Genomic DNA, 61,335 nt, shown 5'->3' on the forward strand with positions numbered 1-61,335 from the left:
GAGTTAGGCAGGGCTGCAGGGCTGGGGCTTGGCTGTTTCCATACTGCTCAGGGCAGCAAAGGGTAGCTGGCTCACTGGGCCTTGGATCTAGAACTCTTTCTGGAACAAGGTGGAGAGCTGAGGTTCATGCAAGGGGCCAGGAATTCTTTGTCTGACTGGAAAATGCCAGAGGGGCAGTGTGTGACTCGGATAGGATGATATGTTCGTCTGGCGAGAGTCACAAAAGAATATTTTGGTTTACTGATAACTGGGCAGCTCAGAAGTTACTACTTGACTTAGTTGCTGCTCCCATCTGTTGCACACATAAACAGAGCAAAGCAGACGAATTCTCTCGGAGCCTGAGGTCTTTGACTGGCCCTCCAAAAATGCTGCCCGCTAAAAAACAGACGTGGGGGAGGAAAGTTGTCAGATACAATAGAGCAAGAAAAGGACACGGGCTTCAAAGTGCCCTCCAGCAGACCACGGAAGTGACCTGTCTGGAAGTGAAACCAGCAGTCTGCTTCCCCAGCCTCCTGGAAGCCTCTAACAGCTACACAGGCAGTGAGGGGAGAGAACAATTCAACCTAAAAATAATTTTCAGTAGCGTTCTGCACTGCTGTTAAAAATACTGCAACCAGGGAATGTGGTGTGGTGATAACTATTAGGCCTGTAAGTCTGGTAACTGGGGCTTTTAGCTCAAACATCTCGGTATGGCTACTTTGAGCCTTGTAAAAGCTGCGTTAAGTCCAATTTCTTGGGTAGTTCTACTAGCTCTAGCCTTGCTTTTCATCTCCTCAGTAACAAAGCAACTCCCTCTCGAGAATGTTATTTACTTTCCATATGATGTGCCTACCAATTTCTGGAATTGCAAATGTCTTTGGACACATGCGTAAATTTAAGTTTCAAGAAAGCTGTCAAGCTAAAACAAAGGCTTGCCATAATGCAGAAGAAAATGTTTTATGGAAGAACTGAGAGGTCCCTACCTGGCATAGAATTTGCTATACGAAGGTGTGTTCCAAACGGATCTGCCATCTAAACAAGCAGAAAAATAGTTGGAATGTAGTGAGTTCAATTTAACTACTGCTAGAAATAGGAATTATTAGCAGAGCTTGGAGCATGATATCACTAGCAGCAGTAAGACGCTTTTAGCTTGCTTCTCATAAATTACTTGTAAAAAAGCATTTGTACCTAGTGTGTAGCAATTAATATTTCCCCATTTTCTTCCCCCCCGCCCCCCAGTCTCAGGTACTCCTTTTATTTTACCCTTTTCTGTCTTGTAACATCACCTTCCTTTATTTTATTCTATCTTCTGTTCTCAGAACATCGCAGCATCCTCTGTCAATGTGAAAGCATTTGTTCATCCTGTCTTGGAACGGCTGTCAATGTTGCCCTCTTCTGGATCACTTTTTTTTTTTTTTTTTTTTTTTTTTTTTTAACAATATGTTGCTAAATGTCAGGAAAATTAATCCACAAACACCAGCGGTTTATGTCCAAAAAGGAAACAGAGGAGTCCTTTTTGCTTTATTCGAATAAAGGGAGAGGCCATGGGACATTCCCCTGGGATCTCTCAAATTTTTGGAGGACGCAGCCTCCTTTTTATCCTATTTTCCCGGCCACATTTCCCTCTCTCTTTTCCCATTGGCTGAGGTACTTGAGAGGCACAGACTTCCCGGAACGCCTGATACCTGAAATTCCCCTCTAATGTATAACCCTCCCTTTTAATTTTTAATTCTTATAGAATTCATAGTTTCCCCCCGTTGCTTCTTTCATCTTTCGATATCCAATTTCATTTATCAGCAGCCCCGCAGTTTGTTTGTAAAGGCAAATATCTCTTTCCATTCATCAATCAGTGGAATCCATCCCATTGTTTCTTTTATCTCTCAGTGCTAGCCTTATCTACAGGCTGATCCACAGCTCATTTGTAAAGACAAATTCAACATTCCTCTCAGCTAATAAATGAGAAGTTAGCTGAAAAAAGTAAAAAGTGGATTTTTTTTCTGGTGTGTGTCGGACAATACAGTGGAGAGAATTTGCGGGAGGATGATCGAGGATATCCTATTATAATATCGTTCTCGGACATTTTACTATTTTAGATCATCAGTTGTATTCTGAAAGAAATCTATTTTAATGATATGTGTACGTTTGCACGAAGTTATAGTTAAATATAGCTTGCGGCTGGGCTCTTTAATGAATAGGGGTATTTTTGGTTTTAATTCAATATTTTATGCTTGTGGTGTGTAGTGTGCTGATTTATTTTTTAATGTTATTTACTACGTGCGCTTTTGTTTTTGAGTGAAGGTAACTTTCTGGATGGTTTTGTATTTGAGGCAGAATGAATTGAAGTAGGTTTTTAAAACTGATTTTTCATATGTACGATGGGGAGTTTAGTAGGGGCAGCTCTGATGGTGGGGCTTGGTTGTTAATTTTATCAGACGGCTTTTGTTAGATACAGCTTTTAATTCTGGAAAGTTTTTTTTTCTAATGTCGTGCTTTGAAGGTGGTTTTCGAGGATGTATGGTATAGCTTTATTTTGTTTGTAGATGGTGTATGATAAGGGCTATGGTCTATTTATCTAATGCCATGTTTTTTCATTCAGGTGTTGATAAGGGAGTTCTTGAATGGCGTTTTGTGTTGTTTTTGTTTTTGGTGGGGCGTTGTTTTTAAAGGATACCTTGATAAGGTTTGCCGATGGCGTTCTAGCCTGTAGCATAAGGCATAGGGTAGTTTTTGAATTATTTTGTGGTGGCTTTGATTCTTGCCAGTATGTAGTGTTTGTTTGAGGTAATGCTGTGTAGCTAATTTCTGTTTTCTTATTAATATTAGAATTGGAGTGTTGTAGTATATGGGCTGTTATTATATCCTAGGGGTTCTATTTATTTGGTTGGATTGTTTTCTAGTTATGGATAATTTTTCTCAAAAAACCATTTTCAGAATTTCAGGCGTGACACAAAAGAACACTCAGATTGCTGGAAGGGAAACGTGTGCCCAGATTGTCTCGAAGCAGTGCTGCTGTCGGTTCTCGTTCAGTTGTGTCTTCTGAAAATGAGACTGTTGTATTCATTGCGCTGTGCTAAACACTTGTCATTCTCCCAATGCCAGGAAACAGATGAAGCTTGAAGAAAGAGGAAGGAATTTGGAAGCGTACAAACAAGCTGAGAAGAGGTTCAGAGATCAGGGTGCTCACTGGCAGCAGGGGCTGGGGTTAGGGCTGAGCAGGAGCAAAGCCGGAGCACATCAACCTCACCTCGTGTTTTCTCGGGGGCTTTATGGCCCTGGCAAGAGAGAGATGTTCACTGATGAGTCCCAGGCCGAGCCGTGAGCACAGCATGTTGTGTTGGAGCTGGGGGTTTTTTTTGAGACGTTCAGCAGCCACACTCTCTAGTCAAGAGTCCTGAGGTTTGTTGCTGCTCCACTTTCATCCTCATATCCAGCTTCCAGCCCTTTTCTTCTCTCTGTCCAGTGTGTCTTTTGTGTTCCTTTCTTGTCCTGTGTGCTCCCCATCCCATTCCCGTTCCCTACGGAGGGGGAGGGTGTGGAGACTGGGGGCTCCGACGTGGTTTGGGGCACCCCAAGGTCCCTGGGAAAGGGAGCCGGGCTGCGCTGGAGGAGCAGGTGAGTCGGGCATGGGGGGGGGGGGGGGGGGGTCATGCTGGGTGCCAGAACATTGACAGGGAGGGGTGGGTGTAGAATGCATGAAAAACAGAACCATAAAAAATAGCTAAATATAGTCTAAAAGGAATGTTTAAATGCTTTTTATTTGGGTAGAGGCACGGTTTTTATAGCTAATATAAAAATAAAATATAAAGAATAGAAATAGATTGGTATACATGTAAAATATAATGAAATATAAGTAGCAAATATCTATGAAAAATCTAGTGTATAACAGAAATAATGCAAATATAAGAATATGTATAAATATAAAATAGAGCTATGAGAATGGTAATAAGAATGGGGTAAAACATCAGTGAGAAATGGAAAAAAACCACATGAAAAATGGTGGGAAAATCAGTGAGAAATGGAGAAAAATCAGTGAAAAACGGGGGGGGAATCTTTGAAAAATGGGGAAAAAAATCAGTGAGAAATGGGGGAAAAAAAATCCATGAAAAATGGGGGAATAAATCAGTGAGAAACGGGGAAAAGTGGGGGAAAAAATAATTGAGAAATGGGGAAAAAATCAGTGAGAAATGGGGGAAAAGTCGATGAAAAATGGGGGAATATTCAGTGAGAAATGGGGGGGGGGGGGGGAATCAGTGAGAAATGGGGAAAAAATCCATGGAAAACAGGGAAACAATCCATGGGCAATGGCGGGAACAGAGCGAGCTGTTGTCGCTCGTGCTGTGGTGGCCGATGCTGTGGGGAAAAAATAAGTGAAAAATGGGGGCAATAATCAGTGATAAATGGGGAGAAAATCAGTGATTAATGGGCGGAAAAATGCATGAAAAATGGAAGGAAAAATTCAGAGAGAAATGGGGGCAAATATCAGTGATAAATGGGGAAAAAAATCAGTGATTAATGGGGGTAAAAATGAATGGAAAATGGGGGGAAAATTCAGAGAGAAATGGGGGCAAAAATCAGTGAGCAATGGGGGGGAAAATCGGGAAATATCCATGGAAAAATGGGGGGAAAAAATCAGTGAGAAATGGGGGAAAAAATCAGTGAGAAATGGGGGAAACATCATGGTGAAATGGGGAAAAAAAATCTTTGATAAATTGGGGAAACAAATCATTGAGAAATGGGGGAAAAAAATCAGTGAGAAATGGGGAAAATATGGGAAAAAATCCACGAAAATTGCGGGAAAAAATGCATGAAAAATTGGGGAAAAATCAGTAAGAAATGGGGGAAAAAATCCATGAAAAATGGCGGGAAAAATCAGATCGGCGATCGATAGCTAATGCGTGCCTATGGATTAGATTGGCGATCGATTGATCACGACTACCGATCGATTATATCGGCGTTCGATTGCTAATGCCTGCCGATCGATTATATCGGCGTTCGATTGCTAATGCCTGCCGATCGATTAGATCGGCGATCGATTGATCGCGCCTGCCGATCGATTAGATCGGCGATCGATTGCTAATGCCTGCCGATCGATTAGATCGGCGATCGATTGCTAATGCCTGCCGATCGATTAGATCGGCGATCGATTGCTAATGCCTGCCGATCGATTAGCTCGGCGCTCGATTGCTAATGCCTGCCGATCGATTAGATCGGCAATCGATTGATCGCGCCTGCCGATCGATTCGATCGGCGATCGATTGCTAATGCCTGCCGATCGATTAGATCGGAGATCGATTGATCGTGCCTGCCGATCGATTAGATCGGCGATCGATTGCTAATGCCTGCCGATCGATTAGATCGGCGATCGATTGCCAATGCCTGCCGATCGATTAGATCGGCGATCGATTGCCAATGCCTGCCGATCGATTAGATCGGCGATCGATTGCTAATGCCTGCCGATCGATTAGATCGGAGATCGATTGATCGTGCCTGCCGATCGATTAGATCGGCGATCGATTGCCAATGCCTGCCGATCGATTAGATCGGCGGTCGATTGCCAATGCCTGCCGATCGATTGCTAATGCACACTATTTGCACACTCCTTGCACACCCTTTGCACTCATACAGAGGCAGGAGGTTTGTCAGTTCTGGTCGGGGTTTTTTGGGGCGTTCATTCAGGGGGATTTCCTCAAGGATTGGGACACTCCTTGATTCCATCCCTTGCCTGTCTCCCAAGCGCCACCCTGTGGGCAGAGCGCGGTACTGCGCGCCTGCCTCTCCCAAGATGGCGGCTCGGGTGTCGCTCCCCGTCCTTCTAACTCTGGCTGCAAAAGGAGGGTGGCACAGCAAGGAGCCCGCTCGCTCTAGTGGGATGCCTGCGCACGACGCCGACACCGATCCCACGGGTGCGATTTTCGGCGGCGTTTCCAATCGTGCGGACATCTCCTTCAGCCCGCTTCGGCCCGGGGGAGAGGGCCGGGGCCGCCAGCGATGGTCCCGGCGCAGCCCGGGCAGGCTCGGGGCGGAGCCGGGGCTTGGCGAGGCGGGGCACGGAGGTCCCGGGGACGGGACCGGGCGGGGCCGGGGCGGTGCTTTAGGGGCGGTCCCCAGTGGTCCCAGGCGGCACCGGGGCCGGGGCCGGGTGATCCCGGAGCGGTACCGAGCTGTGCTGGGGACGGTGCTGCAGGGGCGGTGCCGGGCCCGCCTCAGGGTGATTGAATGCCCAGAAATCGCCTCCTCTGCCCCGTGCTCACACTGAGCTGCGGGCTGCAGCGTGCTGTCGGAGCTCCGCACACAGCACGGATTTGGGCTTCCCCTCGTCTCAAACCCTCTCCCCCTTCTTCCTCCTCCTCATCTTCCTCTTTTTCCTCTCCCTCCGCCTCGCCCCCCTCCCCGGGCCCCTGACTCCCCCCGGGATCCCCTCCTCCGGAGGCGGCCCTTCCGAACCGACCCCCCCTCCAAGCCCCGGAGCTCGAGACCATTAAGGTAAGCTTTGGAATTGAAATATCAGGATATTCACTGGCCTGAAATTTCAGGATTGTACGATTTTTTCTTGAAGCAGTTGCCTTTGCTGCAGGATTGTGTGGTCACCAGTCTCCTTTCCTGTGACTCTTGTTGAAATTTGCTGTCAGATAACCGGCTAGTAACGAAATATTTGACAGAAATCAATGCTGTGAACGGACTTCACTGCAGCAGTTGATGAAAGAGCAAAGAAAATGTCTGTCGTGTTTACGCACCCCCCCGAGGCTGAATGAATTCTGATACTGTAATAAATCAGTGCAGTTGGTGCCTGCAAAGGTCTTGACATTGATCAAGAAGATATTGCTTTGGATTTTTACTTTTTATCAGCGTTTCTTTAATCTGTACTTCAGCACTCTAGCCTTTCATAAGTCTTCTCCGGTTTCCTCTGGCCCTGCAGAGTAGTCCTCTCTGTTATTGTCTGATCCCAGCTTTGATGCAAGGAGGACTTTTTGTCTTGAAAATTAGCATCCCCCTCCGCATATTTAAATTAGTTATTTGACTTTTGAGAAAAAGCTGGTCAGCTCGAAGTCCACCAGACACCAGAGGCTGCTGTTTTTAGCACCTTATTCAAAGAGGACATCCTTTAGTTACCTAAGGAGGGGTAGAGATTTACCCCTAGGAATAAGGAATAAATGCAAGCAGACTGTCCTGCCAAGAAAAAAATCCAGTTACAGTGACTGAATTCGGGTTTAGTTGCCCTTGATCCTTGCAAGGGATTAAAGGCAGGTTCACTTGGTCTCCCAGCAATGAATGTCTCAACCGAAAGCTGCTCAAAATGTGCCGTTTTTCTGATGGTTTTGGATTCTTTTGCCAGGTGGGAACATGGACTGCTTGACTTGTTCCTGTGTCCACTTTCCACTTCAGTCCTTTGCATTTTCTCTGAAGGGAAAGCAGGAACAGGGAAGTTGGGGCAGTTCCGTCAGCAGAAAGGCTGCTAAGAATAGATGGTAAGGACTTACTTTTCTGCACAGTGCCATGTAACTGAAGGCTCGTTTTTGGATTTCACATTCTGTTCCTGCCCGGTTTTGTGAGAGCTGCAGGTGCATTTCTGTTTCCAGACCCTGCCAAAAATAGTCGCTTATATTATAATGAATCCTTTTTCCTTCATGTTTTCTTGCTTTAAATGAATTCCCCTGTCAGACTGATGTGAGCAGCAGTTATTTTTAGAGCTGCTGGTGTTGTACACGGAGTAACTGTAGAACAAATGAGTTGTGATGGCTTCCTTGTATTTGATGTGTGGAGAGGAGCAAAGGCACAGATTCATCCTGTGTAATTGCAGTCGTCCAACGTAGGTGCCAGGGTCGGGAAGCTGGGCAAGGTTTCCTCTCTTGCTGGGCCTTAGGGGGAGGGAGCTGAACCATGGTGTCACTCGGATTCCTTCCTCTTCTCCCTCCTCCTTTCTTGCTTGTAGAGCTGGAGCTCGGGGTCACCGAGTTTGGGTGCTCGCAGTCAGGGCCTGAATTTGGAGAGCAGGAAAGCGGGGGGAAGTTTCTAGGCACGTCAAAGCCTGTCTCTAGGGTGTGGGACTTGTTGGTCTTCCTCACCACCCCCAGCAACTTGCACTTCTCTCTGGACCTTGCTGTGGTCACAGCCCACTGCTCATTTATGTGACTGTTCATCCCTCTGCCTGATTGCTTTAAGTACAAGTAGCCTGATTCAGGTTTAATTTAGCAATGATTTTCCTCTGTTTCATCGGTAGTTTTCTAAAACTCCCCTACAGGCTATTTTGAAGGTGCTTTTTTTTTTTTTTTAACTGCCTGTGATGATAGAAAGCTGTACGGCCCTCTGAAAGCAGTATAACCTGCTTTCCAGAAATTACAGAAGTAGGATTTTTATTGTCCACTATGCAGCTGAAGTCCCCCTAGTGAGCCTCTTGAACTGAGGGTGAGGAGAGCGGCAGATACGACTCCTCATCAACCTGCTCTTCTTTTCGTTCCTAAAAGAAGGAAGCATGAAGGTAACTATAGAAAAAGATCTGCATCCCTCGGGGTTTTGTATTTTAGGTGTTTTGAGGTTTATTTACACACCTTCTCCTTTGTTTCCTGGACAGGTTTTACGTGACAGTGGAGCGTTTGAGTACACGTGGAAGGAGCTTTCAATTTGGCTGGAGCACTTGGATAATACAAAAGAAGACCAGAAGGAAGCAGTGATTCAGTTTTTGGAAAAGGTAACGGTGTTCAAATCAGCTGGATAAAAAAATGCAAAGAATAGTGTTAGTGGAAACTGGAGGTCTTGTTGCTATTGTTGAGAAACCTGTCAAAGACCAGCGAATGAATTCTGAGAAAAGCCTTGTTTGGGATTCTTTATACGGAGGTGGCATCCTTCTTGTGTTCAGTGGGAGGGCAGCCAAATGATTTGTAGGAAAATGAAATCCAAAAAGATCAGCTGTTATTACAGCATTGTCGGTGTAAGGGTAGAGTGGTGTAGGTGTGGGTAGCTTTGATCTCCTCTTTAGGTGCCAACATTATCAGAGCTCAGTAGATGGTGGTCCTTGACAAGGAAAGGTGACACTTGCTGTTTACTCTTCAGGATGTTGAATGCCCAGTGCTCTGCCTCCACTGTGGTCTGCCCAGGTACTCGGTGTGTGGTCGCAGTCTAGGTGCCAAGTTGTGGTGGGTTTTTGTTTTTCCATCAGTGTGGCCTGTAGAGCAGGAACTGTAGACAGAATCCTGCAGAAGTGCTATGGAAGTTGTCCTCATAAAAGCTGCCCAGCTTTCAGCACGTGGTCGTTCTCAGTACCGTGTGGTTCCCCTGCACTTGCCAGCCAGCAGGTGCACTTACCTTTCTCCCCACCTTTGCTGACAGATCCTGCTGAAGCTGGTGACCAACCCCTGTCCCTACACTGACAAGGCAGCAGACCTGGTTCAGGCAGCCAGCACGCTCCAGGTGGCTCTGTTTAAACAGGACTCTGATAACATCAGCATCCCCGTCTCTCACATTGATGGTATGTGGTAACCTGTCAACATCCCAACTCCATGACTTGGGGATACACTTTCTAGCCCTAATCAGCAAACTGGGGATGGATAACTCTGGCAATCCTGTTAAGTAAGGGCCCTCCAGGATTCAGCTCTCCACGTGTTCTTGGTATCAGAAGTCGAAGTGGAATTGCCAAGTTGCCGCTTTACCTCTGAAAGTAATTTCTGCCGTGGCTGTGCCACTTGAACGGTATTTGAAATCTCTCTTCATGCTCTTGCAGCAGCGTTTTTGAACTCAAATGGAAATCTAGCCCTTCTGCCTGGGACTGTTGACAGAGTCATGGAATCCCAGAGTGGTTTGGCTGGCAAGGCTCCTTAAATCTCATCCAGTTCCAGCCCTGCAATGAACAGGGACACCTTTCAGTAGCCCGGGCTGCTCCAAGCCCCAGTGTCCAGCCTGGCTTTGGACACATCCAGGGATCCAGGAGCAGCCGCAGCTGCTCCGTGCTGGACAGCAGCATTGAAAGGCAGAGTGAAGGTTCAGCTGTAATTTAGGGGTTGCACTTAACGTTGTATTGTGTGACAAATGTGGCTTTCATACTTTTTTTTATTTTTTATTATTTTTTTTTAATTAAAAAGAATTAAAAAGATGCCTTGTATTCCTGGAGTGTTGCATTCTACGTCTGTTGTTTTTCCTGTTAGTCTGGATTCTTGCTTTGATGTTTTTCTTCACTTATTAGATGTCCTGGATATGGTGGATGTCCTGCTCGAGGACAGTGATGGCTTTGATGAAGAAGTTGGGTTCTCTTTAAATGAAGACGTGATCATTTCCCTTCAGTGCTGTTGTCCCTGCTGCATTAGAAGCCAGGAATGAACAAGTCCACGTGGGCCTGGATGCTGATCCCTCTTGCTGGTCCATGACAGCATGTGACAGGTGAGATTTCCAGGTGTCTGATTTAGCAGGAAACTGGTTTGTTCCTTCTTGTGAGGAGGCTCATTGGCTTTGCATGGGCAACGCCACTCCACGTTTTCCATGTAGGAACAGAGCTGGGGAGCTGTTTGAAAACAGAGTCCCAGAGGTAAACAGCTTGGCTCAGTATTTCTGTGTGGGAATAGAAGAATATCTGTGTCTTCTGATTTTTCTCTCGTCTTTCTTCCACAGGTGTTTTTGTATTCCTGACTTGGGTTTCCATCGGGGACACGTGGCTTGGAGCTCAGGAGCCGGATCTGTTCCTTGCCCACGGCAGATTGGTCTGCACTAGTGCAGGTGAGGAATTACAGGACGGCTTGGGAACTCGGAAACAAGGAGAAGCAAGTCTTATGTGTCTTTGCAAAAAGATTTGGCTACCACAGGGCATTAATTCAGGGAGTTAAGACTTCATCTTTAACGTTCTGTGCTCTGCCAGCATCACTGCGAGCCCTGAAAGCCTCCTGAGCTGTTCTCATACAGACCTATCTTGTTTGGTCAAAAAAAAAATCTTAGTTTAGTTTCGTCCAAGAAAAGTTACTACTCTGTGCGAGCTCATGGGGAAGCTTTTATTCGGCATCTCTCAGTGGGACATTGAAAGTCCAACTTCCCATTTCTTGCACAGTCTGAGAGGCAGTATTACTTTCTATCATTTTTATCACAGGCATTTTAAACTTTTTGAGGAACCGGCAGGACTGTTTGTGCGGAGGCGTGCGGTTCACAGCCATCCTCTGTCCAACGTAGGATGGGAAAAAAAGGCTGGAGAGCTTCCTACAAGGGGCTGTAAGTGCAAATGACCAGGCGCCCGGGGTTTAGTCATGATGATTTAGTATTTCTTAAAAGACTCTGATTGATTTCATGATGCCAAAACCAGTATGGATAGAAGACTGAAGTCGGGAATCACGATGGTCTCCTTGGGTTTAAAAAGCTTTAATGGTGTTTCAAGACATTTGTATGAGACCTGGTTTGTTTTTTCTTACCCTTTTATTCAATCAAAAAAAAAAAAAAAAAAAAAAAAGCCTTGATCCATCACTGCTGCTGTGATGTGTGACAAATGCCTGTCCTCCCTCCACGTGGAACAGGTGAGAGGTGGAACTGAAGCCCAAAGAGTTTTCTGCCCACTGATAATATGTGAGTCATATTGGGAATTCTCTGCAGAATGGCAACAGTTGTTCTTGAATGTGGCCATGAGGGGAGTGGAACATGGCAGCCCGGGTCTGAGAAGGTGCAGTGCCAGAAGGAGAAGCTTTGAAATGTAAATCAGGATTGATTCAGGTGACTCGCGACCGCGTGCTGTGCCCAGGTCCTTAGTAGAAATACTGTGCAGGGAAAAGCCAGAGCTGCCTGTGCTATGAGCTGAATTTTTTATTGGGGGGGGGGGGGGGGGGGTGTGAAATAAAAATGAGGTGCAAATGAGAGAATTGCTTGTGTGTGTGAATATTCTTGTCCTAAAGGAGCGCTGCCCGGTGCTCCTCCCTTCCTGTGCCCCTCTCCTGGTGAGCCTCTGTCCTGCTGGCCGTGCCTCTCTGTCTCCGTGCCTGTGCTGCTCCTTGCCCGTCTTTGCCCGCCCCGCACGGGCTGTGCTCGCTTCCTCTCTGGCTCCTGGGTTCCCTCTTTGTCATGGTACCCCTCAGTCCTTGCTGTGTGTTTGGCACTCTCTGTCTTTTCTCCGTCCTTCTCTGTGCCTCTGTGGTGCTCCCTGTGCCGTTGTTTCCCGTGGGATCCTTGTGTCCCGGTCACTGTCTGTCCTAGGGTGATGTTATGGTGTTTCTATCTCCAATCATGTGTCCTGATTATGTTTGGTATTATGTCCTGTGCTTCCAGGACTGACTCTGAGAGTGAAGCTTTGTTTTGTCTTGTTATCAGCCGGCTCACCTCCCCCATGGTCTATGTTTAGGAGAGGTTTTAGGAGAGGTTTTAGCTCGGTTTGCTTGCCTGCTTGCTTGCCTGCTTGCTTGCTTGCTTGCTTGCCTGCTTGCTTGCCTGCTTGCTCGCTTCTGCCTCTTTTTCTTTCCTTCGCTTTGCCCTTGCTTTTTTCTTATTAGTTAGTTCAGCTAGGCAGTCCAACTTTTTCCCTGGACTGTTTTCTCTTCCACCCCGTCCCCTCCCTCTCCTGGATACCATCTGAACCTGTTCCGGACGGGGACCTGGGAAACCCCAAGAAACACCGGGAGTCTACACTCTGTCACCTGCAGCAGCCATTCCCAAGCGCCAGAGACTGATAACTGGGCGACCACTCGCCAGAGAGACTGAACTCGTCATCCCTTCAGAACGGTGAAAGAGTTTTTTGTCAGCTGGTGTTGTCTTTTTTCCCTGTGCTGGGGAGTGTCTTGCTTGTTAAATAAAGAGGTTTTTTTCTCCCACTCTTCTCCGAGGAAATTCTTCCCGAACCCGGTGGGGTGGGGGGGAGGAGTCGTGGGGTTTGCTGTCTGGGGGCTCCTTCTGGAGGTTTTCCCCCAAATTTGCCCAAAACCAGGACACTGTCCCTGTTCATTTTTAATCCCTCCCTCTTGTGCTGCCCATCCAGCATGCCAGGGGTTTCTTTTCGTTTTTTGGTTATTTTTCGTTTTCATTTTTCTTCTTCTTTTTTTTTGGTGGGGGTTCCATTTCATCGTGCACCTTGATGTTGATTTTCTTCCCGTGTCCTCTCTGCTGCCCCTCCTCCTTTCTGCCCCTTGTCCCCTGTGTCTGCAGGGCTGGGGAGGAACTTCAGCCCTTGTGGGGGTTGCCCTCCCTTTTCTGGTGTCAGCAGAGTCACTTTGTGTGGGATGGACACATGGGAGGGGTTGCAGTCAAGTGCCCTGCTGCTGTCCAGGGCAGTTGGAGTCGTTCTGTGCCTTCTTTGGGGTGAGGAAAAAAGGCTGAGGGGGGCTCCGACGTGGTTTGGGGCACCCCAAGGTCCCTGGGAGAGGGAGCCGGGCTGCGCTGGAGGAGCAGGTGAGTCGGGCATGGGGGGGGTCATGGTGGGTGCCAGAACATTGAGAGGGAGGGGTGGGTGTAGAATGCATGAAAAACAGAACCTTAAAAAACAGCTAAATATAGTCTAAAAGGAATGTTTTATTGGTTTGTGTTTGGATAGAGGTAGGGTTTTTTTATAGATACTGTAAATATAAAAGATAAAGAATAAAAATATATAAGCAAATATAAGAAACCAATATATAAATATATTACATTACATTATATTTTGTTATGAAAATAGAAATATATAAATATTTAGACTTTAAAAGGAATGTTTTATTGTTTTTTATTTGGTTAGAGGAGGGTTTTTAATAAATAATATAAATAATATTGGCAAAAATATACAAATATGCAAAAATAGATACTGACATAAAATTATTATAACTATATATGCATATATATATGTAAGTATAAATCTATAGAAATAAATATAAATATAAAATACATGTATGTAGTATGTAATATAAATAATTTATCGATTTTAATATGTTATATTAAATAGTATGTTATAATAGAATGTAAATAGCATATAGTATATTAATATACTAGTAAAAACTACATTAAATAGTATATAAATATAGAATACACAATATAGACATATAAATCTACAGATATAAATATGAAAACTAAATAGAAAAATATATTCAAATAGAATTTAAAATAATGGAGTTTTTTGTTTCTATTTGGTTAGAGGCAGAGCTTTTAAATAAATAATATTAAAAACTATGAACCTACAAATATAGATGGATATAGATAAAATAGAAATAACATTAGTAATATAAATCTATGTATATAATGAATAATAAAATAATATTGTATATATGATAAATAGAATAGCAATTAAATTGAATATATGAAATATGTCTAGATTATGACTATAAATTAAATATTAAAAAATAGATGATTTCTATATATAAAAGGGTTTTTTTTTCATTTGGTCAGAGGCAGGGCATTTTTAGTTTGGGTCGGGGTTTTTTTGGGGCGTTCATTGAGAGGATTTTATGACGGGTGGGGACTCTGGTGCTTGGAACTCTCTCCCTTCTCTGTCTGTCCCTGACAGGGCGGCAGTGCCGGGCTGAGTTGGGCGGCAGTGCTGCCGCCGTGTGGACACAGGCGGGTACTGCACCGTGCCCCTCTCAGGATGGCGGAAGGGCCCGCGGGCCGGGACCCAGCCCTGCGGCAGCGCTCAAGATGGCGGCCTCTCTAGGACCCCGGCGGATAGGCGTCTACGTAAAACGCCTGCCCGCGCCCGCCGGCGCCCTCACGCCCGCGGCACCGCGGACCGCGCGGCCGTTGTCGGCACGCTCTGAAACGTCCGGGAAAATTGTCGGCGAGCGGATCGGCGTCGGCGATGTAATCAGGCATCTTATGCCTACACACCGGGGTCCTGATTTTTTCCCGCCCTTTCTGCCGCCATTTTGGGAAGGTCAGCCGGGGTGCCGCCCGAGCCGCCATTTTGAGAGTGCGGACACACTCAAGATGGCGGCCTCTCTAGGACCCCGGCGGATAGGCGTCTACGTAAAACGCCTGCCCGCGCCCGCCGGCGCCCTCACGCCCGCGGCACCGCGGACCGCGCGGCCGTTGTCGGCACGCTCTGAAACGTCCGGGAAAATTGTCGGCGAGCGGATCGGCGTCGGCGATGTAATCAGGCATCTTATGCCTACACACCGGGGTCCTGATTTTTTCCCGCCCTTTCTGCCGCCATTTTTGGCAGGTCAGCCGGGGTGCCGCCCGAGGCGCCATTTTGAGAGTCCCGACACGCTCAAGATGGCGGCCTCTCTAGGACCCCGGCGGATAGGGGTCTACATAAAACGCCTGCCCGCGTTCGCCGGCATAAAAATAAATATGCATAAATATAAACTTAGATATAAACATGCACAAACGTTAACCTGCATAGATATAAACATAAACATAAACATAAACATAATCATAAACATGCAAAACAATAATAATAAATATAAATATAAACATATTTAGAAATAGAAATACAAACATTAATAAAATCAGTGAGAAATGGGGTAAAATCAGTGAGAAATGGGGGGGAAAACCCATGAAAAATGATGGAAAAATCAGAGAGAAATGGGGGAAAAATCGGTGAGGAATGGGGAAAAAGATCAACGAAAAATTGGGAAAAATCAGTCAGAAGTGGGGGATAAAAATCAGTGAGAAATGGGGAAAAAAATCAGTGATTAATGGGCGGGAAAATGCATGAAAAATGGGGGGAATAATTCCGAGAGAAATGGGGGCAAATATCAGTGAGAAATGGGGGGGAAAATCAGGAAATATCCATGAAAATTGGGGGAAACATCCATGAAAAATGGCGGAAAAAATCAGTGAGAAATGGGGAAAAATGGGGAAAAAGGAGTGATAAATGGGGGAAAAAATCAGTGAGAAATGGGGAAAAATGGGGAAAAAATCCACGAAAAATGGGGGGAAAAATCCATGAAAAATCAACGGAAAAATCAGTGAGAAATGGGGAAAACATCATGGTGAAATGGGGAAAAAATCAGACAGAAATGGGGAAAAATCATTGAAAAATGGGGGATAAAAATCAGTGAGAAATGGGGGGGAAATGGGGAAAAAAATCTTTGATAAATTGGGGCAAAAATCATTGAGAAATGGGGAAAAAAATCAGTGAGAAATGGGGAAAATTTGGGAAAAATCCACGAAAATTGCGGGAAAAAATGCTTGAAAAATTGGGGAAAAAATTCCGAGAGAAAATCCCCGGGAATCCCCGGGAAAATCCCCCCGGAATCCCCGAGAAAATCCCCCGGAATTCCCCGGGAAAATCCCCCTGAATTCCCCGAGAAACTCATCCCGGAATCCCCGTGATAATCCGTCCGCTATCCCCGAGAAAATCCCCCAGGAATCCCCCAGAAAATCTCCCCGAAATCCCCGGGATAATCTCCCCGGAATCCCCGAGAAAATCCGCCCCGAATCCCCTGGAAGATTCCCCCGGAATCCCCGAGAAAATCCCCCCGGAATTCGCCGGGAAAATCCCCCCGGAATCCCCGAGAAAATCCCCCCAGATTCCCCGGAAAATCCCCCCGGAATACTCTGCAATATCCCCCCGGAATCCCCTGGATAATCCCCCCGGAATCCCCGAGAAAATCCCCCCGGAATCCACGTGAAAATCCCCCCGGAATACTCGGCAAAATCCCCCGGAATCCCCGAGAAAATCCCCCCGGATTCCCCGGGAAAATCGCCCCGGAAAACCCGAGAAATTCTTCCAGGAATTCCCTGGGAAAATCCCTCCGGAATCCCCATGAAAATCCCCCGGAATCCCCGCGAATATCCCCCCGGAATCCCCGGGAAAATCCCCATGAATTCCCCGGGAAAATAATCTCGGAATCCCCGAGAAAATCTCCCCGGAATCACCGAGATAATGGCCCCGGAATACCCGAGAACATCCCCCGGAATTGCCCGAGAAAATCATCCCGTAATCCCCGAGGAAATCCCCCGGAACACTCGGGAAAATCCCCCCGGAATTCCTCGTAAAATCACCCCGGATACCCCGGGAAAATCCCTCCGGAATCCCCCGAAAAATTCCCCCCGGAATACTCGGGAAAATCCCCCCGGAATCCCCTGGAAAAACCCCCCGGAATCCCCTGGATAATCCCCCAGGAATCCCCTGGATAATCCCCCCGGAATCCCCGATAAAATCCCCCTGGAATCTCCAGGAAAATGCCCCGGGAATACGCGAGAAAATCTCCCCGGAATCCCCTGGAAAATCCCCCCTGAATCCCCGAGAAAATCCCCCCGGAATCCCCGAGAAAATCCCCCCGGATTCCCCTGAAAATCCCTCGGAATTCCCCGGGGAAATCCTCCCGGAATCCACGAGAAAATCCGCCCGGAATTCCCGGGAAAATCCTCCAGAAATCCCCGAGAAAATCCCCCGGAGTCCCCGGGAAAATCAACCCGGAGTCCGATGGAAAATCCCCCCGGAATCCCCGAGAAAATCCCCCGGAATTCCCCTGGAAAATTCCCCCGGACTCCCCGAGAAATTCCTCCCGGAATCCCCGGGAAAATCCCCCCGGAATCCAGGCGAAAATCCCCCAGAAATCCCCGTGAAAGCCCCCCCGGAATCCCCAAGAAAATCTCCCCGGAATCCCCGAGAAAATTCGCCCGTAATACTCGGGAAAATCCCCCCGGAATCCCCTGGAAAATCCCCCCGGAATCCCCGACAAAATCCCCCCGGAATCCCCGGAAAATGCCCCCCGAATCCCCGGGATACTCACCCCGAGATCCCCGGGAAAATCCCCTGGAATTACCAGGGAAAATCCCCCCGCAATCCCAGGGAAAATCCCCCCAGAATCCCCGCGAAAATCGGCCCCGAATCCCCTGGAAAATTCCCCCGGAATCCCCTGGATAATCCCCATGGAATCCCTTGGAAAATCCCCCAGGAATCCCCGAGAAAATATGCCCGGAATCCCCTGGAAAATCCCCCTGGAATCGCGGGGAAAATCCCCCCGGATTTCCCGGGAAAAATCCCCCCGGAATCCCCGATAAAATCTCCCCGGAATCCGCGAGAAAATATGCCCAGAATCCCCGATAAAATCCCCCCGGAATCCCCGGGAATATCCCCCAGGAATCGCCGATAAAATCCCCCCGGAATCCCCCAGAAAATCCCCCCGGAATTCCGCGGGAAAATCCCCCCGGAATCCCCGAGAAAAACCTCCCGGAATCCCCGCGAAAATAGCCCCAGACTCCCCGGCATAATCCCCACGAAATCCCCTGGAAAATCCCCCCGGAATTCCCGGGAAAATCCCCCCGGAATTCCTCGTAAAATCCCCCTGGAATCCCCGGGAAAATCCCTCCGGACTCCCCGAAAAAATCCCCCGGAATACTCGGGAAAATCCCCCGGGAATCCCCGAGAAAATCCCCCGGAATTTCCCGGGAAAATCACCCCGGAATCCCCGAGAAAATTCTCCCGAAATACTCGGCAAAATCCCCCAGGAATCCACGGAAAATTCCCCGGAATCCAGGAGAAAATACCCCGGAATCCCCATGAAAATCCCCCCGGAATCTCCGAGAGAATCCCCCGGTATCCCCGCGAATATCCCCCCGGAATCCCCGGGAAAATCCCCATGAATTCCCCGGGAAAATAATCTCGGAATCCCCGAGAAAATCTCCCCGGAATCACCGAGATAATGGCCCCGGAATACCCGAGAACATCCCCCGGAATTGCCCGAGAAAATCATCCCGTAATCCCCGAGGAAATCCCCCCGGAACACTCGGGAAAATCCCCCCGGAATTCCTCGTAAAATCACCCCGGATACCCCGGGAAAATCCCTCCGGAATCCCCCGAAAAAATCCCCCCGGAATACTCGGGAAAATCCCCCCGGAATACTCCTGAAAATCCTCCCGGAATTCCCGAGAAAATCCCCCGGAATTCCCTGAGAAAATCGCCCCGGAATTCCCTGAGAAAATCGCCCCGGAATCCCCGTGAAAATCCCCCCGGAATCCTCGGGAAAATCCCCCAGGAATCCCCTGGAAAATCCCCATGGAATCCCTTGGAAAATCCCCCAGGAATCCCCGAGAAAATATGCCCGGAATCCCCTGGAAAATCCCCCTGGAATCGCGGGGAAAATCCCCCCGGATTTCCCGGGAAAAATCCCCCCGGAATCCCCCAGAAAATCTCCCCGGAATCCGCGAGAAAATATGCCCAGAATCCCCGATAAAATCCCCCCGGAATCCCCGGGAATATCCCCCAGGAACCCCCGATAAAATCCCCCCGGAATCCCCCAGAAAATCCCCCCGGAATCCCCTGGAAAATCCCCCCGGAATTCCCGAGAAAATCCCCCCGGAATCCCCGGAAAATCCCCGCGGAATTCCGGTCCATTTCTGTAGGAGAATAGTTTGTAAGGATAGTGCAGAAGGCACTAGTTGCCAACGAGTTACAGCTGTACTGACTAGCAAGGAGTGGAAACAGCCTTGCCTGCCCAGTGAGGCTGGTTGTTATAAAAGCGTGGGTCAGCTGGCTGCCAGTTTCACTAAGCACAGCTCCAGCTGGAGGTGCAGAGCCTGCTGCAGTGTGGGCTGGAGCCTGCTGGCTGTGCTGCGAGGAGGAAGGGACACGTGGCCGTGCAAGGGATGGACAAGGTGAGAGGATGCTGTGTGTGGGACAGACAGGCTCAGGTGGCTGGGGAAGGGACAGGCTGGGGTTTAGCCAGTCGTACAGAGGAGAGGAGGAGTCGGTGCTGTGTGGAGCTGCCTGTGAGAAAAGGAGTCAGAGTTGCCTCAAAGAAATCTGTGGAGAGAAGGCATGAAAAGTGTGTAATGAAAGACTAATGTTGGTGCCTGTCATGTCTGTCTTGATATAATTGCTACACGTTTTCTCGGAATGCTTGAATTTAGACATAAAATGAAAACTTTATTGTAAGAAAGGAATGCATTTCTCACCAAAGTGGTGTAGGGTGGGGGATCACAACTCACAGATGGCCTGGAAGCGGAACGGCCACAGGGGTTACTGTAACTGGGCCTCCAGTACCAAAGCCCCAGTGGGTTTAAAGGCTAGAGCTGGGCTGGGATTAGCACGGGCTATGCAGCTGGGCTCATGCACAGGTCTGTCAGCACTCCTACCCGAGGACAGTCCCTCACCTAGGGAGAGGTTCTAGGCCTGGAGATGAGGCTGAGTTTGGGAAGGGTGATGAGGACATGGTTAGGGAGGGATGTAAATGCATATCAAAAGACTTAATTTTGAGGGGTGGCAAGCATTAGCTATAAACCAGTAAGTATTTACAGCTAAAGGCTGGAGGTGGGGGCTGTCTGAGGAGGACAGGACTGTTTAAGGCTGAAGTTGGAAGAGAAACCTTGGTGAAGCTTTTGCGTTAGAAACGGCCTCACCTGCCAAATCAGATTTTTGTCTTCAGGATTGCATGAGTGAGGATGCCACAGCCAAGGAAAAGGTTCAGGTTTGGGAGGCAAAGGCGAGTTAGGCAGGGCTGCAGGGCTGGGGCTTGGCTGTTTCCATACTGCTCAGGGCAGCAAAGGGTAGCTGGCTCACTGGGCCTTGGATCTAGAACTCTTTCTGGAACAAGGTGGAGAGCTGAGGTTCATGCAAGGAAGGGGCCAGGAATTCTTTGTCTGACTGGAAAATGCCAGAGGGGCAGTGTGTGACTCGGATAGGATGATATGTTCGTCTGGCGAGAGTCACAAAAGAATATTTTGGTTTACTGATAACTGGGCAGCTCAGAAGTTACTACTTGACTTAGTTGCTGCTCCCATCTGTTGCACACATAAACAGAGCAAAGCAGACGAATTCTCTCGGAGCCTGAGGTCTTTGACTGGCCCTCCAAAAATGCTGCCCGCTAAAAAACAGACGTGGGGGAGGAAAGTTGTCAGATACAATAGAGCAAGAAAAGGACACGGGCTTCAAAGTGCCCTCCAGCAGACCACGGAAGTGACCTGTCTGGAAGTGAAACCAGCAGTCTGCTTCCCCAGCCTCCTGGAAGCCTCTAACAGCTACACAGGCAGTGAGGGGAGAGAACAATTCAACCTAAAAATAATTTTCAGTAGCGTTCTGCACTGCTGTTAAAAATACTGCAACCAGGGAATGTGGTGTGGTGATAACTATTAGGCCTGTAAGTCTGGTAACTGGGGCTTTTAGCTCAAACATCTCGGTATGGCTACTTTGAGCCTTGTAAAAGCTGCGTTAAGTCCAATTTCTTGGGTAGTTCTACTAGCTCTAGCCTTGCTTTTCATCTCCTCAGTAACAAAGCAACTCCCTCTCGAGAATGTTATTTACTTTCCATATGATGTGCCTACCAATTTCTGGAATTGCAAATGTCTTTGGACACATGCGTAAATTTAAGTTTCAAGAAAGCTGTCAAGCTAAAACAAAGGCTTGCCATAATGCAGAAGAAAATGTTTTATGGAAGAACTGAGAGGTCCCTACCTGGGCATAGAATTTGCTATACGAAGGTGTGTTCCAAACGGATCTGCCATCTAAACAAGCAGAAAAATAGTTGGAATGTAGTGAGTTCAATTTAACTACTGCTAGAAATAGGAATTATTAGCAGAGCTTGGAGCATGATATCACTAGCAGCAGTAAGACGCTTTTAGCTTGCTTCTCATAAATTACTTGTAAAAAGCATTTGTACCTAGTGTGTAGCAATTAATATTTCCCCATTTTCTTCCCCCCCGCCCCCCAGTCTCAGGTACTCCTTTTATTTTACCCTTTTCTGTCTTGTAACATCACCTTCCTTTATTTTATTCTATCTTCTGTTCTCAGAACATCGCAGCATCCTCTGTCAATGTGAAAGCATTTGTTCATCCTGTCTTGGAACGGCTGTCAATGTTGCCCTCTTCTGGATCACTTTTTTTTTTTTTTTTTTTTTTTTTTTTTTAACAATATGTTGCTAAATGTCAGGAAAATTAATCCACAAACACCAGCGGTTTATGTCCAAAAAGGAAACAGAGGAGTCCTTTTTGCTTTATTCGAATAAAGGGAGAGGCCATGGGACATTCCCCTGGGATCTCTCAAATTTTTGGAGGACGCAGCCTCCTTTTTATCCTATTTTCCCGGCCGCATTTCCCTCTCTCTTTTCCCATTGGCTGAGGTACTTGAGAGGCACAGACTTCCCGGAACGCCTGATACCTGAAATTCCCCTCTAATGTATAACCCTCCCTTTTAATTTTTAATTCTTATAGAATTCATAGTTTCCCCCCGTTGCTTCTTTCATCTTTCGATATCCAATTTCATTTATCAGCAGCCCCGCAGTTTGTTTGTAAAGGCAAATATCTCTTTCCATTCATCAATCAGTGGAATCCATCCCATTGTTTCTTTTATCTCTCAGTGCTAGCCTTATCTACAGGCTGATCCACAGCTCATTTGTAAAGACAAATTCAACATTCCTCTCAGCTAATAAATGAGAAGTTAGCTGAAAAAAGTAAAAAGTGGATTTTTTTTCTGGTGTGTGTCGGACAATACAGTGGAGAGAATTTGCGGGAGGATGATCGAGGATATCCTATTATAATATCGTTCTCGGACATTTTACTATTTTAGATCATCAGTTGTATTCTGAAAGAAATCTATTTTAATGATATGTGTACGTTTGCACGAAGTTATAGTTAAATATAGCTTGCGGCTGGGCTCTTTAATGAATAGGGGTATTTTTGGTTTTAATTCAATATTTTATGCTTGTGGTGTGTAGTGTGCTGATTTATTTTTTAATGTTATTTACTACGTGCGCTTTTGTTTTTGAGTGAAGGTAACTTTCTGGATGGTTTTGTATTTGAGGCAGAATGAATTGAAGTAGGTTTTTAAAACTGATTTTTCATATGTACGATGGGGAGTTTAGTAGGGGCAGCTCTGATGGTGGGGGCTTGGTTGTTAATTTTATCAGACGGCTTTTGTTAGATACAGCTTTTAATTCTGGAAAGTTTTTTTTTCTAATGTCGTGCTTTGAAGGTGGTTTTCGAGGATGTATGGTATAGCTTTATTTTGTTTGTAGATGGTGTATGATAAGGGCTATGGTCTATTTATCTAATGCCATGTTTTTTCATTCAGGTGTTGATAAGGGAGTTCTTGAATGGCGTTTTGTGTTGTTTTTGTTTTTGGTGGGGCGTTGTTTTTAAAGGATACCTTGATAAGGTTTGCCGATGGCGTTCTAGCCTGTAGCATAAGGCATAGGGTAGTTTTTGAATTATTTTGTGGTGGCTTTGATTCTTGCCAGTATGTAGTGTTTGTTTGAGGTAATGCTGTGTAGCTAATTTCTGTTTTCTTATTAATATTAGAATTGGAGTGTTGTAGTATATGGGCTGTTATTATATCCTAGGGGTTCTATTTATTTGGTTGGATTGTTTTCTAGTTATGGATAATTTTTCTCAAAAAACCATTTTCAGAATTTCAGGCGTGACACAAAAGAACACTCAGATTGCTGGAAGGGAAACGTGTGCCCAGATTGTCTCGAAGCAGTGCTGCTGTCGGTTCTCGTTCAGTTGTGTCTTCTGAAAATGAGACTGTTGTATTCATTGCGCTGTGCTAAACACTTGTCATTCTCCCAATGCCAGGAAACAGATGAAGCTTGAAGAAAGAGGAAGGAATTTGGAAGCGTACAAACAAGCTGAGAAGAGGTTCAGAGATCAGGGTGCTCACTGGCAGCAGGGGCTGGGGTTAGGGCTGAGCAGGAGCAAAGCCGGAGCACATCAACCTCACCTCGTGTTTTCTCGGGGGCTTTATGGCCCTGGCAAGAGAGAGATGTTCACTGATGAGTCCCAGGCCGAGCCGTGAGCACAGCATGTTGTGTTGGAGCTGGGGGTTTTTTTTGAGACGTTCAGCAGCCACACTCTCTAGTCAAGAGTCCTGAGGTTTGTTGCTGCTCCACTTTCATCCTCATATCCAGCTTCCAGCCCTTTTCTTCTCTCTGTCCAGTGTGTCTTTTGTGTTCCTTTCTTGTCCTGTGTGCTCCCCATCCCATTCCCGTTCCCTACGGAGGGGGAGGGTGTGGAGACTGGGGGCTCCGACGTGGTTTGGGGCACCCCAAGGTCCCTGGGAAAGGGAGCCGGGCTGCGCTGGAGGAGCAGGTGAGTCGGGCATGGGGGGGGGGGGGGGGGGGGTCATGCTGGGTGCCAGAACATTGACAGGGAGGGGTGGGTGTAGAATGCATGAAAAACAGAAGAAAAACAGAACCATAAAAAATAGCTAAATATAGTCTAAAAGGAATGTTTAAATGCTTTTTATTTGGGTAGAGGCACGGTTTTTATAGCTAATATAAAAATAAAATATAAAGAATAGAAATAGATTGGTATACATGTAAAATATAATGAAATCTAAGTAGCAAATATCTATGAAAAATCTAGTGTATAACAGAAATAATGCAAATATAAGAATATGTATAAATATAAAATAGAGCTATGAGAATGGTAATAAGAATGGGGTAAAACATCAGTGAGAAATGGAAAAAAAACACATGAAAAATGGTGGGAAAATCAGTGAGAAATGGAGAAAAATCAGTGAAAAACGGGGGGGGAATCTTTGAAAAATGGGGAAAAAAATCAGTGAGAAATGGGGGAAAAAAAATCCATGAAAAATGGGGGAATAAATCAGTGAGAAACGGGGAAAAGTGGGGGAAAAAATAATTGAGAAATGGGGAAAAAATCAGTGAGAAATGGGGGAAAAGTCGATGAAAAATGGGGGAATATTCAGTGAGAAATGGGGGGGGGGAGGAATCAGTGAGAAATGGGGAAAAAATCCATGGAAAACAGGGAAACAATCCATGGGCAATGGCGGGAACAGAGCGAGCTGTTGTCGCTCGTGCTGTGGTGGCCGATGCTGTGGGGAAAAAATAAGTGAAAAATGGGGGCAATAATCAGTGATAAATGGGGAGAAAATCAGTGATTAATGGGCGGAAAAATGCATGAAAAATGGAAGGAAAAATTCAGAGAGAAATGGGGGCAAATATCAGTGATAAATGGGGAAAAAAATCAGTGATTAATGGGGGTAAAAATGAATGGAAAATGGGGGGAAAATTCAGAGAGAAATGGGGGCAAAAATCAGTGAGCAATGGGGGGGAAAATCGGGAAATATCCATGGAAAAATGGGGGGAAAAAATCAGTGAGAAATGGGGGAAAAAATCAGTGAGAAATGGGGGAAACATCATGGTGAAATGGGGAAAAAAAATCTTTGATAAATTGGGGAAACAAATCATTGAGAAATGGGGGAAAAAAATCAGTGAGAAATGGGGAAAATATGGGAAAAAATCCACGAAAATTGCGGGAAAAAATGCATGAAAAATTGGGGAAAAATCAGTAAGAAATGGGGGAAAAAATCCATGAAAAATGGCGGGAAAAATCAGATCGGCGATCGATAGCTAATGCGTGCCTATGGATTAGATCGGCGATCGATTGATCACGACTACCGATCGATTATATCGGCGTTCGATTGCTAATGCCTGCCGATCGATTAGATCGGCGATCGATTGATCGCGCCTGCCGATCGATTATATCGGCGATCGATTGCTAATGCCTGCCGATCGATTAGATCGGCGATCGATTGATCGCGCCTGCCGATCGATTAGATCGGCGATCGATTGATCGCGCCTGCCGATCGATTAGATCGGCGATCGATCGATCGCGCCTGCCGATCGATTAGATCGGCGATCGATCGATCGCGCCTGCCGATCGATTATATCGGCGATCGATCGATCGCGCCTGCCGATCGATTATATCGGCGCTCGATTGCTAATGCCTGCCGATCGATTGCTAATGCCTGCCGATCGATTCGATCGGCGATCGATTGCCAATGCCTGCCGATCGATTAGATCGGCGATCGATTAGATCGGCGATCGATTGCCAATGCCTGCCGATCGATTACATCGGCGATCGATTGCTAATGCCTGCCGATCGATTAGATCGGCGATCGATTGATCGCGCCTGCCGATCGATTATATCGGCGATCGATTGCTAATGCCTGCCGATCGATTAGATCGGCGATCGATTCATCGCGCCTGTCGATCGATTATATCGGCGTTCGATTGCTAATGCCTGCCGATCGATTATATCGGCGTTCGATTGCTAATGCCTGCCGATCGATTAGATCTGCGATCGATTGCTAATGCCTGCCGATCGATTAGATCGGCGATCGATTGATCGTGCCTGCCGATCGATTATATCGGCGGTCGATTGATCGTGCCTGCCGATCGATTCGATCGGCGATCGATTGCCAATGCCTGCCGATCGATTATATCGGCGATCGATTGATCGCGCCTGCCGATCGATTATATCGGCGATCGATTGCCAATGCCTGCCGATCGATTAGATCGGCGATCGATTGCTAATGCCTGCCGATCGATTAGATCGGCGATCGATTGCCAATGCCTGCCGATCGATTAGATCGGCGATCGATTGATCGTGCCTGCCAATCGATTAAATCGGCGATCGATTGCCAATGCCTGCCGACGATTATATCGGCGATCGATTGATCGCGCCTGCCGATCGATTGATCGTGCCTGCCGATCGATTAGATCGGCGATCGATTGCCATTGCCTGCCGATCGATTAGATCGGCGATCGATTGATCGTGCCTGCCAATCGATTATATCGGCGTTCGATTGCTAATGCCTGCCGATCGATTATATCGGCGATCGATTGATCGCGCCTGCCGATCGATTAGATCGGCGAACGATTGCCAATGCCTGCCGATCGATTAGATCGGCGATCGATTGCTCATGCCAGCCGATCGATTGCTAATGCACACTATTTGCACACTCCTTGCACACCCTTTGCACTCATACAGAGGCAGGAGGTTTCTCAGTTCTGGTCGGGGTTTTTTGGGGCGTTCATTCCGGGGGATTTCCTCAAGGATTGGGACACTCCTTGATCCCATCCTTTGCCTGTCTCCCAAGCGCCACCCTGTGGGCAGAGCGCGGTACTGCGCGCCTGCCTCTCCCAAGATGGCGGCTCGGGTGTCGCGCCCCCGACCTTCTAACTCTGGCTGCAAAAGGAGGGTGGCACAGCAAGGAGCCCGCTCGCTCTAGTGGGATGCCTGCGCACGACGCCGACACCGATCCCACGGGTGCGATTTTCGGCGGCGTTTCCAATCGTGCGGACATCTCCTTCAGCCCGCTTCGGCCCGGGGAAGAGGGGCGGGGCCGCCAGCGATGGTGCCGGCGCAGCCCGGGCAGGCTCGGGGCGGAGCCGGGGCTTGGCGAGGCGGGGCACGGAGGTCCCGGGGACGGGACCGGGCGGGGCCGGGGCGGTGCGTTAGGGGCGGTCCCCAGTGGTCCCAGGCGGCACCGGGGGCGGGGCCGGGTGATCCCGGAGCGGTACCGAGCTGTGCTGGGGACGGTGCTGCAGGGGCGGTGCCGGGCCCGCCTCAGGGTGATTGAATGCCCAGAAATCGCCTCCTCTGCCCCGTGCTCACACTGAGCTGCGGGCTGCAGCGTGCTGTCGGAGCTCCGCACACAGCACGGATTTGGGCTTCCCCTCCTCTTCTTCCTCCTCCTCATCTTCCTCTTTGTCCTCTGTCACTGCTGAGGCTCTGGAAAGAACTGAAATTCTGCAGGGAGACATGTCCTCTCGTGGCCCCAGGGACTGCCTCGGCACGGGCCAGGAGCGCCTCCGGCCCCTGCCTTCTCCTGCTTGAAAAGATCACCTGGAGCCCGAGCTCGGGGGGGTGAAATCAGCTGAAATCCAGGTAACTCTGTCAAGTGCCCCCAGGGACATCGGCGGGGCTGGGGAATGAGGGTTTGAAACAGCAAATTCTTTGGAATATACACCTGTCCCTGTGCCGATGCTGCTGAGCTTCCTGCCACAGTATATCCCCACTCCATGAGGCGCTGTGAGGTTATGGCAGTGGGAATTGAGCAGGGAATTCGGGGCTATGGGCATAATTCACGGGAGCTAGCAAAGCTGACAGCCAACCCCAAATCGGGGCACAGCACAGAGAACAATCTGTGTGCTGCCCTGTCAGCTCAAGCCCCTGGGCTGGGAAGTATTGGGAGTTAAATGTATGGAATTACACAAATCACAGCAACTGGCATCACCCAGAGGGACAAACCAAGTCCCAAACAATTCCTCCCCAGTCCACTCTGGGAAAAACACCCTGTGCTTGCCAGGAGCTCTGACCCTGCTTTTCCTACCAGCTCCTGAGCAGTGTCAGGGCCACCACGACGCCTTTAAAATCCAGATAAACCCCAAATCCTACACAGTGATTAATCCAAAGAAAGTACTGAATTGTTGTCATTAAAAGCTCAAAACTCATTAAGAATTCTATGACAACAGTGTAATGGACTCCCAGGAACCTCATGAATTCTCTCAGTTTCATTTTTGTGTATTTTTACTCCCTCATTTGGCAGCTTGTAAAACTTATCCTGGAATTCAGAGGTCAAGCAGGATCGACTTTGGATTGACCTTCACCTCTGTTCCCACTTTGTGCAAACACAACTGGTGCCCAGGTGGGTGAACTCATCACCTCAGCTTTTCATTCCAGAGTATCCCCTCCTTATTTCCCTGTAGATGAACTCAGATCCACTCCTCACCTCCACTGGTCATCCAAGCGTTCATTCTGTTCCCCACAGGCCCTGGTGGCCCCGGGGAGCTCCCTTGGCCTTTCTCCTGCCCCTCTGCAGCCCGAGGTCGCTACACAAACAGTTCTTGTGTCCCCTCTAAATGACCCCGGGTTTTCTGCTCAATGAATGGCATGACCCGTGCCCACTGCTCATGATTCACCCAACCAAAATCAAGAGCAAATGTTGCTTGGGCTTTAAGAACTTGAAATAACTCTGAAGCAAAAGAAATCACCTTTTTCTTCTGGTTTTTATTTTTATTTTTTCATTTAAGATGCTGGACTTGCCTCTGTGGATGTGTGCTGAGCTCTCACTGCAGGGGACTGTCAGGCCTGAATGGCTGTGAGTTCGTGTTCTTCTCAGTAGGGAATCAGAAATTATTCTTAGACCATAGAATTGTTTTCTGAAACCTTTCCCCTTTCCTCTTTGTGCCTTTGAATTTTTCAGCTGTTCCCTGTTGTCACTTCCCCTGCCTGACTTCTGTGCAGCTCCTAGCTGGGAAAAACTGGGAAAACTTAGGGGGTACAGAGGTGGAATTTTTGGCTGGATTTTTCTAACATTTCTAATTTTGCTGAACTTATTTCCCCAGTGAGAAGAGCACGAACTCACAGCCATGCAGGCCTGACAGTCACTGCGGGAAATCTGACACAGTATTAATAAGTAACCTTTCCTGAGAGCAGTCACCACCCCAGTCCTCCAGCCTTGTCAAATGTTTGCAATGAATGGACCCAAGTTCTAATCCTTAATCTAAATTTATGTCAGCTTTTGTTAGAAAGATACCGGACAGTAAATCATACAAGAGAATTTAAAAATTGCACAAAGAATAGCCGGCCCAGACCAAACCCAACCACCCCCATCAGTGCTCCACCCCAATTTTGGGAGAAACAGTGATACAGTTTATAAATACTCTCCTTCCACACTATTCAGTCCTTCACCGCACATCCCCAGAGAGGAGTCCCTCAGACCTTGCTCCCCTGAACACCAGGAGAGCTGGAGTTTCACCCAGATCCCACATTCCCATGGCAGTTAATCCCAGCAGGGAGGCAAAGAGGAACCCTGCATCCTCTGACATAGCCCACAGCACGGGCAGCACCAGGAGCCCTCCAGGCTCAGACCTCTGGTGCTGAAGCCTCTGGGCTTTGGCTGATCAAACACCACAGCTCTTGGCAAAGATGGCAGGAGAGTCGTGATTCTTCCTGTCCTAAAAGAGAGGAGGAAAAGAAAATTAAGTCGACTGCAGAAGGATTCCAGCTCTCACACTTCTGGGGGGGGGAGAGGGAGGGGGAAGTGATTTGCCTAATTTCCACTGAAATCAGAGGTAAATGGTTCTAATCTGTATCCTTGGAAATCTGCAATTAGATATTTCGTCAACACTGGATTTAGTCTATTAAAAGCTGTACATTTTTCCCTCAACCATACTTTATGCATACTAGAGAAATAAATTTGCACGTTTTCTGGCTTTTCTGACATTTCCTGGCTTTTTAATCCTAGTCTTTGCCTTCTGAAAAGCATTAATTGACTCAATTTTCACTCATGACAAATCCACCTGGTTTTTAAAATATGAGATTTTACATTCATAGCGACAGAATTTTCATTGACATTTAAACTTGACTGAAAAATGTGCATGATTTCTACTGTGTTACCCTGAATGAGAACTCTATCTGTCAATTTAAATAACTTTCACTCTTTTCTTATTCATCATACAGCTTTTATCCCTTCAGATACCTTTGCTTTCTATCTATATTGTACAGCAAACCTCCACAACTTTAACTTTTCCATCTTTTCTGAGACATGTTTTCTTGTATTTCAATTACCAGTGGCCTGGCGTTTCATTTGCTCTGGCTTTCTTTGTGACTTTTGTTACCTTATTTAGCCCACGAAAACACCCACAGGGAATATAACCACAGCAGCTTATCAGAGCTGTAAAATTGAGGCTACATTTCTGATGTGCAATATGCTCTTGCAGTACCTTCACGAGGGCATTCTGCATACAGCAGGAGAATATTTACTGATGTACTAGTGCAATAATGACCCACCTGCCTCTGCTCCTCTCTGGGGCACTTTCTGTCTGTAGGGATTGGAATTAACGACAGTCTCTCTGTGCTGCCTGATGTCAGAGCTGAGAAAGGTGTCGAGGATATATAAGAGTCGTGAGACTTGCCAGAAAGGAAGAGGGAGAAGGATACTCCAGAGCCAGATGCAAGCGTGGAATTGTTGCATGCACACTTCCTGCTAACCAAGAGGGCTTGCTGGCTTCTCCAGTTAGATCTGTGACCACAAAAAGGTAAATACTTTGCCTTTTTTCTTACTTTCCCTGCAGTGTAAAAGATGCGCCTTTAGAAAAGCACTATATCCCCTATTATTAATCAAGAGCATTTTTTCAGGAAAAGACTAAGACAGCTTTAAAGTAAACTGCACTGGGGACCAGAATTTGAGACTGGGATATGTCAGGAAACGCAAATCAGAGATAAGGGATAGGATTGAAACTACTGGATGGAAAATGAGCATTTACTGCTGAGAGCTATATTTCTGAAACTGAATTGTGTCACTAAACTTGAAGGGATCATTTTTCTCACTCTAGCCCGTGAAAAAGACTAATTGCTCTTGATTTAGGACAGAATGGGCATCGGTGATAGGATGTGCTGAAGAGTATTTGGGTTAGCTTTCAGTTTTGAATCACTGTTCTTTTCAGAAAGTTTGGAAGGGAAGATGCACAACCTGAAGTTGTCAGTTTTCTTCATTGCACTTTCTGTCACTCTGAGCTGTTTGGAAGCTACACCTATTGAGGGGTGAGTGACAAATAATCATGTTTATTTCTTTTTAGGGAAAAAGGTGTTCAGATTATTGCATGAGTTGCTTTTGCTTTCATGTCTTAAATAATATAAAAATAGAGTTATTCAAGCTCACTGTTTTATTGTTGTTCAGAGATTACTGTCTCTGGCTGATGATCTATCTGATGGTACTTCCAAGAGACAAGGATGGATGTTGCCTGTAATGTCACACAATACACTCTCAGGACTCAGTGAGGAAATGCCAGAACAACCAGCAGCAAAGACAAAAAGGTATTGATTTTCCTTGTTTCTTCCAGCCATATCAGATTGAATCATGAAGCAAACTTTGTTCCAGTGATATCCTGCTATTTGAGAGACTTTGCTTCTGCTTTTTTTCCCTCAGGAAAAAAAAAGAAAAAAGATATTAAAATATCCTTCTACTAAACAGAGCTTTCCTATAAGCATAAAGATCAGCTTTTCTGTAACAAAAAGATCAAAGCATTTAGGGTCGAAAGTGAAATCCAGGGACTTTGTTTCAAATCATTTGATCATTTTACGATTATAAACTTTCTTAAATTAAAGAGGCTGCAAACTCTACATTACCTTGTGAAGAAAGGTGCATTTTGCAAGCGCCTTCCTTTTTAAAAAGTTCATCAGATTTCCAAGCCTGGAGGGGAAAGAAAAGAAAACATACCCTTCTTAATAATACTGCAGCTCTACTGGAATGGAATTATTTTATGGTAAAAATGCTTTCAGTAATTAAGCAATTTTAAAATCACATAATTAAATATTAATCATAGGAAGAAGGAAAAGAAGAAATTGATTCTGAGAGAATTTCACTTGTCTGAAATATATTGTTATTTATAAATTCAATTTCAGGACCTCTGTGAGAACCAGTTGCTATTTGAACCTTGTGTGGTAAGGACTTGAATAAAACCAAAAGAAATATCCATGAAAGTCAATGGGAGGTTATATAAAGCCCTATGCAACAATTTTCTTGTAATGCAATTACACATTTAAAATATTAATTGCTTAAGAACTGCTGCCTATCTACTAATCAAGAACCTGTATAAGACAGACATTCCTTTCATAGCTGCCTTTCCTCTGGTATTATTAGATCAATACAAATAACTTCAAAAGGTTATATGACATTTTAGATGATAGATTTAATAATCAGTAAGCAAAGGAACACATTGGTAACTGCTCAGAGTTTGAAACTGGGATATAGCTGCTCTTCACAGTAAATTTTAGCCACAAAGTGATATCTAATTCATGCCATATCAGCATGAAGAAGTCCAAGAAAATATGCAACAACTCAGTAGGCAATCTCTGCGAGCAAGTATTTCTGTTTGAAGGAAGAACACAGTAATCTAAGAAACAAGTCTGAAAACCCAAGCTAACCATTACATTGCAATTTAAAAAAAACCCTCGTGCTACATAGGTTTTACGTGGAGTTCTGTAAATGATCTGTCGGTTCAGATCATAAAATGTTATTTCTAGATACGGATCCTTCCTCGGACACTCTTTAAAGTATCATTCAGCAAAGGATTTTCTCTCACCACAACAGAACTTTCAATTTGCTGGTGTTTCAAAAGAGATGTGGCAGGTTTTTTTTTTTAGATGAAACCTCTGTTTAGTCAGAGCTAAGTGGGAGAGAGACAGAGCAAAAGACCGTCCTAAGTGATTCTGCAGTTGGCAGAAGCTGGCAATGCCTGCTACTTCTCATGATATGTGGTGCAGATGGGAGAAAGAGTCTTTGGGTTTAATCCACTTGCTGTGGACTGGAATATTACCACTCACTTCAGTGAGAGCAGGATGTAATTCTGTGAAAACATGAGAACTGAATAAATGTTAGTGATCATCATTATGTTAGTAATCCTCATGATATCAGCAAGAGCTCTAAATAGATTTAGAAGTTCAGCTGAAAGTTAAACATTTAATCATTGCTTTCACTTTGTGTCTCACCTATACTATCATTACAGGTTTTCTAGATGTCATAAACTGCTGTGCAGGATATCAATAAAAACGACATATGACAGTTCATGTCTCTGCATTTGAATAACCTCCATCATTAAAACTGATAATAGCACCCAGCACAAGGATTTTTATCAGGAACAAAGTAGGTGGTGGGAAGATTCTAATGTTCCTGTATTTGTGCACATATTAAAAGAACTCCCACATTAGCAGAGCTCAAATGACTATGAGAAGTGGCACACTCGATGGCTCATTGTTTGACTTACTGCTGGCTGTCTTTGTTTCACCTTGGCAGTCACCAGCTGGAGAAGAGGAGATGCAACACGGCCACGTGTGTGACGCAGCGCTTGGCCGATTTCCTGGTGCGCTCCAGCGGCAGCGCCGGGGCCCTTTACCCGCCCACCAACGTGGGCTCCAACACCTATGGAAAGAGGGACAGAGAGCCCCAGAGCCACGCACAGCTTTAGGCTCTGGAGATGGCTGCTGACACTAGAAGTTCAGTTTTTATTGTATCAACAACCTCTCGGTCATTTATTACTTGTACAGTCTTACCAGTGCCTTGTTTTCTCTGTGTGTGTGGGGGGGTATGTGATTTATGTTCATCATTCCACCATGCATGTACAATGACATGCATAGGCTATTCTTCCAACCCCATTAAGAACTCCAGAAATCTGCTTGTTAAAATCCTTTGTAAAAATCTGTCACGATAATAAATGGAAAAGTAATGGCAACAATGTTATTATTATTATTATTATTATTATTATTATTATTATTATTATTATTATTATTATTATTATTATTATTATTAAAAGGATGAAAAAGATAACCCATGATGTGTATGTCTTTATAGTCACAGTCTGGTAAGAGAAAGAAACCGCCTTAATTAAAGAACAATAAATATCAGAATGCTAGCAAAAGTTATGTCCTAATGAAAGTAAAACAGAAGAATCTTCTGTTTTTTAAACATCTACAGCATCTTGTCTGGTACAGTTGAAGGAACAACTAGATGAGAAAAGATGCTGCATTGTGCACCATAATCAGACAATTATGCAGTTAACTGATTGGCCTGTTTCCACTATAACATACAGCAAGCAAGGAAACGTGGTCTTGCAGCACAGACTTCTGTGCCTACTGAGCAGGGGATTTTAAGGATTTGCAGTTCTTATGTTAAGATGATATCAGTAAAATGTAAGCATAATAAGTATAATAATATATGTAAGTATAATAAATATCAATAAGAGATAGCTCTGATACAATCTAGGAGAAACTCCCATCCTTGGGTATTCCTTTCCTTAACTACAGTAACAAAGGGAAGAGAAAAAACAATGAGTAGCTCAAGAACCAAAACACATCATAGAAACTCAGTAATTTTTTCCACTGGCATACTTAAATTGCTACCAAAATCCAGGGGAAATATTTCAGAGATGGGCAGACCTTAATGAGAATCTGACGGCATTATTTTCTCCTATCTCAGCCCAGAATCAGGGCAGGCTTAAAAACCTTTAAGTTCCTTTAAATTTTAAGCAAATTTTCATAGAGGTGAGCTGTTTCATTTCACAGAAATGGCTGTTTTGTCCACACTTCCTCAGTGAAGGGTTCACTGTTGTCCGAAAAACATTATTGTCCAATTACGAAAAACATTCAGCAGAACCTTAGTTCTGGAGAGGCAAATGAAAGTTCAATAACTGCCTTCAGTTGGTTTGTTTCCATTACAAAGTATACCTCGAAATAGAAACATTTTTGCTAATTTAATGTTAAATGGCATATTCACATCATTTCACACACAAAAAAATGCATGGGAATAAAAAGTACAGGATTCCTACTGTAAAAAGTGTTATTAATTACTCTCTTTATTGAGGGAAGTTTCAACCTTCATTAAAGTTCTAATGGATATTAATTCTGAATTTTATTGAGAAAACCGTTTATATGCCATTGAACTAATACTTCTGCCAGCTTGAAATGCCTTCCATTCCAGTTACTTTTGAGTTACGCTGCACACACACTGTGCGTTTAATTTGTTTTTAATTTAGAATATTTATTTCATTTATTAACATTTCAGAAAACAAATGAGAGAGAGGACAGCTTTCAAGTGTCTCTGCGAGATTGTTTGTACAGAGCAGTAACCAAGTGGAGCCTTCCCTGTGGGTAGCTGCTGATCTCTAGGCTGATCCCAGCCCGGAATATGAGCCACGCTTTATGCACCAGATTTTGTTTTTTCAGCTACCATTTGACAAACACTAACAAAGCACAGGCTGTCCATGCACAGGACCAGTGAAACTGGGTACATTATTTTCTGCCTCACACACTCTCGAATCTGGTGGATTGGATACCAGCATCTATTTCACACAATCAAACTATTCCACAAATACTGAAAAATCTAACTCGGTTCCTAAGTCAGTGAAACCACCAAGAGAGAAAAGAGGGGGACCATCTCACCTGTCTTTAGCTCCTCTTTGTCTAACCAGTTGTCAGCGCTCTCCTGCTATTTGGTGGAGGAAGACTACTTCCAATTCATCCCAGCTTAGACACCTATTTTAGGATGGGATTAATCACGCCTGAAGTGCCTCTATTTCTTCGCTGATGATAGAGAGTGTCTAGACAATTAGCTGAAAATGAGCACTTAGAATTAAGATAACTAGAGTTAGTTGACAGGAATCTCATCTGCATTTGGTATGAACCGTTCAAACTAAAATCAAAGAGAAAAAGATTTGGTAAAAAAACCCCACACCACCAGCACCTCAGACTCCAAATCAACTTTCATTCTGAGCTACGTTAGTTAATTCATCAGCCAGAGCATCTTGAGAAACTTCCTTCAGTGAGATTTGTTCCCGCCCGTACTCCCTTGAGAAGACAGCTCTGCTCCCTCCCTCCTGCTGTTGCTGCACTTGGCCTCTCAGAGACGAAGCATCTAGCCATAGTAAGGCTGGATACAAGCACAGTCCAGGGCTAAATGAGCCAGGAAAAGAATGGACTGTAATGGAAAAAAGAAAATAAATACATTTATTTAATAATGAATTAATTACTAATAAGCATTTAAGCATTACTTCATCAGCTCTGCAAACAGCATGGCCAGAATTTTCTGTGCATTTTTAAAAATCCCACTATGTATTTCTAGGCTTCTTCAGGGATGTAAATATTACTTGAGAATCGAGCCTTAGATAGATTGGATTCTTTTTCAATTCATCTGGCTTCCCTACACCTTTCAGAGAATATGCAAGGAAACAAAAAATACAAAAGAGGAAAATTAAGAATACAGACAATGTGATAAACATGGCATTATTCCCCTTAAAAAACCGAAGATACTAAACCTCTGCTTTTTAGCATGTAAGTAACGAAGTCACACACGCCGCATATCAGGCAATGTTTAAATACAAAGCCAGTCCTAAAAAAGTCCAAGTGCACAAGCATAAAATAAAGCAGGAATATTTTGTCTAAGGATATATCGCTCAGTATTACCCATTAGCATTCCTTGTTTAACCTTTTATTGCATCTACTTATGTTAGTCACTTATAGACTCTTTAAATCTCTGTTGTTTCCCCCCACTTTCTACACAAGGCTTTTACTTTTTAATGCATTAAAGGCTATTGTTGCAGCCACAGAACACTCCCATTGCACTTACCTATGCCCGATATGCAACAAATAGAAGTAAGAAAGCCTTCTCCTGCTGATATGACCGCTGCTCTTCCGGCCCTGCAGCCTCTCACCCCTACACCCTTCTAGAAACTCATGGCTGCTATCTTGCTGTGCTGCATCAAGAACAAATATGTTATTGAAATATAGAAATCATTGCCACCTGGAATAGGGTTCTGCAGTTGCTACTGCCCGAGGAATGAAAGGAAAACAGAGGTGGCCACACTGGCTGCACACTTGAATGCAATTACACAGCTGAATTCATGCACAAGTAAAATATAACCCGAAGGAAAGAAAAAATACCGGTTTTCTAGTGAAGCACAGAACAGCATCAATTTCCACAAACGAGGCTCAGTCCGAGTAAGAGCTGCAGCCCCACACTGCCTGGGGGGTTCTTCACTCCTTCCACACCCCAGTCCCCTCTCTCCAGCAGAGCAGCAACATCCAAGCTCGGTGTTCCAGCTGCTCATGTCTCTTTCAAAGAAAACTTAGCAATAAAAGCAGCTGTGAGTCAGGAAGACAGCCGAGTTTGCCCTTGAAAGGAGGTGGTCACACACAGTGAAAGACAAAATGCACAGAGAGCTCCTAAGGAAAAAAGGCAGCGACCACGTCTTTTCCCTGGGCTCTGCAGGGGAGGGGCTGTGCCGGCAATGTCCCTCCTGTGCCAAGTGTCACGATCCAAAAAAAAACCAACCCCAAATTATGGATTAGGATTATTGATTAGCAGGAGCGTGACCAGAGCCCCGGCAGGACGGCAGCGCAGCGCCGCCTGGCGGCGGAGCAGGAGAGCAGTGCCGGACCCCGTGCCAGTGTCGGTATCGCCGTGTCCCCTGCTGGCCGCGGCCATGCCGGTCCCGATGCCGCCCACGCCCCCCCGCGCGGCACCGGATCCGCCCTCCGCCCGACTTCGTCGCGTCTCCGCCGTCGCTGTCCCTCCCGCCCCGAACTTCGGCGCCGCGGCCCGCCTCTTGGCATCATCTCGTCAACGCCCCACGGCGTCTCGCCCCCCCGCGGGACCCGAGCGTCCCCCGGGTCACCCGTCCGCAACACCGACGCCCACCGCCGCGTCAGCCGGCCGGCCCACCCCCCCGCGGGACCTCGACAGCACATCCCCGCAGATCATAACGCCGGCGAGCAGAACTTCATGCGGGCCGCCATATTTGTCCGGTATCACGTGACCGGACGGGCGCCGCCATATTTACTGTTAGGGGCGGTCCCTGGCGGCCCGGCGGGGGCGGAGAGTGGGGAGGAGGCGGGGACAGTGGGCGGGGACACGGTGACGGCACTGATGGGGGTGGAGCCGAACGTGGCGGGGATGGGGGGTTCTGATAGGCGGGCCGGAACTGCCTCGGGCTCTGATTGGCTGGCCTGGCCGGCCCTTCCACATAAATAGCGTGTGCTGCAGCGGGTCGGGCACTGCGGAGGCGGCGGCGGAAGAGGTAAGGGCGGGGTCTTGGGGGACGGCGGGGCCGAGCGGCGTCGCGCGGCGGGGCGTGGCGGGCCGGCGTCGCGCGGCGGGGCGGGGCCGAGAGGCGTCACGCGGCGGGGCGGAGCGCGGGGGGGGCGGCGGTCCGGGACAGCGCGCGGCCGCAGCGTTCCGGGGGTCCGCGGCGGGGCCGAGCGGCGACGCGCGGCGGGGCGTGGCGGGCCGGCGTCGCGCGGCGGGGCGGGGCCGAGCGGCGTCGCGCGGCGGGGCGGAGCGCGGGGGGGGGCGGCGGTCCGGGACAGCGCGCGGCCGCAGCGTTCCGGGGGTCCGCGGCGGGGCCGAGCGGCGACGCGCGGCGGGGCGTGGCGGGCCGGCGTCGCGCGGCGGGGCGGGGCCGAGCGGCGTCGCGCGGCGGGGCGTGGCGGGCCGGCGTCGCGCGGCGGGGCGGGGCCGAGAGGCGTCACGCGGCGGGGCGGAGCGCGGGGGGGGCGGCGGTCCGGGACAGCGCGCGGCCGCAGCGTTCCGGGGGTCCGCGGCGGGGCCGAGCGGCGACGCGCGGCGGGGCGTGGCGGGCCGGCGTCGCGCGGCGGGGCGGGGCCGAGCGGCGTCGCGCGGCGGGGCGGAGCGCGGGGGGGGCGGCGGTCCGGGACAGCGCGCGGCCGCAGCGTTCCGGGGGTCCGCGGCGGGGCCGAGCGGCGACGCGCGGCGGGGCGTGGCGGGCCGGCGTCGCGCGGCGGGGCGGGGCCGAGCGGCGTCGCGCGGCGGGGCGGAGCGCGGGGGGGGCGGCGGTCCGGGACAGCGCGCGGCCGCAGCGTTCCGGGGGTCCGCGGCGGCGGCGAGTGGGGAGGCGACGGGCGGGGACGCCGTAACGGGACTGATGGGGGTGGAGCCGAGCGTGGCGGGAATGGGGGGTTCTGATAGGCGGGCCGGAACTGCCTCGGGCTCTGATTGGCTGGCCTGGCCATAAATAGCGTGTATTTCGCAGGGTCGGGGCACTGCGGAGGCAGCGGCGGAAGAGGTAAGGGCGGGATCTGAGGGGGGCGGGCGGCGGTTAGGGGTGGCGCCGGGGCCCGGCCGGCGCGGCGCGGGGCACGGGGTGGGTCGGCGGGCAGGCCCGAGCGGAGCTGCGGGGCGTGGTGGTGGGGGGGGGGCGGGGCCCAGGGGGAGGTGGCGGGGCCGGCCCGGGCGGCGCGGGGGGGGGGGGGGGGGGCGGCGCGGGGGGGGGGGGGGGCGGCTACTGGGTCTGGGGGACTGGTTGCTCCTAGTGAGGGCAATTTATATGGTTTCAAGTATTGGGAATAAAGGTGCTTTTTTATGTTTTTCTTATCTCTAAGCTTTATATGATTTAATCGCGTTTTCTTCTTTCTTAGACTGAAACTGAGAGGCTGGAGCTGAGGAAGCAGAGCTGGAGAAATACGGTAAGGTTTGAAAACATAACTGCTTTGGGGCTGTGTTAGGGCATATGGAGGCACGATGGTATGTGTGTGGCTGGATATTAAATCACTAAGGGATATGAAAGGGAGTCTAGAGATGTTAATGGGGTAAGGATTCTCAGACTGTGGCTGAAATATGAGTTCAGGAGGTGCTCAAACCACAGAGAGGTAGAGGTAAAAAAAAATATCCTGCCGTGGAAAGCAGAAAGACCATTACATGGCACAGCCGGAGCAATGTGGATCCAGAAGCGAAGCAGAAGAACTGGCAGTTGAATAAAGCTTGTGGTTTGAAAAAGAGCTGAAATCACAGGGGCTGGGGCAAAAGGGGTGTCTGAAATGATTGACTCTGAAGTTGCTCGTGCCGGGTTAGAAGGGATGGAGGTGAAATCGCCGTAGGAGCGGGATACGGACTGGGGCAGGCTTCGAGGCTCTGGGGCGGGAGGTGAATTGGTGCGGGGCTGGAGCCAAGACACAGATGCTGTGCATTGAAGGTGGAGAAGATTGCTCTTGCAGAGATGGAGAAAGGCTCAGGTGAAGTCAGAAGAGCAGAGCTGGCAGTTGAATAAAGCTTGTGGTTTGAAAAAGAGCTGAAATCACAGGGGCTGGGGCAAAAGGGGTGTCTGAAATTATTGACTCTGAAATCGCTCGTGCCGGGTTAGAAGGGATGGAGGTGAAATCGCCGTAGGAGCGGGATACGGACTGGGGCAGGCTTCGAGGCTCTGGGGCGGGAGGTGAATTGGTGCGGGGCTGGAGCCAAGACACAGATGCTGTGCATTGAAGGTGGAGAAGATTGCTCTTGCAGAGATGGAGAAAGGCTCAGGTGAAGTCAGAAGAGCAGAGCTGGCAGTTGAATAAAGCTTGTGGTTTGAAAAAGAGCTGAAATCACAGGGGCTGGGGCAAAAGGGGTGTCTGAAATGATTGACTCTGAAGTTGCTCGTGCCGGGTTAGAAGGGATGGAGGTGAAATCGCCGTAGGAGCGGGATACGGACTGGGGCAGGCTTCGAGGCTCTGGGGCGGGAGGTGAATTGGTGCGGGGCTGGAGCCAAGACACAGATGCTGTGCATTGAAGGTGGAGAAGATTGCTCTTGCAGAGATGGAGAAAGGCTCAGGTGAAGTCAGAAGAGCAGAGCTGGCAGTTGAATAAAGCTTGTGGTTTGAAAAAGAGCTGAAATCACAGGGGCTGGGCTAAAAGGGGTGTCTGAAATGATTGACTCTGAAATCGCTTGTGCCGGGTTAGAAGGGATGGAGGTGAAATCGCCGTAGGAGCGGGATACGGACTGGGGCAGGCTTCGAGGCTCTGGGGCGGGAGGTGAATTGGTGCGGGGCTGGAGCCAAGACACAGATGCTGTGCATTGAAGGTGGAGAAGATTGCTCTTGCAGAGATGGAGAAAGGCTCAGGTGAAGTCAGAAGAGCAGAGCTGGCAGTTGAATAAAGCTTGTGGTTTGAAAAAGAGCTGAAATCACAGGGGCTGGGGCAAAAGGGGTGTCTGAAATTATTGACTCTGAAATCGCTCGTGCCGGGTTAGAAGGGATGGAGGTGAAATCGCCGTAGGAGCGGGATACGGACTGGGGCAGGCTTCGAGGCTCTGGGGCGGGAGGTGAATTGGTGCGGGGCTGGAGCCAAGACACAGATGCTGTGCATTGAAGGTGGAGAAGATTGCTCTTGCAGAGATGGAGAAAGGCTCAGGTGAAGTCAGAAGAGCAGAGCTGGCAGTTGAATAAAGCTTGTGGTTTGAAAAAGAGCTGAAATCACAGGGGCTGGGCTAAAAGGGGTGTCTGAAATTATTGACTCTGAAGTTGCTCGTGCCGGGTTTGAAGCCGTTATCGGGGTAGACGCCATAGGGGTGCCATCGAGACGGGGCGATCCATGCGCCAAGATTGGCACAGGTCCGGGCTGTTGAAGGTGGGTCTGGGTCGCGTGCCAGCGCATGGAACGGGGACACGAAGGGCCATAATAGGAGGGGGACCGTAGGGCCGGAGGTGAAATATCCGTGGGAGCGGGATACGTACCGGGGCATGCTTCGAGGCTCTGGGGCGGGGGCTGAATTGGTGCAGGGCTGGAGCCAAGACACAGATGCTGTGCATTGAAGGTGGAGAAGATTGCTCTTGCAGAGATGGAGAAAGGCTCAGGTGAAGTCAGAAGAGCAGAGCTGGCAGTTGAATAAAGCTTGTGGTTTGAAAAAGAGCTGAAATCACAGGGGCTGGGGCAAAAGGGGTGTCTGAAATTATTGACTCTGAAATCGCTTGTGCCGGGTTTAGAAGCCGTTATCGGGGTAGACGCTGTAGGGGTGTCATCCAGATGGGGAGATCTGTGTGCCGAAATTGGTGCAGGCGTGGGGTATTGGAGGTGGGTCTGGGTCAGGGGCATGGGGGCTAGGGGGCCGGAGGGGACCAGAGGCCAGACAGTCAGTGCGTTAGGGGGCCTGGGCATCCTAGGGCAAGGTGGCTCACAGGTCAGCAGGGCCAGGTGGTCATGGGGCCTTGCGGCCATGGGACTTGGGGGCTAGGGGGACAGTGGACCCATGGGCCAGGGGTTCAGAGGCCAGGGGCCTAATGGGTCATGGGAGCTGGGGGGATGAGGTGCCCAGGTTAGGTTTTGGGGTTGGACTTAGACTTGGGCTTAGTCTACGTCTTGGGGTTGGGGTAAGGGGTAAAGGTTAGGGTTGGGGTTATAGTTGGGTATGGGTAAGGGTACATGTTAGTGTTAGGGTACGGGTTAGGGTACGGGTACGGCTTAGGGTACCGGTGAGCGTTAGTGTACGGGTTAGGGTATGGTTTAGGGTTAGCGTACGGGTTAGGGTATGGGTAGAGGGTAGGGTTAGGGTTAGGTTTAGGGTTAGGATTTGTGTTAGGGTTAGGGATATTTGGGTTACGGTTAGGGTTAGTTCGGTTAGGGTTAGGGTTATGGTTAGTGGGTTTAGGGTAAGGGTTAGGGTTATTTGGGTTAAGGTTAGGGTTAGTGTTAGGGTTATTTGGGCTAGGGTTAGGGTTAGGGTTAGGCAAAGGGTTATGGTTAGTTGGGTTAGGGTTATGGTTAGGGTTATTTTGGTAACGGTTAGGCTTAGGGTTAGTGTTAGGGTTAGTTGGGTTAGGGTTAGGGTTATTTGGTTTAGGGTTAGGTTTAGGGTCAGGGTTACTGTTAGGGTTAGGGTTATTTGGGCAAGGGTTAGGGTTAGGGTTATTTGGGCTAGGGTTAGGGTTAGGGTTATAGTTAGGTCTATGGTTAGTTAGGGTTATGGTTAGGGTCATTTTGGTAAAGGTTAGGCTTAGGGTTAGTGTTAGGGCTAGTTGGTTTAGGGTTAGGGTTAGGGTTATTTGGTTTAGGGTTAGGTCTAGGGTCCCGGTTAGGGTTACGGTTAGGGTTATTTGGGCTAGGGTTAGGGTTAGGGTTAGAGTTAGGGTTAGGGTTAGGGTTATGGTTAGCTGGGTTAGGGTTATGGTTAGGGTTATTTTGGTGAAGGTTAGGCTTATGGTTAGTGTTAGGGCTAGTTGGTTTAGGGTTAGGGTTAGGGTTATTTGGTTTAGGGTTAGGTTTAGGGTCAGGGTTAGGGTTAGGGTTAGGGTTATTTGGGCTAGGGTTAGGGTAAGGGTTAGGGTTAGTGTTAGGGTTAGGGTTAGGGTTAGTTGGGTTAGGGTTATGGTTAGGGTTATTTTGGTAAAGGTTAGGCTTATGGTTAGTGTTAGGGCTAGTTGGTTTAGGGTTAGTGTTATGGTTATTTGGTTTAGGGTTAGGTTTAGGGTCAGGGTTAGGGTTAGGGTTAGGGTTATTTGGGCTAGGGTTAGGGTTAGGGTTATGGTGAGTTGGGTTAGGGTTATGGTTAGGGTTATTTTGGTAAAGGTTAGGCTTATGGTTAGTGTTAGGGCTAGTTGGTTTAGGGTTAGGGTTATGGTTATTTGGTTTAGGGTTAGGTTTAGGGTCAGGGTTAGGGTTAGGGTTATTTGGGCTAGGGTTAGGGTTAGGGTTAGGGTTAGGGTTGGTTTAGGGTTAGGGTTAGTTGGGTTAGGGTTATGGTTATGGTTATTTTGGTAAAGGTTAGGCTTATGGTTAGTGTTAGGGCTAGTTGGTTTAGGGTGAGGGTTAGGGTTAATTGGTTTAGGGTTAGGTTTAGGGTTAGGGTTAGGGTTATTTGGGCTAGGGTTAGGGTTAGGGTTAGGGTTAGTTGGGTTAGGGTTATGGTTAGGGTTATTTTGGTAAAGGTTAGGCTTATGGTTAGTGTTAGGGCTAGTTGGTTTAGGGTTAGGGTTAGGGTTATTTGGTTTAGGGTTAGGTTCAGGGTTAGGGTTAGGGTTAGGGTTATTTGGGCTAGGGTTAGGGTTAGGGTTAGGGTTATGGTTTGTTGGGTTTGGGTTATGGTTAGGGTTATTTTGGTAAAGGTTAGGATTATGGTTAGTGTTAGGGCTAGTTGGTTTAGGGTTAGGGTTAGGGTTATTTGGTTTAGGGTTAGGTTTAGGGTCAGGGTTAGGGTTAGGGTTATTTGGGCTAGGGTTAGGGTTAGGGTTAGGGTTAGTTGGGTTTGGGTAATGGTTAGGGTTATTTTGGTAAAGGTTAGGCTTATGGTTAGTGTTAGGGCTAGTTGGTTTAGGGTTAGGGTTAGGGTTATTTGGTTTAGGGTTAGGTTTAGGGTCAGGGTTAGGGTTAGGGTTAGGGTTAGTGTTATGGTTAGTTGGGTTAGGGTTATGGTTAGGGTTATTTTGGTAAAGGTTAGGGTTAGGGTTAGTGTTAGGGCTAGTTGGTTTAGGGTTAGGGTTAGGGTTATTTGGTTTAGGGTTAGGTTTAGGGTCAGGGTTAGGGTTAGGGTTATTTGGGCTAGGGTTAGGGTTAGGGTTAGGGTTATGGTTAGTTGGGTTAGGGTTATGGTTAGGGTTATTTTGGTAAAGGTTAGGCTTATGGTTAGTGTTAGGGCTAGTTGGTTTAGGGTTAGGGTTAGGGTTATTTGGTTTAGGGTCAGGTTTAGGGTCAAGGTTAGGGTTAGGGTTAGGGTTATTTGGGCTAGGGTTAGGGTTAGGGTTATGGTTAGATGGGTTTGGGTTATGGTTAGGGTTATTTTGGTATAGGTTAGGCTTATGGTTAGTGTTAGGGCTAGTTGGTTTAGGGTTAGGGTTAGGCTTATTTAGTTTAGGGTTAGGTTTAGGGTCAGGGTTAGGGTTAGAGTTAGGGGTATTTGGGCTAGGGTTAGGGTTAGGGTTAGGGTTATGGTTAGTTGGGTTTGGGTTATGGTTAGGGTTATTTTGGTAAAGGTTAGGCTTATGGTTAGTGTTAGGGCTAGTTGGTTTAGGGTTAGGGTTAGGGTTATTTGGTTTAGGGTTAGGTTTAGGGTCAGGGTTAGGGTTAGGGTTATTTGGGCTAGGGTTAGGGTTAGGGTTACGGTTAGGTTTAGGTTATGGTTAGTTGGGTTTGGGTTATGGTTAGGGTTATTTTGGTAAAGGTTAGGCTTATGATTAGTGTTAGGGCTAGTTGGTTTAGGGTTAGGGTTAGGGTTATTTGGTTTAGGTTTAGGGTCAGGGTTAGGGTTAGGGTTAGGGTTAGGGTTAGGGGTTAGGGTTAGGGTTAGGGTTATTTGGGCTAGGGTTAGGGTTAGGGTTAGGGTTAGGGTTATGGTTAGTTGGGTTTGGGTTATGGTTAGTTGGGTTTGGGTTATGGTTAGGGTTATTTTGGTAAAGGTTAGGCTTATGGTTAGTGTTAGGGCTAGTTGGTTTTGGGTTATTTGGTTTAGGGTTAGGTTTAGGGTCAGGGTTAGGGTTAGGGTTAGGGTTATTTGGGCTAGGGTTAGGGTTAGGGTTAGGGTTAGGGTTATGGTTAGTTGGGTTAGGGTTATGGTTAGGTTTATTTTGGTAAAGGTTAGGCTTATGGTTAGTGTTAGGGCTAGTTGGTTTAGGGTTAGGGTTAGGGTTATTTGGTTTAGGGTTAGGTTTAGGGTCAGGGTTAGGGTTAGGGTTAGGGTTATTTGGGCTAGGGTTAGGGTTAGGGTTAGGGTTAGGGTTATGGTTAGTTGGGTTAGGGTTATGGTTAGGGTTATTTTGGTAAAGGTTAGGCTTATGGTTAGTGTTAGGGCTAGTTGGTTTAGGGTTAGGGTTAGGGTTATTTGGTTTAGGGTTAGGTTTAGGGTCAGGTTTAGGGTTAGGGTTAGGGTTATTTGGGCTAGGGTTAGGGTTAGGGTTAGGGTTAGGGTTATGGTTAGTTGGGTTTGGGTTATGGTTAGGGTTATTTTGGTAAAGGTTAGGCTTATGGTTAGTGTTAGGGCTAGTTGGTTTAGGGTTAGGGTTATTTGGTTTAGGGTTAGGTTTAGGGTCAGGGTTAGGGTTAGGGTTAGGGTTATTTGGGCTAGGGTTAGGGTTAGGGTTAGGGTTATGGTTAGTTGGGTTTGGGTTATGGTTAGGGTTATTTTGGTAAAGGTTAGGCTTATGGTTAGTGTTAGGGCTAGTTGGTTTAGGGTTTGGGTTAGGGTTATTTGGTTTAGGGTTAGGTTTAGGGTCAGGGTTAGGGTTAGGGTTATTTGGGCTAGGGTTAGGGTTAGGGTTAGGGTTAGGGTTAGGGTTAGGGTTATGGTTAGTTGGGTTTGGGTTATGGTTAGGGTTATTTTGGTAAAGGTTAGGCTTATGGTTAGTGTTAGGGCTAGTTGGTTTAGGGTTAGGGTTAGGGTTATTTGGTTTAGGGTTAGGTTTAGGGTCAGGGTTAGGGTTAGGGTTAGGGTTATTTGGGCTAGGGTTAGGGTTAGGGTTAGGGTTAGGGTTATGGTTAGTTGGGTTTGGGTTATGGTTAGGGTTATTTTGGTAAAGGTTAGGCTTATGGTTAGTGTTAGGGCTAGTTGGTTTAGGGTTAGGGTTAGGGTTATTTGGTTTAGGGTTAGGTTTAGGGTCAGGTTTATGGTTAGGGTTAGGGTTATTTGGGCTAGGGTTAGGGTTAGGGTTAGGGTTAGGGTTATGGTTAGTTGGGTTTTGGTTATGGTTAGGGTTATTTTGGTAAAGGTTAGGCTTATGGTTAGTGTTAGGGCTAGTTGGTTTAGGGTTAGGGTTAGGGTTATTTGGTTTAGGGTTAGGTTTAGGGTTAGGTTTAGGGTCAGGGTTAGGGTTAGGGTTAGGGTTATTTGGGCTGGGGTTAGGGTTAGGGTTAGGGTTAGGGTTATGGTTAGTTGGGTTTGGGTTATGGTTAGGGTTATTTTGGTAAAGGTTAGGCTTATGGTTAGTGTTAGGGCTAGTTGGTTTAGGGTTAGGGTTAGGGTTATTTGGTTTAGGGTTAGGTTTAGGGTCAGGGTTAGGGTTAGGGTTATTTGGGCTAGGGTTAGGGTTAGGGTTAGGGTTAGGGTTAGGGTTAGGGTTAGGGTTAGGGTTAGGGTTATGGTTAGTTGGGTTTGGGTTATGGTTAGGGTTATTTTGGTAAAGGTTAGGCTTATGGTTAGTGTTAGGGCTAGTTGGTTTAGGGTTAGGGTTAGGGTTATTTGGTTTAGGGTTCGGTTTAGGGTCAGGGTTAGGGTTAGGGTTAGGGTTATTTGGGTTTGGGTTAGGGTTAGGGTTAGGGTTATGGTTATGGTTAGTTGGGTTTGGGTTATGGTTAGGGTTATTTTGGTAAAGGTTAGGCTTATGGTTAGTGTTAGGGCTAGTTGGTTTAGGGTTAGGGTTAGGGTTATTTGGTTTAGGGTTAGGTTTAGGGTCAGGTTTAGGGTTAGGGTTATTTGGGCTAGGGTTAGGGTTAGGGTTAGGGTTAGGTTTATGGTTAGTTGGGTTTGGGTTATGGTTAGGGTTATTTTGGTAAAGGTTAGGCTTATGGTTAGTGTTAGGGCTAGTTGGTTTAGGGTTAGGGTTATTTGGTTTAGGTTTAGGTTTAGGGTCAGGGTTAGGGTTAGGGTTAGGGTTATTTGGGCTAGGGTTAGGGTTAGGGTTAGGGTTAGGGTTATGGTTAGTTGGGTTTGGGTTATGGTTAGGGTTATTTTGGTAAAGGTTAGGCTTATGGTTAGTGTTAGGGCTAGTTGGTTTAGGGTTTGGGTTAGGGTTATTTGGTTTAGGGTTAGGTTTAGGGTCAGGGTTAGGGTTAGGGTTAGGGTTATTTGGGCTAGGGTTAGGGTTAGGGTTAGGGTTAGGGTTAGGGTTATGGTTAGTTGGGTTTGGGTTATGGTTAGGGTTATTTTGGTAAAGGTTAGGCTTATGGTTAGTGTTAGGGCTAGTTGGTTTAGGGTTAGGGTTAGGGTTATTTGGTTTAGGGTTAGGTTTAGGGTCAGGGTTAGGGTTAGGGTTAGGGTTATTTGGGCTAGGGTTAGGGTTAGGGTTAGGGTTATGGTTAGTTGGGTTTGGGTTATGGTTAGGGTTATTTTGGTAAAGGTTAGGCTTATGGTTAGTGTTAGGGCTAGTTGGTTTAGGGTTAGGGTTAGGGTTATTTGGTTTAGGGTTAGGTTTAGGGTCAGGGTTATGGTTAGGGTTAGGGTTATTTGGGCTAGGGTTAGGGTTAGGGTTAGGGTTAGGGTTATGGTTAGTTGGGTTTGGGTTATGGTTAGGGTTATTTTGGTAAAGGTTAGGCTTATGGTTAGTGTTAGGGCTAGTTGGTTTAGGGTCAGGGTTAGGGTTATTTGGTTTAGGGTTAGGTTTAGTGTTAGGTTTAGGGTCAGGGTTAGGGTTAGGGTTAGGGTTATTTGGGCTGGGGTTAGGGTTAGGGTTAGGGTTATGGTTAGTTGGGTTTGGGTTATGGTTAGGGTTATTTTGGTAAAGGTTAGGCTTATGGTTAGTGTTAGGGCTAGTTGGTTTAGGGTTAGGGTTAGGGTTATTTGCTTTAGGGTTAGGTTTAGGGTCAGGGTTAGGGTTAGGGTTATTTGGGCTAGGGTTAGGGTTAGGGTTAGGGTTAGGGTTATGGTTAGTTGGGTTAGGGTTATGGTTAGGGTTATTTTGGTAAAGGTTAGGCTTATGGTTAGTGTTAGGGCTAGTTGGTTTAGGGTTAGGGTTAGGGTTATTTGGTTTAGGGTTAGGTTTAGGGTCAGGGTTAGGGTTAGGGTTAGGGTTATTTGGGCTAGGGTTAGGGTTAGGGTTAGGGTTATGGTTAGTTGGGTTTGGGTTATGGTTAGGGTTATTTTGGTAAAGGTTAGGCTTATGGTTCGTGTTAGGGCTAGTTGGTTTAGGGTTAGGGTTAGGGTTATTTGGTTTAGGGTTAGGTTTAGGGTCAGGGTTAGGGTTAGGGTTAGGGTTATTTGGGCTAGGGTTAGGGTTAGGGTTAGGGTTAGGGTTATGGTTAGTTGGGTTTGGGTTATGGTTAGGGTTATTTTGGTAAAGGTTAGGCTTATGGTTAGTGTTAGGGCTAGTTGGTTTAGGGTTAGGGTTAGGGTTATTTGGTTTAGGGTTAGGTTTAGGGTCAGGTTTAGGGTTAGGGTTAGGGTTATTTGGGCTAGGGTTAGGGTTAGGGTTAGGGTTAGGGTTAGGGTTAGGGTTAGGGTTAGTTGGGTTAGGGTTATGGTTAGGGTTATTTTGGTAAAGGTTAGGCTTATGGTTAGTGTTAGGGCTAGTTGGTTTAGGGTTAGTGTTATGGTTATTTGGTTTAGGGTTAGGTTTAGGGTCAGGGTTAGGGTTAGGGTTAGGGTTATTTGGGCTAGGGTTAGGGTTAGGGTTAGGGTTATGGTTAGTTGGGTTAGGGTTATGGTTAGGGTTATTTTGGTAAAGGTTAGGCTTATGGTTAGTGTTAGGGCTAGTTGGTTTAGGGTTAGGGTTAGGGTTATTTGGTTTAGGGTTAGGTTTAGGGTCAGGGTTAGGGTTAGGGTTATTTGGGCTAGGGTTAGGGTTAGGGTTAGGGTTGGTTTAGGGTTAGGGTTAGTTGGGTTAGGGTTATGGTTATGGTTATTTTGGTAAAGGTTAGGCTTATGGTTAGTGTTAGGGCTAGTTGGTTTAGGGTGAGGGTTAGGGTTATTTGGTTTAGGGTTAGGTTTAGGGTCAGGGTTAGGGTTAGGGTTATTTGGGCTAGGGTTAGGGTTAGGGTTAGGGTTAGTTGGGTTAGGGTTATGGTTAGGGTTATTTTGGTAAAGGTTAGGCATATGGTTAGTGTTAGGGCTAGTTGGTTTAGGGTTAGGGTTATGGTTATTTGGTTTAGGGTTAGGTTTAGGGTCAGGGTTAGGGTTAGGGTTATTTGGGCTAGGGTTAGGGTTAGGGTTAGGGTTATGGTTTGTTGGGTTTGGGTTATGGTTAGGGTTATTTTGGTAAAGGTTAGGCTTATGGTTAGTGTTAGGGCTAGTTGGTTTAGGGTTAGGGTTAGGGTTATTTGGTTTAGGGTTAGGTTTAGGGTCAGGGTTAGGGTTAGGGTTATTTGGGCTAGGGTTAGGGTTAGGGTTAGGGTTAGGGTTAGTTGGGTTTGGGTTATGGTTAGGGTTATTTTGGTAAAGGTTAGGCTTATGGTTAGTGTTAGGGCTAGTTGGTTTAGGGTTAGGGTTAGGGTTAGGGTTAGGGTTATGGTTAGTTGGGTTAGGGTTATGGTTAGGGTTATTTTGGTAAAGGTTAGGCTTATGGTTAGTGTTAGGGCTAGTTGGTTTAGGGTTAGGGTTAGGGTTATTTGGTTTAGGGTTAGGTTTAGGGTCAGGGTTAGGGTTAGGGTTAGGGTTATTTGGGCTAGGGTTAGGGTTAGGGTTAGGGTTAGGGTTAGGGTTAGGGTTAGGGTTAGGGTTATGGTTAGTTGGGTTTGGGTTATGGTTAGGGTTATTTTGGTAAAGTTTAGGCTTATGGTTAGTGTTAGGGCTAGTTGGTTTAGGGTTAGGGTTAGGGTTATTTGGTTTAGGGTTAGGTTTAGGGTCAGGGTTAGGGTTAGGGTTAGGGTTATTTGGGTTTGGGTTAGGGTTAGGGTTAGGGTTAGGGTTATGGTTAGTTGGGTTTGGGTTATGGTTAGGGTTATTTTGGTAAAGGTTAGGCTTATGGTTAGTGTTAGGGCTAGTTGGTTTAGGGTTAGGGTTAGGGTTATTTGGTTTAGGGTTAGGTTTAGGGTTAGGTTTAGGGTCAGGGTTAGGGTTAGGGTTAGGGTTATTTGGGCTGGGGTTAGGGTTAGGGTTAGGGTTAGGGTTATGGTTAGTTGGGTTTGGGTTATGGTTAGGGTTATTTTGGTAAAGGTTAGGCTTATGGTTAGTGTTAGGGCTAGTTGGTTTAGGGTTAGGGTTAGGGTTATTTGGTTTAGGGTTAGGTTTAGGGTCAGGGTTAGGGTTAGGGTTATTTGGGCTAGGGTTAGGGTTAGGGTTAGGGTTAGGGTTAGGGTTATGGTTAGTTGGGTTTGGGTTATGGTTAGGGTTATTTTGGTAAAGGTTAGGCTTATGGTTAGTGTTAGGGCTAGTTGGTTTAGGGTTAGGGTTAGGGTTATTTGGTTTAGGGTTAGGTTTAGGGTCAGGGTTAGGGTTAGGGTTAGGGTTATTTGGGCTAGGGTTAGGGTTAGGGTTAGGGTTAGGGTTAGGGTTATGGTTAGTTGGGTTTGGGTTATGGTTAGGGTTATTTTGGTAAAGGTTAGGCTTATGGTTAGTGTTAGGGCTAGTTGGTTTAGGGTTAGGGTTAGGGTTATTTGGTTTAGGGTTAGGTTTAGGGTCAGGGTTAGGGTTAGGGTTATTTGGGCTAGGGTTAGGGTTAGGGTTAGGGTTAGGGTTAGGGTTATGGTTAGTTGGGTTTGGGTTATGGTTAGGGTTATTTTGGTAAAGGTTAGGCTTATGGTTAGTGTTAGGGCTAGTTGGTTTAGGGTTAGGGTTAGGGTTATTTGGTTTAGGGTTAGGTTTAGGGTCAGGTTTAGGGTTAGGGTTAGGGTTATTTGGGCTAGGGTTAGGGTTAGGGTTAGGGTTAGTGTTAGGGTTAGGGTTAGGGTTAGTTGGGTTAGGGTTATGGTTAGGGTTATTTTGGTAAAGGTTAGGCTTATGGTTAGTGTTAGGGCTAGTTGGTTTAGGGTTAGGGTTAGGGTTATTTGGTTTAGGGTTAGGTTTAGGGTCAGGGTTAGGGTTAGGGTTAGGGTTATTTGGGTTTGGGTTTGGGTTAGGGTTAGGGTTAGGGTTAGGGTTATGGTTAGTTGGGTTTGGGTTATGGTTAGGGTTATTTTGGTAAAGGTTAGGCTTATGGTTAGTGTTAGGGCTAGTTGGTTTAGGGTTAGGGTTAGGGTTATTTGGTTTAGGGTTAGGTTTAGGGTCAGGTTTAGGGTTAGGGTTATTTGGGCTAGGGTTAGGGTTAGGGTTAGGGTTAGGGTTATGGTTAGTTGGGTTTGGGTTATGGTTAGGGTTATTTTGGTAAAGGTTAGGCTTATGGTTAGTGTTAGGGCTAGTTGGTTTAGGGTTAGGGTTATTTGGTTTAGGGTTAGGTTTAGGGTCAGGGTTAGGGTTAGGGTTAGGGTTATTTGGGCTAGGGTTAGGGTTAGGGTTAGGGTTAGGGTTATGGTTAGTTGGGTTTGGGTTATGGTTAGGGTTATTTTGGTAAAGGTTAGGCTTATGGTTAGTGTTAGGGCTAGTTGGTTTAGGGTTTGGGTTAGGGTTATTTGGTTTAGGGTTAGGTTTAGGGTCATGGTTAGGGTTAGGGTTATTTGGGCTAGGGTTAGGGTTAGGGTTAGGGTTAGGGTTATGGTTAGGGTTATTTTGGTAAAGGTTAGGATTATGGTTAGTGTTAGGGCTAGTTGGTTTAGGGTTAGGGTTAGGGTTATTTGGTTTAGGGTTAGGTTTAGGGTCAGGGTTAGGGTTAGGGTTAGGGTTATTTGGGCTAGGGTTAGGGTTAGGGTTATGGTTAGTTGGGTTTGGGTTATGGTTAGGGTTATTTTGGTAAAGGTTAGGCTTATGGTTAGTGTTAGGGCTAGTTGGTTTAGGGTTAGGGTTAGGGTTATTTGGTTTAGGGTTAGGTTTAGGGTCAGGTTTATGGTTAGGGTTAGGGTTATTTGGGCTAGGGTTAGGGTTAGGGTTAGGGTTAGGGTTAGGGTTAGGGTTATGGTTAGTTGGGTTTGGGTTATGGTTAGGGTTATTTTGGTAAAGGTTAGGCTTATGGTTAGTGTTAGGGCTAGTTGGTTTAGGGTTAGGGTTAGGGTTATTTGGTTTAGGGTTAGGTTTAGGGTTAGGTTTAGGGTCAGGGTTAGGGTTAGGGTTAGGGTTATTTGGGCTAGGGTTAGGGTTAGGGTTAGGGTTAGGGTTATGGTTAGTTGGGTTTGGGTTATGGTTAGGGTTATTTTGGTAAAGGTTAGGCTTATGGTTAGTGTTAGGGCTAGTTGGTTTAGGGTTAGGGTTAGGGTTATTTGGTTTAGGGTTAGGTTTAGGGTCAGGGTTAGGGTTAGGGTTATTTGGGCTAGGGTTAGGGTTAGGGTTAGGGTTAGGGTTAGGGTTATGGTTAGTTGGGTTAGGGTTATGGTTAGGGTTATTTTGGTAAAGGTTAGGCTTATGGTTAGTGTTAGGGCTAGTTGGTTTAGGGTTAGGGTTAGGGTTATTTGGTTTAGGGTTAGGTTTAGGGTCAGGGTTAGGGTTAGGGTTAGGGTTATTTGGGCTAGGGTTAGGGTTAGGGTTAGGGTTAGGGTTAGGGTTATGGTTAGTTGGGTTTGGGTTATGGTTAGGGTTATTTTGGTAAAGGTTAGGCTTATGGTTAGTGTTAGGGCTAGTTGGTTTAGGGTTAGGGTTAGGGTTATTTGGTTTAGGGTTAGGTTTAGGGTCAGGGTTAGGGTTAGGGTTAGGGTTATTTGGGTTTGGGTTAGGGTTAGGGTTAGGGTTAGGGTTATGGTTAGTTGGGTTTGGGTTATGGTTAGGGTTATTTTGGTAAAGGTTAGGCTTATGGTTAGTGTTAGGGCTAGTTGGTTTAGGGTTAGGGTTAGGGTTATTTGGTTTAGGGTTAGGTTTAGGGTCAGGTTTAGGGTTAGGGTTAGGGTTATTTGGGCTAGGGTTAGGGTTAGGGTTAGGGTTAGGGTTAGGGTTAGGGTTAGGGTTATGGTTAGTTGGGTTTGGGTTATGGTTAGGGTTATTTTGGTAAAGGTTAGGCTTATGGTTAGTGTTAGGGCTAGTTGGTTTAGGGTTAGTGTTATGGTTATTTGGTTTAGGGTTAGGTTTAGGGTCAGGGTTAGGGTTAGGGTTAGGGTTATTTGGGCTAGGGTTAGGGTTAGGGTTAGGGTTATGGTTAGTTGGGTTAGGGTTATGGTTAGGGTTATTTTCGTAAAGGTTAGGCTTATGGTTAGTGTTAGGGCTAGTTGGTTTAGGGTTAGGGTTAGGGTTATTTGGTTTAGGGTTAGGTTTAGGGTCAGGGTTAGGGTTAGGGTTATTTGGGCTAGGGTTAGGGTTAGGGTTAGGGTTGGTTTAGGGTTATGGTTAGTTGGGTTAGGGTTATGGTTATGGTTATTTTGGTAAAGGTTAGGCTTATGGTTAGTGTTAGGGCTAGTTGGTTTAGGGTGAGGGTTAGGGTTATTTGGTTTAGGGTTAGGTTTAGGGTCAGGGTTAGTGTTAGGGTTATTTGGGCTAGGGTTAGGGTTAGGGTTAGGGTTAGTTGGGTTAGGGTTATGGTTAGGGTTATTTTGGTAAAGGTTAGGCATATGGTTAGTGTTAGGGCTAGTTGGTTTAGGGTTAGGGTTATGGTTATTTGGTTTAGGGTTAGGTTTAGGGTCAGGGTTAGGGTTAGGGTTATTTGGGCTAGGGTTAGGGTTAGGGTTAGGGTTATGGTTTGTTGGGTTTGGGTTATGGTTAGGGTTATTTTGGTAAAGGTTAGGCTTATGGTTAGTGTTAGGGCTAGTTGGTTTAGGGTTAGGGTTAGGGTTATTTGGTTTAGGGTTAGGTTTAGGGTCAGGGTTAGGGTTAGGGTTATTTGGGCTAGGGTTAGGGTTAGGGTTAGGGTTAGGGTTAGTTGGGTTTGGGTTATGGTTAGGGTTATTTTGGTAAAGGTTAGGCTTATGGTTAGTGTTAGGGCTAGTTGGTTTAGGGTTAGGGTTAGGGTTAGGGTTAGGGTTATGGTTAGTTGGGTTAGGGTTATGGTTAGGGTTATTTTGGTAAAGGTTAGGCTTATGGTTAGTGTTAGGGCTAGTTGGTTTAGGGTTAGGGTTAGGGTTATTTGGTTTAGGGTTAGGTTTAGGGTCAGGGTTAGGGTTAGGGTTAGGGTTATTTGGGCTAGGGTTAGGGTTAGGGTTAGGGTTAGGGTTAGGGTTAGGGTTATGGTTAGTTGGGTTTGGGTTATGGTTAGGGTTATTTTGGTAAAGTTTAGGCTTATGGTTAGTGTTAGGGCTAGTTGGTTTAGGGTTAGGGTTAGGGTTATTTGGTTTAGGGTTAGGTTTAGGGTCAGGGTTAGGGTTAGGGTTAGGGTTATTTGGGTTTGGGTTAGGGTTAGGGTTAGGGTTAGGGTTATGGTTAGTTGGGTTTGGGTTATGGTTAGGGTTATTTTGGTAAAGGTTAGGCTTATGGTTAGTGTTAGGGCTAGTTGGTTTAGGGTTAGGGTTAGGGTTATTTGGTTTAGGGTTAGGTTTAGGGTTAGGTTTAGGGTCAGGGTTAGGGTTAGGGTTAGGGTTATTTGGGCTGGGGTTAGGGTTAGGGTTAGGGTTAGGGTTATGGTTAGTTGGGTTTGGGTTATGGTTAGGGTTATTTTGGTAAAGGTTAGGCTTATGGTTAGTGTTAGGGCTAGTTGGTTTAGGGTTAGGGTTAGGGTTATTTGGTTTAGGGTTAGGTTTAGGGTCAGGGTTAGGGTTAGGGTTATTTGGGCTAGGGTTAGGGTTAGGGTTAGGGTTAGGGTTAGGGTTATGGTTAGTTGGGTTAGGGTTATGGTTAGGGTTATTTTGGTAAAGGTTAGGCTTATGGTTAGTGTTAGGGCTAGTTGGTTTAGGGTTAGGGTTAGGGTTATTTGGTTTAGGGTTAGGTTTAGGGTCAGGGTTAGGGTTAGGGTTAGGGTTATTTGGGCTAGGGTTAGGGTTAGGGTTAGGGTTAGGGTTAGGGTTAGGGTTATGGTTAGTTGGGTTTGGGTTATGGTTAGGGTTATTTTGGTAAAGGTTAGGCTTATGGTTAGTGTTAGGGCTAGTTGGTTTAGGGTTAGGGTTAGGGTTATTTGGTTTAGGGTTAGGTTTAGGGTCAGGGTTAGGGTTAGGGTTATTTGGGCTAGGGTTAGGGTTAGGGTTAGGGTTAGGGTTATGGTTAGTTGGGTTTGGGTTATGGTTAGGGTTATTTTGGTAAAGGTTAGGCTTATGGTTAGTGTTAGGGCTAGTTGGTTTAGGGTTAGGGTTAGGGTTATTTGGTTTAGGGTTAGGTTTAGGGTCAGGTTTAGGGTTAGGGTTAGGGTTATTTGGGCTAGGGTTAGGGTTAGGGTTAGGGTTAGTGTTAGGGTTAGGGTTAGGGTTAGTTGGGTTAGGGTTATGGTTAGGGTTATTTTGGTAAAGGTTAGGCTTATGGTTAGTGTTAGGGCTAGTTGGTTTAGGGTTAGGGTTAGGGTTATTTGGTTTAGGGTTAGGTTTAGGGTCAGGGTTAGGGTTAGGGTTAGGGTTATTTGGGTTTGGGTTTGGGTTAGGGTTAGGGTTAGGGTTAGGGTTATGGTTAGTTGGGTTTGGGTTATGGTTAGGGTTATTTTGGTAAAGGTTAGGCTTATGGTTAGTGTTAGGGCTAGTTGGTTTAGGGTTAGGGTTAGGGTTATTTGGTTTAGGGTTAGGTTTAGGGTCAGGTTTAGGGTTAGGGTTATTTGGGCTAGGGTTAGGGTTAGGGTTAGGGTTAGGGTTATGGTTAGTTGGGTTTGGGTTATGGTTAGGGTTATTTTGGTAAAGGTTAGGCTTATGGTTAGTGTTAGGGCTAGTTGGTTTAGGGTTAGGGTTATTTGGTTTAGGGTTAGGTTTAGGGTCAGGGTTAGGGTTAGGGTTAGGGTTATTTGGGCTAGGGTTAGGGTTAGGGTTAGGGTTAGGGTTAGGGTTATGGTTAGTTGGGTTTGGGTTATGGTTAGGGTTATTTTGGTAAAGGTTAGGCTTATGGTTAGTGTTAGGGCTAGTTGGTTTAGGGTTTGGGTTAGGGTTATTTGGTTTAGGGTTAGGTTTAGGGTCAGGGTTAGGGTTAGGGTTATTTGGGCTAGGGTTAGGGTTAGGGTTAGGGTTAGGGTTAGGGTTAGGGTTATGGTTAGGGTTATTTTGGTAAAGGTTAGGATTATGGTTAGTGTTAGGGCTAGTTGGTTTAGGGTTAGGGTTAGGGTTATTTGGTTTAGGGTTAGGTTTAGGGTCAGGGTTAGGGTTAGGGTTAGGGTTATTTGGGCTAGGGTTAGGGTTAGGGTTATGGTTAGTTGGGTTTGGGTTATGGTTAGGGTTATTTTGGTAAAGGTTAGGCTTATGGTTAGTGTTAGGGCTAGTTGGTTTAGGGTTAGGGTTAGGGTTATTTGGTTTAGGGTTAGGTTTAGGGTCAGGTTTATGGTTAGGGTTAGGGTTATTTGGGCTAGGGTTAGGGTTAGGGTTAGGGTTAGGGTTAGGGTTATGGTTAGTTGGGTTTGGGTTATGGTTAGGGTTATTTTGGTAAAGGTTAGGCTTATGGTTAGTGTTAGGGCTAGTTGGTTTAGGGTTAGGGTTAGGGTTATTTGGTTTAGGGTTAGGTTTAGGGTTAGGTTTAGGGTCAGGGTTAGGGTTAGGGTTAGGGTTATTTGGGCTGGGGTTAGGGTTAGGGTTAGGGTTAGGGTTATGGTTAGTTGGGTTTGGGTTATGGTTAGGGTTATTTTGGTAAAGGTTAGGCTTATGGTTAGTGTTAGGGCTAGTTGGTTTAGGGTTAGGGTTAGGGTTATTTGGTTTAGGGTTAGGTTTAGGGTCAGGGTTAGGGTTAGGGTTATTTGGGCTAGGGTTAGGGTTAGGGTTAGGGTTAGGGTTAGGGTTATGGTTAGTTGGGTTAGGGTTATGGTTAGGGTTATTTTGGTAAAGGTTAGGCTTATGGTTAGTGTTAGGGCTAGTTGGTTTAGGGTTAGGGTTAGGGTTATTTGGTTTAGGGTTAGGTTTAGGGTCAGGGTTAGGGTTAGGGTTAGGGTTATTTGGGCTAGGGTTAGGGTTAGGGTTAGGGTTAGGGTTATGGTTAGTTGGGTTTGGGTTATGGTTAGGGTTATTTTGGTAAAGGTTAGGCTTATGGTTAGTGTTAGGGCTAGTTGGTTTAGGGTTAGGGTTAGGGTTATTTGGTTTAGGGTTAGGTTTAGGGTCAGGGTTAGGGTTAGGGTTAGGGTTATTTGGGCTAGGGTTAGGGTTAGGGTTAGGGTTAGGGTTATGGTTAGTTGGGTTTGGGTTATGGTTAGGGTTATTTTGGTAAAGGTTAGGCTTATGGTTAGTGTTAGGGCTAGTTGGTTTAGGGTTAGGGTTAGGGTTATTTGGTTTAGGGTTAGGTTTAGGGTCAGGTTTAGGGTTAGGGTTAGGGTTATTTGGGCTAGGGTTAGGGTTAGGGTTAGGGTTAGGGTTAGGGTTAGGGTTAGGGTTAGTTGGGTTAGGGTTATGGTTAGGGTTATTTTGGTAAAGGTTAGGCTTATGGTTAGTGTTAGGGCTAGTTGGTTTAGGGTTAGTGTTATGGTTATTTGGTTTAGGGTTAGGTTTAGGGTCAGGGTTAGGGTTAGGGTTAGGGTTATTTGGGCTAGGGTTAGGGTTAGGGTTAGGGTTAGGGTTATGGTTAGTTGGGTTTGGGTTATGGTTAGGGTTATTTTGGTAAAGGTTAGGCTTATGGTTAGTGTTAGGGCTAGTTGGTTTAGGGTTAGGGTTAGGGTTATTTGGTTTAGGGTTAGGTTTAGGGTCAGGTTTAGGGTTAGGGTTAGGGTTATTTGGGCTAGGGTTAGGGTTAGGGTTAGGGTTAGTGTTAGGGTTAGGGTTAGGGTTAGTTGGGTTAGGGTTATGGTTAGGGTTATTTTGGTAAAGGTTAGGCTTATGGTTAGTGTTAGGGCTAGTTGGTTTAGGGTTAGTGTTATGGTTATTTGGTTTAGGGTTAGGTTTAGGGTCAGGGTTAGGGTTAGGGTTAGGGTTATTTGGGCTAGGGTTAGGGTTAGGGTTAGGGTTATGGTTAGTTGGGTTAGGGTTATGGTTAGGGTTATTTTGGTAAAGGTTAGGCTTATGGTTAGTGTTAGGGCTAGTTGGTTTAGGGTTAGGGTTATGGTTATTTGGTTTAGGGTTAGGTTTAGGGTCAGGGTTAGGGTTAGGGTTATTTGGGCTAGGGTTAGGGTTAGGGTTAGGGTTGGTTTAGGGTTAGGGTTAGTTGGGTTAGGGTTATGGTTATGGTTATTTTGGTAAAGGTTAGGCTTATGGTTAGTGTTAGGGCTAGTTGGTTTAGGGTGAGGGTTAGGGTTATTTGGTTTAGGGTTAGGTTTAGGGTCAGGGTTAGGGTTAGGGTTATTTGGGCTAGGGTTAGGGTTAGGGTTAGGGTTAGTTGGGTTAGGGTTATGGTTAGGGTTATTTTGGTAAAGGTTAGGCTTATGGTTAGTGTTAGGGCTAGTTGGTTTAGGGTTAGGGTTATGGTTATTTGGTTTAGGGTTAGGTTTAGGGTCAGGGTTAGGGTTAGGGTTATTTGGGCTAGGGTTAGGGTTAGGGTTAGGGTTATGGTTTGTTGGGTTTGGGTTATGGTTAGGGTTATTTTGGTAAAGGTTAGGCTTATGGTTAGTGTTAGGGCTAGTTGGTTTAGGGTTAGGGTTAGGGTTATTTGGTTTAGGGTTAGGTTTAGGGTCAGGGTTAGGGTTAGGGTTATTTGGGCTAGGGTTAGGGTTAGGGTTAGGGTTAGGGTTAGTTGGGTTTGGGTAATGGTTAGGGTTATTTTGGTAAAGGTTAGGCTTATGGTTAGTGTTAGGGCTAGTTGGTTTAGGGTTAGGGTTAGGGTTATTTGGTTTAGGGTTAGGTTTAGGGTCAGGGTTAGGGTTAGGGTTAGGGTTAGTGTTATGGTTAGTTGGGTTAGGGTTATGGTTAGGGTTATTTTGGTAAAGGTTAGGGTTAGGGATAGTGTTAGGGCTAGTTGGTTTAGGGTTAGGGTTAGGGTTATTTGGTTTAGGGTTAGGTTTAGGGTCAGGGTTAGGGTTAGGGTTAGGGTTATTTGGGCTAGGGTTAGGGTTAGGGTTATGGTTAGTTGGGTTAGGGTTATGGTTAGGGTTATTTTGGTAAAGGTTAGGCTTATGGTTAGTGTTAGGGCTAGTTGGTTTAGGGTTAGGGTTAGGGTTATTTGGTTTAGGGTCAGGTTTAGGGTCAGGGTTAGGGTTAGGGTTAGGGTTATTTGGGCTAGGGTTAGGGTTAGGGTTAGGGTTATGGTTAGTTGGGTTTGGGTTATGGTTAGGGTTATTTTGGTAAAGGTTAGGCTTATGGTTAGTGTTAGGGCTAGTTGGTTTAGGGTTAGGGTTAGGGTTATTTGGTTTAGGGTTAGGTTTAGGGTCAGGGTTAGGGTTAGAGTTAGGGTTATTTGGGCTAGGGTTAGGGTTAGGGTGAGGGTTATGGTTAGTTGGGTTTGGGTTATGGTTAGGGTTATTTTGGTAAAGGTTAGGCTTATGGTTAGTGTTAGGGCTAGTTGGTTTAGGGTTAGGGTTAGGGTTATTTGGTTTAGGGTTAGGTTTAGGGTCAGGGTTAGGGTTAGGGTTAGGGTTATTTGGGCTAGGGTTAGGGTTAGGGTTAGGGTTATGGTTAGGGTTAGGGTTAGGGTTAGGTTTAGGGTCAGGGTTAGGGTTATGGTTAGTTGGGTTTGGGTTATGGTTAGGGTTATTTTGGTAAAGGTTAGGCTTATGGTTAGTGTTAGGGCTAGTTGGTTTAGGGTTAGGGTTAGGGTTATTTGGTTTAGGGTTAGGTTTAGGGTCAGGGTTAGGGTTAGGGTTAGGGTTATTTGGGCTAGGGTTAGGGTTAGGGTTAGGGTTAGGGTTATGGTTAGTTGGGTTTGGGTTATGGTTAGGGATATTTTGGTAAAGGTTAGGCTTATGGTTAGTGTTAGGGCTAGTTGGTTTAGGGTTAGGGTTAGGGTTATTTGGTTTAGGGTTAGGTTTAGGGTTAGGGTTAGGGTTAGGGTTAGGGTTAGGGTTAGGGTTATTTGGGCTAGGGTTAGGGTTAGGGTTAGGGTTAGGGTTAGGGTTATGGTTAGTTGGGTTTGGGTTATGGTTAGGGTTATTTTGGTAAAGGTTAGGCTTATGGTTAGTGTTAGGGCTAGTTGGTTTAGGGTTAGGGTTAGGGTTATTTGGTTTAGGGTTAGGTTTAGGGTCAGGGTTAGGGTTAGGGTTATTTGGGCTAGGGTTAGGGTTAGGGTTAGTGTTAGGGTTAGGGTTATGGTTAGTTGGGTTAGGGTTATGGTTAGGGTTATTTTGGTAAAGGTTAGGCTTATGGTTAGTGTTAGGGCTGGTTGGTTTAGGGTTAGGGTTAGGGTTATTTGGTTTAGGGTTAGGTTTAGGGTCAGGGTTAGGGTTAGGGTTCGGGTTATTTGGGCTAGGGTTAGGGTTAGGGTTAGGGTTAGGGTTATGGTTAGTTGGGTTTGGGTTATGGTTAGGGTTATTTTGGTAAAGGTTAGGCTTATGGTTAGTGTTAGGGCTAGTTGGTTTAGGGTTAGGGTTAGGGTTATTTGGTTTAGGGTTAGGTTTAGGGTCAGGGTTAGGGTTAGGGTTATTTGGGCTAGGGTTAGGGTTAGGGTTAGGGTTAGGGTTATGGTTAGTTGGGTTAGGGTTATGGTTAGGGTTATTTTGGTGAAGGTTAGGCTTAGGTTTAGTGTTAGGGCTAGTTGGTTTAGGGTTATTTGGTTTAGGGTTAGGTTTAGGGTCAGGGTTAGGGTTAGGGTTAGGGTTATTTGGGCTAGGGTTAGGGTTAGGGTTAGGGTTAGGGTTATGGTTAGTTGGGTTAGGGTTATGGTTAGGGTTATTTTGGTAAAGGTTAGGCTTATGGTTAGTGTTAGGGCTAGTTGG

The 61,335-nt window shown here is 46.6% G+C and overlaps 2 protein-coding genes and 1 long non-coding RNA gene across 13 annotated transcripts; 2 read left to right on the forward strand and 1 right to left on the reverse strand.

The window, feature by feature from the left end:
* Positions 1 to 5,679: 5,679 nt before the first annotated feature.
* LOC148221326 (nucleolar pre-ribosomal-associated protein 1-like) lies at positions 5,680 to 12,743 on the forward strand. Of its 6 annotated transcripts, XM_088178462.1 has the most exons (5): positions 6,141 to 8,455; positions 8,549 to 8,665; positions 8,954 to 9,071; positions 9,304 to 10,347; positions 10,576 to 12,743. In XM_088178462.1, exons 1-4 carry the CDS (start codon positions 8,450 to 8,452, stop codon positions 9,342 to 9,344), a joined length of 282 nt encoding a protein of 93 aa, XP_088034588.1. In that variant the 5' UTR covers positions 6,141 to 8,449; the 3' UTR covers positions 9,345 to 10,347; positions 10,576 to 12,743. The 6 variants fall into 6 exon arrangements, 2 of the variants coding, with proteins under 2 accessions (XP_088034588.1, XP_088034589.1); XR_015808335.1 differs by lacking the exon at positions 8,954 to 9,071 and having other exon boundaries at positions 6,072 to 6,462; XM_088178463.1 differs by lacking the exon at positions 8,954 to 9,071.
* Positions 12,744 to 27,310: 14,567 nt separating this feature from the next.
* LOC148221327 (islet amyloid polypeptide-like) lies at positions 27,311 to 33,916 on the forward strand. 2 transcript variants are annotated; one of them, XR_015808265.1, is made up of 5 exons: positions 27,311 to 27,474; positions 28,136 to 30,629; positions 31,038 to 31,134; positions 31,271 to 31,407; positions 33,386 to 33,916. XR_015808265.1 is itself a non-coding variant. In XM_088178265.1 (3 exons), the coding sequence occupies exons 1-3, from the start codon at positions 31,055 to 31,057 to the stop codon at positions 33,555 to 33,557; spliced, it is 387 nt and encodes a 128-aa protein (XP_088034391.1). In that variant the 5' UTR covers positions 31,044 to 31,054; the 3' UTR covers positions 33,558 to 33,916. The 2 variants fall into 2 exon arrangements, 1 of the variants encoding a protein (XP_088034391.1); XM_088178265.1 differs by lacking the exons at positions 27,311 to 27,474; positions 28,136 to 30,629 and having other exon boundaries at positions 31,044 to 31,134; positions 31,273 to 31,407.
* Positions 28,577 to 37,485, reverse strand: LOC148221328 (uncharacterized). 5 transcript variants are annotated; one of them, XR_015808269.1, is made up of 5 exons: positions 35,527 to 37,017; positions 33,357 to 33,511; positions 31,720 to 31,783; positions 31,253 to 31,514; positions 28,577 to 29,546 (listed from the first exon to the last, which is right to left on the reverse strand). It is a non-coding gene; the product is annotated as an uncharacterized LOC148221328 (long non-coding RNA). The 5 variants fall into 5 exon arrangements; XR_015808268.1 differs by lacking the exon at positions 28,577 to 29,546 and adding an exon at positions 37,024 to 37,485 and having other exon boundaries at positions 31,239 to 31,514; positions 35,527 to 36,836; XR_015808271.1 differs by lacking the exon at positions 28,577 to 29,546 and having other exon boundaries at positions 31,239 to 31,514; positions 35,527 to 36,061; positions 36,710 to 37,017.
* Between the last annotated feature and the right edge of the window lie 23,850 nt (positions 37,486 to 61,335).

The sequence above is a fragment of the Sturnus vulgaris genome, chromosome 24, assembly GCF_052056855.1.
Source record: "Sturnus vulgaris isolate bStuVul1 chromosome 24, bStuVul1.hap1, whole genome shotgun sequence".
NCBI classification, from domain to species: Eukaryota; Metazoa; Chordata; class Aves; order Passeriformes; family Sturnidae; genus Sturnus; species Sturnus vulgaris.

Bases quoted from the DNA above. Each gene is read 5' to 3' on its own strand.
- LOC148221326 (XM_088178462.1), top strand. The intron at 8,666-8,953 runs GTAACGGTGTTC...TCTCCTCTTTAG, and splicing joins TGATTCAGTTTTTGGAAAAG to GTGCCAACATTATCAGAGCT. The intron at 9,072-9,303 runs GTACTCGGTGTG...CTTTGCTGACAG, and splicing joins CTCCACTGTGGTCTGCCCAG to ATCCTGCTGAAGCTGGTGAC.
- LOC148221327 (XM_088178265.1), top strand. From the start codon at position 31,055: ATGCACAACCTGAAGTTGTCAGTTTTCTTCATTGCACTTTCTGTCACT. The intron at 31,135-31,272 runs GTGAGTGACAAA...TGTTGTTCAGAG, and splicing joins GAAGCTACACCTATTGAGGG to ATTACTGTCTCTGGCTGATG. The intron at 31,408-33,385 runs GTATTGATTTTC...TCACCTTGGCAG, and splicing joins CCAGCAGCAAAGACAAAAAG to TCACCAGCTGGAGAAGAGGA.